General features: G+C 44.6%; 3 protein-coding genes across 3 annotated transcripts in view; all 3 read right to left on the reverse strand.

Moving 5' to 3' along the window:
• Positions 1–6,227, reverse strand: part of zbtb22b (zinc finger and BTB domain containing 22b) — a gene marked incomplete at its 3' end in the record, with an annotated part of 13,508 nt that extends 7,281 nt beyond the window's left edge. The window contains exons 1-2 of the mRNA XM_083982738.1: positions 6,045–6,227; positions 928–1,161 (exon numbers count right to left, since the gene is read on the reverse strand). Of these exons, the coding sequence (XP_083838864.1) occupies positions 928–1,161 (234 nt within the window). The 5' untranslated portion in view covers positions 6,045–6,227. The remainder of the gene's footprint in view (positions 1–927; positions 1,162–6,044) is intronic.
• Positions 6,228–7,313: 1,086 nt separating this feature from the next.
• Positions 7,314–21,481, reverse strand: kifc1 (kinesin family member C1). Its single transcript, XM_083981817.1, has 17 exons — positions 21,441–21,481; positions 20,499–20,588; positions 20,188–20,290; positions 19,884–19,937; positions 19,610–19,693; positions 18,847–19,045; positions 18,597–18,762; positions 17,550–17,717; positions 16,181–16,294; positions 15,987–16,073; positions 15,689–15,886; positions 14,942–15,106; positions 14,029–14,167; positions 12,288–12,427; positions 10,954–11,027; positions 8,867–8,942; positions 7,314–7,675 (listed from the first exon to the last, which is right to left on the reverse strand). The coding sequence occupies exons 2-17, from the start codon at positions 20,580–20,582 to the stop codon at positions 7,631–7,633; spliced, it is 1,896 nt and encodes a 631-aa protein (XP_083837943.1). The 5' UTR covers positions 20,583–20,588; positions 21,441–21,481; the 3' UTR covers positions 7,314–7,630.
• Positions 21,482–36,223: 14,742 nt separating this feature from the next.
• LOC310993821 (scavenger receptor cysteine-rich type 1 protein M130-like) lies at positions 36,224–60,599 on the reverse strand (the record flags this gene model as incomplete). Its single annotated transcript, XM_083982300.1, has 7 exons — positions 60,456–60,599; positions 51,216–51,248; positions 43,171–43,458; positions 41,262–41,582; positions 40,897–41,178; positions 36,612–36,926; positions 36,224–36,522 (listed from the first exon to the last, which is right to left on the reverse strand). The coding sequence occupies exons 1-7, from the start codon at positions 60,508–60,510 to the stop codon at positions 36,224–36,226; spliced, it is 1,593 nt and encodes a 530-aa protein (XP_083838426.1). The 5' UTR covers positions 60,511–60,599.
• Between the last annotated feature and the right edge of the window lie 349 nt (positions 60,600–60,948).

Here is a 60,948-nt window from a genome sequence, read left to right on the forward strand (position 1 = left end):
AACTGCTGTAAAGTGTCCTTGAGTGGCATGAAAGGCGCTTCTAAATAAAATTTATTATTATTATTATTATTATAAAACAGTTTGTGGATGCACAACATCCTGAAATATATGCAGATATATCAGTTCGCAGCCTGAATATAAAAAAGTGGCTCATCTTACCCCACCCTCCCCTACACAGGATTTTACTGCCTGTGCTTTTGTTGCTCTGTATCATTATTAATATTATGATTAATATTATCATCTAGCAGTTTGAGCTGATCTGTCTGACGTATATACACACACACATACACACACATAATTAAAGTGTAAGTGTGGAGCTGCTGTCACGCTGCAGGCTTTTATTCTCATTTCTAAATTTATGCTCATATCTGATTAATGTGTGACGGTTCATATCTGCTCAGTCATGCTCATCGCTGTGGGTGATAATGAGAAATAATAAGGTACAGATGAGTTTAAACACATTTTATAGTGGAAAGAAAACTTGTGTTTGTTTAATCATCACATGTGATCTGATCTTCATCTCAATCATAGACGTAGATCAATAGATAGATCGATGATTATGTGACGTAAACAAACGCACAGGGTGGTGATATATGTTTAAAGGGATAGTTCACCCAAAATTCAAATTTCTCACTCATGATCTCCTCCCCCTCATGTGGACTAAGGGCTGGGAGAAGTTTCAGAGTCCTCCGTGGCTTCTCTGAGTTACAGCGGGGCTCCGTGCAGCACTGCATGTCCATATGACGGTTGAGAACGGAGCTCACTTTTCTTCGTCCAAAAAGACACACCAAAAAACATCCAAATACCTCCATAGTGCTTGTCTGTAATGTCCCTCTTGTATTGAAGCCCCAACATGAGAAGGTGAACTATCCCTCTAATTCGTCTTTGTATCGATGATAAAGACTCGCCGGCTCTCTCTTGTCTCACCTGGTCGTGGAAGTACGGGGAGGACGCGGCCAGGACACAGCGATGGGCCTTGAAGACGTGTCCCTGCACATGGATGGAGAGGTCGCAGAGCCGGCCGTCCTCGCGCTGCCGGTTCAGGTCGTCCAGCACCGCGGCCGCGGCGCTGGGGAAGCACACCTGCACCATGGAGCCAGATGTGTCGCCGGGAGCTGAGCCGCCGCTGCTGCTGCCCACCTCTACGGAAAGAGACGGCATCTGGGAGGAAGGAAAACCGTCAGATTTTGTTTTAGTTTAGTTTAGTTTATTTATTCGCACCAATACAGAATAACAAGAATAGGACACATTCAAATACATTGACAAGAAAAATAATAGGTGCAAGCTGAGACAAGAGACCCAAGGGGCCTATACAAGGCCTCAGCTCAAGAAAAAAAACAACAATTACCAAAACAAACAAACAATATGTATACCCATGTATACACATACAGACACACACATGCATACATACTAGACAGTGAGAGTAGAAACACTACTCATCTTAAAAATAATATACTAAAAAATCACAATTTATCCCCTCCTTGAACCGCCACCTTACCGTGGTGGAGGGGTTTGAGCACCCGAATGATCCTAGGAGCGATGTCGTCCGGGGCTTAATGCCCCTGGTAGGGTCTCCCAAGGCAAACAGGTCCTAGGTGACGGGTCAGACTAAGAGCGGTTCCAAAACCCCTTATGAGTGGAACAATATCAAGGACGTTCACGTCGCCCGGATCGGCGTCACCGGGCCCCACCCTGGAGCCAGGCCTGGGGTTGGGGCTCGCGGGCGAGCGTCTGGTGGCCGGGTCTCTGCCCACGGGACCCGGCCGGGCCCAGCACGAAGGAGCGACGTGGGCCCGCCCTCCCGTAGGCCCACCACCCGCAGGAAGGACCATAAGGGGCCGGTGCCGTGTGTTTTGGGTGGCAGCCGTGGGCGGGGGCCCCGGCGACCCAATCCCCGGACAACGACTCTGGCTTTAGGGACATGGAATGTCACCTCGCTGGGGGGGAAAGAGCCTGAGCTCGTGCGGGAGGTTGAGCAGTATCGGCTAGAGATAGTCGGGCTCACCTCCACGCAGCCTGGGCTCTGGAACCAACTCCTTGAGAGAGGCTGGACTCTCTTCCACTCTGGAGTTGCCCATGGTGAGAGGCGACGAGCTGGTGTGGGCTTGCTCATAGCTCCCCATGTGTTGTGGAGTTCTCCCCACTTAACGAGAGGGTCGCTTCCCTGCGCCTTCGGGTCGGGGATAGGTATCTCACTGTTGTCTCGGCCTACGGGCCGAACAGCAGTGCAGAGTACCGGCCTTCCTGGAGGCCCTGGGAGGGGTGGAAGGTGCCCCAACTGGGGACTCCATCGTTTTACTGGGGGACTTCAACGCTCACTAGGCAGCAACAGTGTTACCTGCAGAGGTGTGATTGGGAGGAACAGCCTCCCCGATCTGAACCCGAGTGGTGTTTTGTTATTGGACTTCTGTGCTAGCCACAGTTTGTCCATAACGAACACCATGTTCGAGCATAAGGGTGTCCATCAGTGCACGTGGCACCAGGACACCCTAGGCCGGAGGTCAATGATCGACTTTGTAGTCGTGTCATCTGATCTCCGGACGTATGTCTTGGACACTCGGGTGAAGAGAGGGGCTGAGCTGTCAACTGATCACCACCTGGTGGTGAGTTGGATCCGCTGGCAGGGGAGGAAGCTGGTCAGACCTGGAAGACCCAAGCGTATCGTGAGGGTCTGCTGGGAACGTCTGGCAGAATCCCCTGTCAGGGAGGTCTTCAACTCCCACCTCCGGGAGAGCTTTGACCGGATTCTGAGGGAGGCCGGAGACATCAAGTCTGAATGGACCATGTTCTCCACTTCCATTGTTGACGTGGCCGCCCTGAGCTGTGGCCGTAAGGTCTCCAGTGCCTGTCGCGGCGGTAATCCCCGAACCCGGTGGTGGACCCCGGAAGTAAGGGATGCCGTCAAGCTGAAGAAGGAGTCCTACCGAGCCTGGCTAGCTCGGGGGACCCCCGAGGCAGCTGACGGGTACCGGCAGGCCAAGCGGACGGCAGCCCGGGCGGTCGCGGAAGCAAAAACTCGGGTCTGGGAGAAGTTCGGGGAGGCCATGGAGGAGGACTACCGGTCGGCCTCGAGGAAATTCTGGCAAACCATCCGATGCCTCAGGAGGGGGAAGCAGTGCTCCGCCAACACTGTTTACAGTGGAGGAGGGGAGCTGTTGACCTCGACTGGGGATATCGTCGGGCGGTGGAAGGAATACTTCGAGGATCTCCTCAATCCCACCGACACGCCTTCCGTAGAGGAAGCAGAGGCTGAGGACTCAGAGGTCGATTCATTCATCACCCAAGCTGAAGTCACTGAGGTAGTTCAGAAGCTCCTCAGTGGCAAGGCACCGGGGGTGGATGAGATCCGCCCTGAGTACCTCAAGTCTCTGGATGTTGCGGGGCTGTCGTGGCTGACACGCCTCTGCAGCATCGCGTGGCGGTCGGGGACAGTGCCTCTGGACTGGCAGACCGGGGTGGTGGTCCCTCTCTTCAAAAAGGGGGACCGGAGGGTGTGTTCCAACTACCGGGGGATCACACTCCTCAGCCTCCCGGGGAAAGTCTATTCCAGGGTACTGGAGAGGAGAATTCGGCCGATAGTCGAACCTCGGATTCAGGAGGAACAATGCGGTTTTCGTCCTGGCCGTGGAACACTGGACCAGCTCTACACCCTCCGCAGGGTGCTCGAGGGCGCATGGGAGTTTGCCCAACCAGTCCACATGTGTTTTGTGGACTTGGAGAAGGCTTCCGACCGTGTCCCACGTAGCATCCTGTGGGAGGTGCTCCGAGAGTATGGGGTCGGAGGCCCTCTGCTGAGGGCTGTACGGTCCCTGCATGACCGGAGCAGGAGCTTGGTTCGCATGGCGGCAGTAAGTCAGACCTGTTCCCGGTGCGTGTTGGACTCCGGCAGGGCTGCCCTTTGTCACCGGTTCTGTTCATTATTTTTATGGACAGAATTTCTAGGTGCAGCCAAGGGCCGGAGGGGGTACGGTTCGGGAGCCACTTGATTTCATCTCTGCTTTTTGCGGATGATGTTGTCTTGTTGGCTCTCTCGAACCAGGACCTTCAGCATGCACTGGGGCGGTTTGCAGCCGAGTGTGAAGCAGCTGGGATGAGAATCAGCACCTCTAAGTCCGAGGCCATGGTTCTCGACCGGAAAAAGGTGGCTTGCACCCTCCAGGCCGGGGGAGAGTTCCTGCCTCAGGTGGAGGAGTTTAAGTATCTTGGGGTCTTGTTCACGAGTGAGGGGAGAATGGAGCGCGAGATCGACAGGCGGATCGGTGCGGCGGCGGAAATGAGTTTCCTCCGCAGGGTGGCGGGGCGCTCCCTTAGAGCCAGCTGAGGTGGCTCGGGCACCTGTATCTGATGCCCCCTGGACGCCTCCCTCGGGAGGTGTTCATGTCCCACCGAGAGCTGCCCCCGCCACCCGGACTCGGATACAGCGGATGAAAATGGATGGAATGGAATGGATGGATGGATGGATGGATGGATGGATGGATGGATGGATGGATGGATGGATGGATGGATGGATGGATCACAATTTATTATGTTAAACTGGTTCTGTCACAAATCTTGATGCTAAATTGACTCAAATTCACAAAACATGAACATCCAAATACATATAATATAAAACAAAGAACATTTGCGAATATTAAATTACTAATATTTACATTTTAATATTTAAATAATCATAATTAAATACGCTGCAAACAAAGACACGATACAAATAACTCATCAGAATAGATGCTAATTGATCCTCCTGTCAATCAAGTAAGTGACTGTTGCAGCTGCAGGTGCTGCCTCCAGCTGTTTCCAGCTGTGTGGATATAAATAGACTCAAATATTAGAAACCGCTCACAAAATATGTGACGCAACTCTGTTCAAGAGCAGAAAAGTACAGCGTCAACAAATAAAGTTCATATAAAACTGTGAAGTTTATTTCTGAGCTGTTTTACTGTGCTGCGTTCACTTTATTGTAACGAATAGATAGACAGATAGATAGATGATAGATAGATAGATAGATAGATAGATAGATGATAGATAGATAGATAGATAGATAGATAGATAGATAGATTTTGCTGCTCTGACTTGTTTCCTGTGCTGCAGTAACAAGTGGATTTCCTCAGTGTTGTTGGAGCAATAAAGATCTTATTTCATCACGTCTTCATCGTTGATCAGTCGTGTGTGTGTGTGTGTGTGTGTGTGTGTGTGTGTGTGTGTGTGTGTGTGTGTGTGTGTGTGTGTGTGTGTGTGTGTGTGTGTGTGTGTGTGTGTGTGTGACGGATCAGTGAACTCGATCGGCTTCTTAATTAAAACACATCTCTGTTAATTATTCTCCCTGACACAGACCTGAGCAGCTGAGAGCCTCAAGTGTCTGTGACGGAGCTTTACTGACTGTCCCTGAACACAACACAACACAACACAACACAACACAACACAACACAACACAACACAACACAGTGACAACAGCAGCAGTGTCAGACACACACACGCACAGCAACACATCTGTGCAAGAGCACTTCCGCTTGGAAAGTGATTGATTAGCTACAATTGAGAAATCATCATCATCATCATCATCATCATCATCATCATCATCATCATCACTCTTTTCATTGTGGAAAAAATCAGCTGGAGCACAGACACACACACACACACACACACACACACACACACACACACACACACACACACACAGTTGAGTTGATGGCTGAAGCTGCAGCCTGGTGTGTTGTGTTGTTGTCTGACTGATGGTGTCCTGTCCAACACACACACACACACACACGCACGCACGCACGCACGCACGCACGCACGCTCATCATGCCGTTACAGATGTGCCGTTAGCATGCTAGCTGCTAGCTCTCAGCTACCGGGAGAAGGAGGAAACAAACCCAAACAGCCTCTTGTCTGTCTGTTGCTCTGTCTGTTGCTCTGTCTGTGTGTGTGTGTGTGTGTGTGTGTGTGTGTGTGTGTGTGTGTGTGTGTGTGTGTGTGTGTGTGTGTGTGTGTGTGTGTGTGTGTGTGTGTGTGTGTGTCTATCTGCCTGTCTGTCCCTCGGTCCAACTCACCTCTTCAGTCACCGAGCGGCCGTTCAGCGGTCTCGGGCTCTGGCTGAGCCGCAGGCGGCGAGTTGTCGTGGCCGTGTGTCCGCCTCCTGAAGCTGCAGTCTGAGCTCCATCTTTTATCTTTTCTCCTACTGTTCCTCTCCGTCTCTTGTTCCCTCCGAGCAGCTGCAGCTCCGCAGCGGCGGCGGCGGCAGACAGGCAGACAGCAGCTAGACCGCCTGTAGAGTATAGAGCCTGTCTAACAGCAGCTATAGTGCCTGTCTCTCTACCAGCAGACAGCACAGTAACAGACAGCGGCGGCGCCTTTAACAGCTCAGACAGACGAGCCAGACCTGAGCCGACACAAAACACTGGAAATAAATAATCAATCACATCCAGCTCAGTGGTTCTCAACTGGTGGGTCGGGACCCAAAAGTGGGTCGTGGACCCGTTCTGGATGGGTCGCAGACAGCTGGTCAAAAAAGTAAATAACATAGAGATGTATTTCCATTGTATTAGACTGCACAGGGCTCCAGACTGCCTCTACATTGTAAAACTTTCATCTATTCAAATCTGGAATCTGTCATTACCGGTGTCAGGCCAATGTGTGTTAGGATCATGAATGAAAAGGAAATGTTTAATATTTGCTTTGCAAGTTGATTTTCAGTGTGCGCCTCTAAATTTTCAGCTTGCAATCCTAAAATTTGAAGTTAGGGGGCAACTGTGTTAGTCTGGAGCTCTGACTGTATGAGTTGTAGCTGGTGTCTTTTAATTTCCATCAATCTCCATTAGTGTAATTCTTTTCAATCCTTCAAATGTATGAAATACTGCTCAGATATTAAACATGGAAGAAATAAAATATGATTATACCAAATGTAAACAATCTGAGACTGAAGCAGAGAGTGACGTGACTGTGATTCTTTTTTGCTGCTTGTGGTGTAAATATAACGTGTGGTTAAGTGTAACTATAGTGATGATGTTTGTTAAATAAAGCACAAGATATTCACACACGTTTATATACAGTATGTATATTTTAAAAATTCATCACATGAACAGTAAATGTGTTTGTCATACGCATTTTATTGTCAGAAAGTACAACAAACAACACTTCTTGCGAAAAACAAATTTAAAATACAAATGTATATAAAAGACACTGTAGTAAATTTAGTAAAATGTAAAAGATTAACCGCTGGTATGTCATCACAAAGCACAGAACAGCTGAAGGAAGTGACCTGTCCACCGAGTGTCTTTATTATCTCAGTGTCTCAGGCCTGAGAGCAGAAGACAGGATGATTTAACTACACTGCATTTCTCTGCAGGTATTGTGAGGTTACATGCACCAAAACAAAGATAAAATATGATACGACTAATAGGGATTAAAGTCAAGTCATTACTGATTACTTAATCAATCTTGAACTCAGTCGTATATGTTTAAAATAAAAAGTCTATGTACACATCCACCTGATTTACACAAAGGTGTAGGAAACTTTACAAGTCTTTGATAGTGACGACTGATCAATGACCTGAGAATATACACAGAGTTTTGGTTCGTGCTGACTGACACAGACTCAAACAGCAAAACGACACAGGAAGATTTCACACACACACCATCACTTCCTGTTAGCGACGGCGGTCCCGATCACACAGTCGTTCACCTGCAAACACAGAAAATAAAGAACATTATGAGTCAAAAATGTGACAAAGAAAACACTGAGGCTGCACGGTTAAAGGGACAACGAGGAGTTTTGGAAAAGCGAAGTGTTCATCCACATTAACGTGAGATTTTTTTTTTATAACCAAATAGAAACTCCTCGTTGTCCCTTTAACTGTAAAGTAACTCAGTGAAATATCAAAGTCTCAGAAGATGCAATTGTTTTGATAAAGATTAGAGTTTTATTCTGAAGAGACAAACTGATGACATGACAAATTGTTAAATCTTGTACCAAACATAAGTGAAAATGAAGTAAAAATGACCGTTCACACTGAAAGCACAACTTCTGCCTCTATAATATAATGTTTTTTATCAGCTCGAGAGAAACCGCTCTGTTCAGTGAGACTGTAGACCCTGAACTGTGACGTCTTCACCTTCATCTTTATCAGGGTTTACACAGGAATCTTGACGTTAATTTTAATACCTTTTTAAGACTTTTTCAAGACCTTCAATATTTTTCCAATACCTCACCGCCTCTTCAAGCTGTAAGCATTTACATCAGTTTTAGTTTGTGATAAAGACTATAGACCACTATGATGCAACATAATTCAAAATAGGCTGGGATAATAATAAATCAAAGCAATGTTTTTAGTTTTTTTAATAAACTTTGCGTTTAAAAAAAAAGCTGTGCCTCAGCTTGTTTGATTTAGTTTCCAGGAGAGTTGTAGCCGATATCCGAGTACTCGCTCGACTTGGGCGGCATCCGATCCAATTTACGAACGCACCCACAATAGCTTAGTTTTTTTATGTACCGGTTCATCTTTGTTTTTTAATAAAACAAATAAATTCACACACTTTCACAATGTTTTTTAGGACTCAAAGTCTTGGACAGCTAATTCAGAAAAAAAACCTTCAAAATGTAAGACTTTATAAAGTAGTGAAAAGTCTTTTTAAGGGTCTTCATTTTCCCCAAAATTGATTTATCATCACCTTTTAATACTTTTCAAGACCCCGCGGATACCCTGTTTATCCATCTTCATTTGTTCTGTTCTTAAAAACAGATCTTCTTTTTTTTTTATTCTTTTGCAGAATAAACTAAACCTTGTGAATTTCCCTGCGGTGATAAAGTTCAGTTTATCTACAGATTCACATCATGTGATCAATGCATCAGGATTAAACAACGGATGTCACCGACCTTGGTGGCGAATCTCAACGAGTTGAGCGTCTCTCCGAAGCTGTCGGTCTCAGGAGCGACGTTCACGAACATCAGGCTGCGACGACAAACACACAAACACACAAAACACAATAAATAAACTCACATAATAAACACATATAGAGTGCCGAAGCGGAAGCAGGAAGTAACGTCACCATGGGTCCTCAATTCGAAAAAAGTCTCCATACGAATGAACGGGAGCTAAAGTTTTATTTCGTGATCCGTTTGAATTGTGCCATGAGAAAAAAAATATGACCTCTACCTGTTTAAAATCACGTTTCATGAAGAGAAATCAGCAGTTTATCGTAAAACGGCAACAGAAGAATGTATTTTGTCTGTGTTTTCAATGTTGCCCCCCTGTTGTCCATGTGGCTACTTGTGCGGCGGTGTGTGTGTTGGCTCTGTGCCGTCCAAGAGTTCACCTGTGTCGTTCTATGTCTTGGGTTTCTCCTGTATTTTACTGTGATCTGTATTTTATTGTGATTTGTATTGTGAGTTTTATGTTGGGACTACAGATGGAAACTAGCCCTAGTGGCTAAATCTGGTACAACCATCTCTTCTCTGTTCTAAAATTGATTAATGGTATTGTACACTGTCCTGTAATAATAAACTAAACTAAAAAAAAAAAAATTTAGTGTGAAGACGCTCTGCGGACTACAAATCTGGTGTCCCACAAAAAATACATCACCAACTGACACGGGAAAGGGCGGGCGGCATTTGGTGTGTGACGTCACCTACGCGACCTGTAGTCTTTCTGGTTACGGACTCCTCGGAATTTCATTTTACAATATGTGGCATCACAAGGGGGCAGGTGGGTAGAGGGCTGCTACATCCCTGACAAGATGGCTGCCACACACACTACACTTCCCAGAAGACCTCACTTCTCTGACAGGTGTAGGTGTTTAGGCCACCTGATTAAGGCAGAGGGGAGGAGAACGAAGGGAGACAGAGGACAGAGAGCAGGAGGTGCTGGAGGTGGAAGAAGCTGGACGGCGACAGACGGAACAAAGACATCAACAAGGGAAGTGATTTAAAGCAGAAGAAAGTGATATTTTTGTGTTAATATAAGTCTTAAATAGTTGTATCTTCCGACAGAAATCACTTCTATAGAGTGTTAGGTCTGAAACACGGGTCTGTCAGTCACTCTGCTCTGAGCCCAGGAGAAAACTTTTCTCGTATCCTACAGTTTTTATCCAATGAGGAGAGAGAACGGCATGCAGGGCTGTGTGTGCAGCCAAGGGATGCGCCTGAATGTGGTGACGTAGGGACGAGGACTGTTATGGTGCGTTCAAGGCCACTCGTAACTCGTGTTTTTCCGACCTGTGAAGTCGTACCAGTTCGATCTGGTACGAGTTCACGGGTCAGAAGTTACGAGTGGCCGTTATAGTGACTTTCACAGGTAAAACAGGTCGGAGAAACACGAGTGGGTTGCCTGGAACGCTACAAAGTCGTAAGTTGTGACTTGAAGCTGTAATTTACGGTTTCAAAAGCCTGCCTGGAACGCAGCATTAGCCAAAACCACCGGATCGCTTACTTCTGCTTTAAGGGAAAAGAAAGAAAGACGGACACTTTTTGTTGGACATTTTGTTGGGGTATTGAAAGAGTAAAAGGGCCCTCCTCCTCCTCCTCCTCCTCCTCCTCCTACGGGAGTGTTTTCAGTTGGACTTGTACGGGGCTTCGGGGTGGAAGAATAAACCGTCTGCATCTGATTTTTCTGATTCTGGCTTGTTTTTCTAGTTTTTTGCAGTTTTCTGCTCCAGCCTTACCTGCCTGGGTTACCTCTCATGACATCACAAATAGTTTTACAACAAACTGCTGATTTCTCTTCATGAAACGTGGTGTTTTAAACAGGTAGAGGACATGTTTTTTTTCTCATGGCACAATTCAATCGGATCACGAAATAAAACTTTAACTCCCGTTCATTCCTATGGAGACTTTTTCCGAGTTGAGGTCCCATGGCGACGTAACTTCCTGCTTCCGCTTCGGCTCTCTATGGAGCCTGATGTCACCGGCAGTGAAACTAGCTGATGAGTTTTGGACCAATCTCCTAGTAAAAAGCTGGTTCTCACGTTTTGCTGTTGCCCCCCAGACATCCCTGGAGCAGGTAAGTGAGCTTCGAGTTTCTATACGGGATGTAGCTCTCCTGAAACGACACAACCACAACCACAAGTTCAACTTAAAAAAAACAAACAGACAGTAGCCATGTTTCCATCCAAAGTGATTCGAATTACTGGGAAATGCGCATTAAAAGAAATTCGAATCGTGTGTGTTTCCATCTACGGACTTTTCAGTTTGTGCGAATCAGGGGATTTTAATTCGAATCACAGCGTTTCCATCATCATTTTCTGATGCGATACATCTAAATCAGTGGTTCCCAAACTTTTTTGTCTTGCTGAGCCGTTCTGAGCCCTGAGCCGTTTTGCCATACCACAAGTACCCCCTCCCTCATACGTGTTGATGATTCTCCAAAAGTGGTCATAACGTAACACAAGTGATGAAGAAACGAAAATCATTTAAATTTCTCTCTTCAATTTGTACAAAGACATTTTACACATATTCTCCTGCATTTTAGTTGTTTCTGGCTGTTTGTTGTGGTCAAATGTGTCTTCACAGAGTTGTAGGATTGTCACAATACTAAAACCTAACCCAGGAAAATATTGAATATGACATATTCAATACAGCAGCAGTGCCTCTCAGCTTATTATTGCTCCATTATTTAATTTTTTATTATAATCAAAAGGACTTATTTATTTTTAATTAAATGAAAAGCTAACTAGAGTTGTGCAATTCGAGCGGGCGGGGCTCCCCCCTCCCTCCTCTCACAACACACACACACACGTGCACGCAGACAGCGGAGAAAAAGAGAGGAGACGAGAGAGGAGTGTTGCCGTTAATATTGCCGTTTTAAACTCTTACAGCTAAATTCACCCTACGTGCGTCTAGTTCTGTGAAACTACTCACTCGGGTCCAAACACTCTGGACGCTGCTCTGCTGCTCTGCTCTGCCTGTCGAGTGCGCGCGTCGGGCGCTGTGGGGGCGCGCTGTTAATATCGATACTTTTAGAAATCAGTCATGTATCCAGATGCGCCGTTTTGCATCGATACTATTGACAACTATACAAAGCTGTGCTACAGGTTGTTGTCTTCTGGGGGGAACTAGTTGTGGCGCACATACCATTTCAGTAATGGGCTTCTGAAGTGACTCAGAATATCAACTTATCATCTTGGTAATAAATTAATTAATGGTTCTACGTACCCCTGCAATGCGCTCACGTACCCCTAGGGGTACGCGTACCACACTTTGGGAACCACTGATCTAAATGCATCTAAACACGCTGATGGAAACGCAACTAGTGAAGGTTTTAACACGCTGCAGCCTCTCAGTGTTGTTGTTGAGTCCAGACCTTGTTGGCCAGCGCTGTGATGACGAGCCCCAGGGTGGAGAGCGAGCCGTTGATCGCCGTCATCTCCTTGAACCTCTCTCCCTGGGACTGGCTCTTGACCATACGCTCGCTCCCGGCCAAGTCCACCAGGCACAGAGTGGCTGCACACACACACACACACACAGACATGAAGCTTTAACAAATACAGTGTATACTATATGTCGCACCAGAGTATTAGTCGCATCTGTCAAAAAATACGTCATGAAGTGGAAAAAACATATATACAGGCTATATAAAGGAATCTTGAAGTTAATTATAATACCCTTTTAAGACTTTTTCAAGACCTTATCAATATTTTTCAACACCTCACCGCCACTTCAAGCTGTAAGCATTTATATCAGTGACACTTTTAACTTAACAGTTTTAGTTTGTGATAAAGACTATAGAGCACTATGATACAACAGAATTCAAAATAGGCTGGGATAATAAATAAAAGGCAAAGTTTATCCAAAAACAACAAAAAAAAAAACATTGCTCCACTCTCAAAAAACAAAAACAACAATCTTCTTTTTTTATGTACCAGTTCATCTTTGGGTTTTTTTTTTAATGAATAAATTCACACACTTTTACTATATTTTTTAGGACTCAAACTCTTGGACAGCCAATTCTGAAAAAAAAAACCTTCAAAATTTAAGACTTTATAAAGTCGTGAAAAGACTTTTTAATACTTTTTAAGGGTCTTAATTTTCCCAAAATTGATTTATCACCTTTTAATACTTTCCAAGACCCCGCGGATACCCTGATATAAGTCGCAGTTATTTTTGAAACATTTAATTACCGTAATAGCCGGGTCTCATATAATGGCCGGGGCTTTGTACGTGAGGAAGATGAAGATAGGCTAATGAATGAGGAAGGATTTAGAAATAAAAGCCTCCTTGCCCTCTTGTGGCCATAGATGACATAGCATATATTTTTGATATACAAGTCGTTTCTGATTATAGGTCGCATGGCCAGACAAACGACTAAAAAAAAACACGACTTATAGTCCGGAAAATACGGTAAATGTTTAAGACTCTTGTACACATTAATGTTGAATCATGGGAACTGATATTTTCACAGAGCTCGTTCACAGAGCTCATGTGGTTTAAGTAATTTTCTATATCAGGGTGTATACCTTGACTTGAAGTTAATTCTAACACCTTTTTAAGACTTTTTCAAGACCTTCTCAATATTTTTTAATACCTCACCACCACTTCAAGCTGTAACCATTTACATCAGTGACACTTTTAACTTAACAGTTTTAGTTTTTGTAATAAAGACTATAGACCACTATGATGCTACAGAATTTAAAAAAGGCTGGGATAATAAATCAAAGGCAAAGTTTATCAAAAAAAACATTGCTCAACTCTCAAAAAAACAAAAACAGCAATCTTCTTTTCTTTTTCATGAACCGGTCCATCTTTGTTTTTTAATAAAACAAATAAATTCACACACTTCCGCAATGTTTTTACGACTCAAAACTCTTGGACAGCTAATTCAGAAAAAATACCTTCAAAATTTAAGACTTTATAAAGTCGTGAAAAGACTTTTTAATACTTTTTAAGGGTCTTAATTAATACTTTTCAAGACCCCGCGGATACCCTGTATATTTATGACATTATGACATCTCCATGTATGTGTAACATCCTGTAGAAACTGAATTGCCTTTCAGGGACAAATAAAGTTTTCTCCATCTATCTCTGATCCGTGGGTTCACACTCACACTTGCACTTCATGTCCCTGCCAGCGTTGATGCCCTCGATATCCAGCTGGAATACGGAATGGGACCGAGATGAGCGCTCGTTTTGTGCCGTCTGGGCCGTGGCGCGGTTGTGGTTCGCCAGGGCGATCAGACCGAGGACCTGGGGGCGGAGGCAGAGAGGTATTTTATTTTGAAATGGTAAAGAATGTGCATGGTTCAGATTAGTGATGTCACGATTAGACATTTTCTTGGTACGATTATCGTCAGAGAAATAATCACGGTATTACGATTATCACAATTATTTAATTTCACAACAAATCAAGTAGTCAAAATATATAATTACACTACTTATTTACACAAAATAATTTAGGGAATATTGAAGTCATTAATTGTTATCGATACCAAATCAAACCACATTCCCACCAATTCAATGTCACATTAGGTAAATTATCTTAATTTGAACCAGTATCTGTGCATTTCCCTATTTTGGCGCTTATTTGCCCTATCCACCTTTTTCCGAACGTCAAAAACGTAGCCTGTTTTGCCGGTTTTGCTCTTCCAGTGGAATTTTATGTTTACGTTTCCATGGTTTCGGTAGTCGCGGTAAATGCATGGATTTCTTTTCTTTTTTTTTTCAATGAAAATCTGTAAAACGCATGGATCATCACAGCAGCTTTTAACAGTGGATATCACACAGACTGACATCCATGTTAAAAGCCAGCGTTAATAGATCCATGCGTTTACCGCACGTTCAGAAACTTGTGGATATGGTTCCAACATAATCTTTTTTGTAAAGTGGCGGTATTTAGGAATCATGACGATTAATTAATTGTGGCGTTTAATACCGTGGTTATTTGTGAAAACAAGTAATCGTGACATCCCTAGTTCAGATGTGTACATTTAAAAAAGAAAGAAGAATATCTGCCCGTCGTACCTGATCCTCGGTGACGACCTTCTCGTAGGTCAGGTTGGTGACGGTCGTGTCGTTGTTGCTGAGCTTGCGGATGTCGTAGTCTGGCCTCTTACCGGCCTTCCCAGTGTAAAGCAGGTCCCGTAGAGTATCGTTGTAGATCTCTACAAAGCTGGCCGTGAAGGTGAACTGAGGTGAAAACAGAAACAGGATTACATCTCCATCTCTGAGAACCAACAGGACAGGGTTCCTACAGCTTAAGCCAAATTAAATTTAAGACTTTTTTAAAGCCACTTGAAATGTAATTTAAGACCGACTTCACAATAAATACAAATGCAGAAAAAAAACCCAACAAAAAACACCACATCAATTACATAGGGTTAGGGACAATTTTACCCACTTCCAAGGTAAAGTGACTGCTACATGAACATTGGATTGTGTCTCTTTCCAGCTGTCCTTTCAAAATAAATGCATAAAAAGTCCGGGAAAAAAAAAACTGACTTGGGAGCTGGCGGCGGTGAGAAATTTAGTGTTGACGGCCGCCACTAACTTCTCTATGTCAAAATGTTACCAATTATTTTGAGATTTTAGACCAATTACAACCATAAAACCCCACTTACCAAGTGTTAACATTTTTAAGACCTTTGAAAAATTGACATTTTAATGCCAATTAAGGCCTTGTTTTTAGATTAATGAATTCAATGCCTTTTAAGACTTTTTAAGGATCCCTAAGAACCCTGCAGAAACGGGTCATCAGAAGCAGCCAATCACCTCCCAGCCTTGTGATCCCAGCTTCTCCGCTGCTTTGAAGATCTGCTGCACGGCTCGGGGAATGACGCCTCTGCTCTCGTCGTGCTCGCTTCCCTCCATCGTGTAGGTCTTCCCGCTTCCCGTCTGGCCGTACGCGAAGCAGCAGACGTTGTAGCCGTCGAGCGCCGACTGCACCAGCAGAGAGATCTCGTCAAACACCTGAAAACGAAGCCAGAGAAAACTCAGTGAAACTTCCTGCTTCAGTCACAGCTGGATTTTTTTTATATTGTGGAACGTGATGTTTGTTTCTGTTGTTTACCTCCTGCTGTGAGGCCTTGGGGCCAAACACTCGGTCAAAATTGAAGTTGTAGTTCTTCTGGGTGTCGGCCGTTTTCCCTGTGTGAGACTGAGCAGCAGAGAAAGAGTTCAGTTCTGGATTCATTCACTCACACAGAAAAACAACCGTCACTTGTTCTTTTATCTGTGAATGTGATGACACCGCAGGCTCCTCACCTCCTCGGTTTTTGCCAGTGTGATGCTCTTGTCGTCACTGGCTGGGAGCTGGATGTGTCTGCTGAGGCCTCCATCCACCAGAGGGCGCACTCGGCAGAAGACTCTGATGTTACCCTGCAAGAGAAGAGCCATGGACACACTCAGGTTGTGTCTGAAATCATTCCCTCCTCCCTACTCACTATATAGTGAATTCAATATAGTGACTCACTGGTCAAATAAAAAAACACTTTCGGACACTACTCCGCCGCACAGTTAATGACGTATTACGTCGCGTAATTAAAACGCTCCGACCGCGATCGTAGCGGCCGGCGTAGATACCATGGATATAGTAAAATATATTGAAAAAATTGAAGCAGTTCAGAGACGAGTAACCAAATTAATCCCAGGTCTGAATGTGATGTCATATGAAGAAAGATTAAGGCACTTAAGACTGCCAACTCTTGGGTGTAGCGTAGACCTACGGATGTACCAACATAAAAAGAGGAGTAAAGCAATATATTAAGCGGTAATATATATATTTAAGCATCAAAAATGTTCAATCAAACCCACATAGTTTGTGTCACAACTAAGCATAAAGTCCGCTAGCTTAATGCTAACGTATAATGTAAAACCTCATAGACAGGCTAACATAAATTAGCCTCGCTATCCAGAGTCTGTGGTCAGTTTATAACGCTTGTTAGGAAATTTGCTCCGACGTTTGTTTTGGGAGTCTGTGGAAGCCGCGACCGGACAACTCTGGCAGCTGGACACATTTATTGAGGCTGCTGCACTACTGCATTTATTTGGTAGCTACACCGGTCACTACTGCATTTATTTGGTAGCTACACCGGTCACTACTTGCATTTATTTGGTAGCTACACCGGTCACTACTGCATTTATTTGGTAGCTACACCGGTCACTACTTGCATTTATTTGGTAGCTACACCGGTCACTACTTCATTTATTTGGTAGCTACACCGGTCACTACTGCATTTATTTGGTAGCTACACCGGTCACTACTTCATGTATTTGGTAGCTACACCGGTCACTACTGCATTTATTTGGTAGCTACACCGGTCGCTACTTCATTTATTTGGTAGCTACACTGGTCGCTCTGGGCCGCTGTGGTAACGGCCATCCGTGACCACCCATCCGTGCATGATGGGATATCTTGCTCCGGTTAGTGACCATCGGATGTTCACTACATTTTGCGGTGAATTGTGGGATAGATTCAGTCACTAGATAGTGAACATTAATAATCACTAAACATTCGGACACCACTAGATGGCGTGGTCACTATATAGAGAGTAGAAGGGGATTTCGGACATAGCTTCAGTGTTCAGTCGGAGAAGGAAAACCGTGAACCCAGGGACCGGACTCGAGGACTCACCTTGAGCTCCTGGATGGTGTTGTGGAGCCGCCGTCGCTCCATCTCTCCAGCGTGGATTTCGTCCCGCTGCTGGGCAACCGTCTCCGTGAGGGAACGGACCTCCTGCTCGGCGTCTCCGAGCGTCGCCTGCACCCGGGACAGAGTCGACTCCTGGACGGACATCTTCATCTGGAGCCAAAAAACAAACAACAACTTCTGTCACATTTTGAATTCAATAAACACAGATGACACCCGGTGATTCATCTGAATGTGGCCAGTTAAAGCAGAAGTAAGCGATCCGGTGGTTTTTGTCTAACTTCCTGTCAGCAGTTAGCAGTCCCCGCCCTCGTCCCTACGTCACCACATTCACGCGCATCCCTTGGCTGCACACACAGAGAGGACTGTCCCTTTATGCCGTTCTCTCTCTCCTCATTGGATAAAGGTTGTAGGATACAAGGAAAGTTTTCTCCTCGGCTTACAGCAGAGCAGAGTGACTGACAGACCCGTGTTTCAGACCAAACACTCTATAGAAGTGATTGCTGTCGGAAGATATAACTATTTAAGACTTATATTAAAGGGACAACGAGGAGTTTTGGAAAAGCGAAGTGTTTCCACACTACATTTATGAGCCTCCACGCACCGTGAAATTCTTTGACCGGCGCAAGACAGACTCATGTTTTGATTCACCAAGAATTAAAGTCAGAGGTTGGAAGACGATCACATACCGTCGTAGTTCCCACCATAAACGGAGATTCGGCGGCGTTATTCTCATGACTCGCCACGAAACCGAAAGTAAGGAAACGCTGGTCGGCTCGCCCAGCATTTCCACCACCACTAATAATAACAAAATAAAACGATATATTTATCGAAAATGGGCCCATTAACAAGTGTGGGTAGCGTAGATTCATCCACATTAACGTGAGACTTTTTTTTATAACCAAATAGAAACTCTTTGTTGTCCCTTTAACACAAATATTCCGCTTACTTCTGCTTTAAGACGGACAAATCATTTTACGTAACAATGCTGCACATCCAGAATAAAACGACTCTTGTGATTTGACGTGGTACCTTCAGAGTCTGCAGCTCGGCCTCTTGACTGTCTCGCAGCGTCTCCATGACTTTGTATTTACCCTCCAGGGTGGAGAGTTCCTGCTGGAGACCGTTTCTGTCACTGCTGACTTTGGTCAGTTCCTCCTGTACTCCCGCCAGTTTACGCAGCTCCTCCTCATACTCCCTTTAATCAGATTATAAACACATGGATTAGTAACATGAAATGTAACGGGAGCATGTTTAGTTGAACATGAGAAGCTTCTCGCACCTGATCTGCTCCTGCCGTTTCTGCAGCTGTTTCTCCACCTCGTGCAGTTTGTTTTTGTTCTGGGTGAACGAACCTTTCAGATCCTCGTTCTCCTGGTTGACAGATTTGATCTTTGTCTCGTAGTTGCGGACCTTGTCCTGCATGTCACTCACTTTGCCTTTTAGGTCCCATGGCGGCCGGCGGGAACCCGCGCCCCCACCTGGAAACAAAAGCATCATCACCGGGTGTGACAAACTACTTCCCCTCTGTTGTATACTCAGTCATTAAAGGGACAACGAGGAGTTTTGGAAAGCAGTGTGTGTTTTCATACTACATTTACCATGAGCCTCCACGCGCACTGTGAAATTCTTGGATCGGTGCAATATGGACGTCTTGCCAAGAATGTTTTCATTCATCAATAATGAAAGTCAGAGGTTGGAAGACGATCAGATACCGTCGTAGTTCCGACCATAAATGGCGATTCGGCGGCGTTATTATCATGACCCGCCGGGCAGCGTCCGCGAAACCGAAAGTAAGGAAACGCTGGTTGGCTTGCCCAGCACTTCCACCATTAATTAAAATAACAATAGAGACAAAACAATATATTTATCGAAAATGGAGCCATTAACAAGTGTGGGTAGCGTAGATTCATCCACATTCATGTGAGACTTTTTTATAACCAAATACAAACTCCTCGTTGTCCCTTTAACTAAGCACCAAACATTCATGTAATTGCTACGACATGATTTCATGAGGACACAAACATGTGATGTGGATTTCTCACCTGCTTTCGTACCAGCAGATGCAACAGGTTGTTTCACGTTTCCATTTTTTGCCGCAACCGAAGCTACAGACGGTTTCAGGACACCTGAGACAAAAAGCAGAAAATCTTTGACCACTGTCAGGAGGTAAACCTGTGCAACGCTGCCTTACACATCTAATCAATCACTGCTCCACATATAATATAAAGGTTCATGAGCACAATCCTGACTTGAAAACAAACTGTTAAACATCCAGCAGTGACTTTACTCCCGCACCGAGCCAACAGATCATCTCACCTCTGGAGGGAGCAGCAGCCACGGTGGCAGCTCCCACGCCTCTCGCTGGCCTCGCTGTGACGGACAAACAGAGATGAAGAGAACCATGTTTAATAACAGCAAAAAGAAATCTTGATATAAAAGGAAAATATACAAGCTTGGAGAAATAAAAGAGATCAAACTGTGCTGACTCTGAAATGTTACCAGAGATGAATAACACCAGATATAAATCCTGAGAAATCCCTGCATGAAATGTTTTGTGCATTTTTTGGTCTTTATGAAAAACTGAAATATTCTGAGACTAAATTTGGAGCAGGTAACTCACAGATCGGCGCCCGGGACGTCGACGCCAGAGGAGGCCGTCTGCCACCGACGACCGTAGCTGCTGCCTGGGGTTTGACAGTCTCCGGGTCCTTGCGGAGCTTCTTCTGCAAAAAAACACAACCAGCGGCGTGAACAAAGAGCTGTGGAAATGACTTTGCATGCACAATCATCTCAGGGATAACATTATTTGCTGGATGTGCATGTGGACAAAAGCTCATTTACAGATAGATAGAGAACCCAGAGAGCAGCGTAAATCTGACTGAATCCATTACCAAGCAGATGAAGATGTTGGTGGTTTTTTTTGGTACAAACCTGAGCAGGCGCAAAGTCTTGGCCGCTCTCTGAGGCGCTGCCAGCAAGGGCTCTCTTGCCAGACATCACTGGTAATCGGGACATGCTCTGCTGAGAGGTCAGAGGTAAACGATGGTCAGATCAGGACAACATGTCAATCTTCTGCCAACAAGGAGCACAGACTGTGACCATCATGTCTCTCAGATCAACAACAAGTAAAGCAAAGACAATGCTGGAAACCATCTTTGTTTGGAGCAGGAATAACAGGTTTAAACTAATTTCAATATTTGTCCTGCTGTTAGTCTGATGAAGACCCGCTGCGTTAGATCAGATGTAACATTATAATAAGTGTCTTGGTGTGTGTAATTAGAAGAGAGGAGGAAAATCTAATTTCAACGTTAATCTCGTTAGATTCAGATTCACAAAGACATTTTACGTTAAAATGCTAAATCTAATATGAGTTAGCGTTAGGACAGATACAGTAACATAAATGTTTCTCCAACATTAATCAGTGAAGAGGATCGTTCGGATTCATCTGTTGATTCACATTTAGCTTCTACTTTTACAGCAACAACAAACCAGAGCTACGTTAACGTTAAATTACAGCAGAGATAAGATAAGACAGACCGACACGACACTATCTTCTGAAACGGAACCAAACATACAGTAGTGCTTCTCTAACTTACCCAAACATAAGATGTGTCGTTTAGATAACTTGTAAAATAACAATGACATTTCATTAGTTTGATTTTTGCCACAAAAACGGCGAATCAAAGTTCATGTTATTAAGTTACCGAACTAACGTTAGCTCCAGCAAACACAAACAGTGAATGGAAAACAGCAACGATAAACCGCTGAATCAACCGTTTACGTGTTGAATATACGCAGATGTTTGTAACAACCATTTATCAACCCGGGAGATGTGAAATTATTTGTTTTAATTTATGAAAACATTTAACTTACCTGAAAACACGGTTCTGTCGTCTCTTCTTGCTCCTGCGTCTTCCACCGTCTCCGACCGTTTGAATTTGAAATCCAACTGTTTTGGTGGGCGCTTCGGATGCGCTGCCGTGATTGGTCGAGACAGCACAAACCGCTTCGAATCCGCTGCCGTGATTGGTCGAGACAGCAAAAGCCCCGCCTCTGTGTTTTTGTACGCTCGTTTTGTTGTATGGAGTGTCCCGCTCGGGCGGCTTATACACTATTAGCACTGTTCACAACCCTGGTGGTGGTGGTGTTTAGTATTGAACGCCACAGTAGGAGTCACCAACCGTTAAGAAACGTCGGGCGGCTTTTTACAATACACGACGTTTTGTGAACGGTTATTATTATTAAAAGTTATAAATACATGTAGTATAGCCGTTAACCCTAATTCCGGGGTTTGATTAGCTGTAAATCGACCTCAGTTTGTTGTTTTCGTGTTATCGGAACAGCGCAATGTGACGGAGGTAAGCTTTATCTTTTATTTTTGAAATACACCGGAAGTACAACAAGCTAGTAACGTATCTAGTATCTAGCTTGACTTGAATATGTTTCTGTGGACTTGAAGATGAGACCATTTCTCACTTATTTTTTATCATTGTGCTTACAGTAAAACTGATGTTCAACACTTTGTGCAAGTGAAAACAGGAAGAATGATCAGTTTCCAGGAAAAACACATCTTTATTTATTTTGAATGAAGACCAAGACAAAGACTTTTGCTTTTTCTGTCAGTTAATCTTGAATTTGGGGAAATATCACATCCACAAAAACAAATGGGCCAAATCCAAACCGAACATTGTAACTACCCTTTAAACATGAACTGCACTGTTATGCTGCCACAATCAAGGACATAACAAATAAGAAAGCCGCCAAAACGTACTCTATTATGGAGACATTTTCTGTAAGTGACTTGTAAAGGCCTCTGACTGTCTTTTGTTTTTTGTTGTGTTTTTTTGTTTGCTTTGTTTCTGCTTCTGTTCCCATGGATGTAGTATACTAATGTATGCAATTTCTGTGTCGCACAATAAAAGAAAAGAAAAAAAAAACACCCACAACACCCCAGATATTAACACAACTAGGGATATTTTTGAAATGGTATGAATTAAATCTGTTGCGTTATGCATTTAAAAATAAAATAAAAATCTAGTTTGACAGTGCTGATGTAGTTCCCCGATGTGGCCACAAGATGGCAGACAAACACACCACTACGTTGCACATACACGGTGTAGTGAGCTCATCCACAGACAAAGTACACCTGTACACATTCAGGCCGAAGTAAAAACAGAATAAGACGATGTAGTAATGGTAAAACAACTTGTTATTTATTATTTTTCAGAACTTAAAGAAGGATATAAGGACCAGACCAGAGTTCTGTTGTGATGAAGAGAAGAGGACAGTCACACCAGGTGTGTTCATTAGCACTGCAGGTGAACTCCAGGTGAAGCAGTGAGGTCCCAGAGTGGATTCAACATCACAGGTGACCCCTTCTTCTGTTTCACATCCAGTGTTTGGGAGGAGAAGGATGAGGAGGGGGAGCTAAATGGTTTTTTTTGTCTTTATAAATAAGTGGTGTAAAACCTCAGTCCCCTCTCCCTGCTAATTTGGGATGAATCATACATTTATTAACATCCCATAGGCAATTGATATATTGTAATTACATCTGTAGTTCACAATTGAGGCTCTTATTATGGGGGAATTCTTATCATACTATGAAGATATGAAATAAACAGTATAAGAGTTTATATGTTTTATTAGTTTATAGCCTCATGACTTTGACTTGACAAATAGGCAGTCATATTTACACTCATCTTTTATCACTTTATTATCATATTGTGGCCAGATGCAAAGCTTTGCTTCTTTCAATTCCTTGTTTATTTAAGTAAAATAAAGTTCTTCGAGCCCTTCACTACCAGTTTCAAACTATGGAGAGCAGAAGATACCAAAGAGCCACACAAACAAGCTGTAGAGGAGAGACAATGAACAAGAGTGGAGGGAGGGCATCATAGGAAATGTACTGGTTGTGTTGTATGTTTATTAGGTCTGTCAATCAATTTTAAAAAAACAAAAACGTAATAATCGCACAATTTTCTGTAATCGTGATTAATTTACCAATTAATTAATTGAATTTTTTTACTTAAGACTGAAGCTTATAACAAATATGTATTTATGTAAAATCATCAAATTAATGTAGATTAAACACAAAGGAAGTATATTTAAATTCAATGACTATTTTAATGACTTTCTTTAAACTTCTTTAAACGTAACACTTTTGAATGGTCCAAAACACAGACTATGAAACATCCAGATACCTCCATACTGCTCGTCCGTACTGACCCAAGTGTCCTGAAGCCAAGACATGAAAAAGATGTTCTGAAAAAATTAATTTGATCCCAGTGGCTCTGTTGATATTTGTGCACATGCGCGACATTTGCTGTGAGATGTTCTTCTGTGTTTACATCCACGGTTTATAACGATAGGCACTCTAACAACGATGAATGAACATCTCGCAGCAAATTGTGCTCATGTGCACAAACATCAATAGAGCCACTGGGAGCTGCTGCTACAACAAAGCTGAAAACAGAGATCAAATACATTTTTTCCGAACAGCTTTTCATGTCTTGGCTTCAGGACACTTGGGTCAGTAGAGAGGAGCAGTATGGAGGTATCTGGATGTTTCATAGTGTGTGTTTTGGACCATTCAAAAGTGAACTCTATCCGCCGCCATTATATGAAAATCCGTCACCAGCCGGACCCCCCCTGCAACTCCTAAAGCATTTTGATGACGATGAAAGTTCTCCAAACCCTTCGTTGGCATGACGGTGAGTAGAAAATTGGTGAATTATTTATTTCGGGCCAAGTATCCCTTTAATTTTTAAAAATGTGTTAAATGTTTGAAATATTTGCAAAAAATTAACATGTTAACTTTGACACACTAATGTTTATATTTTCTTATATATATATTTATAGACAGTGAAGCATGAAGCAACGGGGTAGCTGTTATTAATGGCTAAATAAACTATTTACATATAGTCAGGAATCATCAGGGGTCTCATTTATAAAACTGTGCGTGGGATTGTTACTAAAAGTGTACGTACGCCCAAAAGCCAAGTTTTGCGTGCGCCAGTAAATATTCAGACTTATAAAACCCTGCGTACGCACACTTGCAAGCAAACTTCCCTTTATAAATCACAGAGTTCCTACAAGTGTGCGCAGCTGAATCCGCTTCACGTTCCGCCCTGTACACGCCCTGTTTTAACCGTAGATGGTCAATGCAAACCACCACATGAATGTGATCTGCATGTCAATGAGCCTGACGTGCTCTTGTTCTGTCGCTGTTGTGAATTAGTTGCAGGTGTGAAAGTGGCGACGTGACGTGTTGCTGCAGCTGTTAACGGCGTCAGCGGCTCAGAGCGCACACGGTGTTGTTTTGGTGCGCTGCCCTCTCACATGCTGGACCCGGTTCGACACATAGTTACAACAATGACAACAGTTTTAATCTGAAACGAGTTATTAACCATTCATCATGGTCTCCCTCTCCCTCCTTTCTCCTCCAGCGGTGCCGTGGTGCAGAATTACGCACGGGGCGCACCGCTGTATTCATACATTCATAGTAATTAGACTGATCGATAAAACTTTGAATAATTAGCAGAATCAGTTACATTCTGAGGAATGATCAAACATGACACTTCTCTTGATAACAAGAAAACAGAATGTAACAATTGTGGGAACGATTACTGGATTTTTTTTCCCCCCCAGGGTTTGAGATTTAATTGACTCTCGATCATATGTTCACAGTATCATAGGAACATATAGTTATTTACATCATGTATTTATCCCATGCAGCCGCGGCGTCCTCTCCTCCTGCGCTCTGGGAGTGGACAATGTGACGGAGAGACGGTGGTGATTAAATATAGAGAAGGAATTTTGATTTTGAATTTTAAGTTAGATTCTAAGAAGATGTTTCTGAAACACCAGTCCGATACAACATAACGCTGTTGAATTAAATCACCGTGGCAACATGGATCTAACGCATACGGGTTGAAATTAAATGTGTGACGGCCGATAATAAAAACATAATCGTTCTTCTCAATCATCATTTCCTGAGTCTGACTTCAGTTCACCACCACACCGTCTGTGTCGCCAATTCCCCTTTTCCTCCAAACCATGCGTACGCATGGGTCAGAGTTTGCTTAGAGCTGCGCACATTCTCCCGTCAAGTTAGTTTTTTATAGATCACAACCTTGGCGTGAAAAGTCACGTACGCCACTTTCAGGCCCGTTTTGTGCGTACGCAACGGTTATAAATGAGACCCCTGGTGACTTGTATGTGACAGACGGTTCATACAGATTTCCTCTCTGCTCTGCCTCAGATTCAGAAAGTCCCAACAGTCCTGAAGATGATGATCCAAAATCCAGGTGTTTGCTCTTTGCCTTTGAAAGCATCGTCACTGTACTTTCAGTCTCTAAACCAAAAAAATATGTGTTGCAAAAACCTGTTGATCACATGAGACTGAGAGGAGAGATGAAACCACAGATGATTTCCTCCCGCAGGATCTCAGTGAAACTCTAAAGGGAACATCTGAGGGACGATGCTGCATCGTTGACTGAGCTGATGGACAGGTGTGTGGCAGCTGACGAGTCCGGATGTCAGACAAGTTGCTACTCTGCAGCCTGGACTCCTTCTTCTTCAGCTGGCCCTCCCTCAGCTGTGGAAACACCCAGGTTGAAAAACTGTAGCTCTTTGGCCTCCTGTTGGCCCAGCTTCTGCCCCCTGGTGGCCTGGAGAGATGTGGCAGCACACACAGACAAGAGACTTCAGTTCAACACACAGGAGCTGAGAGCTTCATGTCAGACAGAGCTCAGGTCAACAAAGGAGAGTCTGGTACCTTAAGGATGAGACAGATGACGGGGATGAGCAGCAGCAGCAGCAGACCAAGAGTCAGGACGACCAGTCCGATGTTGCGACCCATTGGATCTGATGGATCTGATGAGACACATTCAGTCATCACGTTACATCACATGACATGAGTACAACAGCTTCATTAACCTGGCAAATCCAACCTGGTGCTACAATTTACTAATATTTTAGGTCTACTAGAATATATCGGAAGATTTTCTTTTGAATTGCTCCTGTTTTGCAGCAGCGATGAATGGGAGCGGACCGATCTTACGCTGTTTGGGCTGTTTACATCCCAGAAAACCACTATTTTTTTCCACAGACGGTGTCAGATGGCTGTTCAAACATGCACAGGGATTTGTTTACTCCAAGAAAGCCAACATTTCAGTAAACAGAGCTGCAATACAAAGTCTTGTTGGATGTAAACAGTACTTTACAGAACTACTGCATAACAGTCTGAGACATTAAAAAGAAAATCTTCAGATTCATTCTTTTAGACCTAAAATATTAGGAAACTGTAGAACAAGATAGAATTTACCTGGAATTGTCCTTTAATCAGACCTCTGTGATGTGTCTGAAGTGACCTCAACATGTCTGAGTCAGTTCTTAGAGAATAAGCACAGACAGGTGAAATGTGCTTCAACTCACCTGAGACAGTGAGGGACAGTCGACGGCTCTCAGAGGAGAAGTGATGAGAAACAACGTAGAGGTGATAAACACAGCTGTAGTTTCCTTGGTGGGCGGGCTCTGCAGCAGGAAACAGGAAGGAGGCGGAGTGATTGACAGCTGGCTGGGTGTAGTTGTCCGTTGTGTTGGAGGAGGTGAAGGTGAGCTGGAAGGAGCCTCCTGGGTACTGTGGCTGGATGGAGCAGCTGATGGTGAAGTTGGAGCCCATCAACACTCCTGAATAACCCTGCTGCTGGGCCTGGGAGACCCCGTACATGGAGGACACAGAGATGATTGGCTGGACCAGCAGGTCTGCAAACAGAGAGATGAAATCAGTTTCTAAAAGTACTCTAATCTTCACTGAAGAGATAACAAGACAATATGTATATTTTTGGGGGGCTTTTGCCTTTAATCAATAGTGTAGAGAGACAGGAAATGGGGAGGCAGAGAGAGGGGGAATGACATGCAGCAAAGGGCCGCCCGAGTCGGGATTCAATACGGGGCCGGCTGCAGTGAGGACTGTAGCCACTGCACATGCAGCACCGAGCTAAATGACACACCTAACAAGACAATATTGATCTTAATTTAGGGCTGCAACTAACAATTATTTTCATCATCAGTTAATCTGTCGATTATTTAAACGATTAACGATTAGTTGTTTTGTCAATAAAATGTTAAACATTTTTGAAAAATAAAAATCAGTATTTCCCAAACCTCAAGATGACGTGTCCACAAACCAAAGAGATGCTCAGTTTGTTGTCGTAGAAACAAAGAAACCAGAAATATTCACATTTAAGAAGCTGAAATCTGAAAAATTTGACTTTTTTTTCTTAAAAAAACAACAAACCGATTATGCGATCATAAAAATAGTTGACGATTAATTTTATAATTAAAGGGACAGTATGTGAGATTTACCCCCATCTAGCGGTGCGGTTGCATGTCGGCACGTATTCTTGCTGTTGCGTTTACGTAAACTCGGGCAGAAGTCAGAAAAACAACACACGCTGCATGTATCAGGATAAACAAGCCTCTATGTAAACAAACGGTCCGCCAGCACGAGGCAAAACAATACAGGCGTGACAATATGTTGTCATGGTGATGTTGTATTGTTTACCTGACCCACGTTTTACCGGCTTTCTCTCGTCGAGTAAAATAACATCCAGTCGGTTTGCCGACGGCGTCATTCAGGTGTCTGACTGCACCTGAAGGCAACACCAGTGCCTCCGTCCTTCCTCACACTAGCTACACGGTGGTGACAGTTTTAACAGGCGCTGTCTGGAAAACTTTCTCCCCGAGCCGAGAAGCTCCGGCGGCCCGAGTTTGAGGTTACTTACAGCCACGGTGACACTGAACGTAAAACATGGCGATTCAACATGGCAGAGAAGGTTCGGTGAACCCCCCCCTGTATGTTTGTAACGACTTGTAACATCTCATTCTAAGGTACGAGAAAGCGCTCGTTTGTATGCGGGCGCGATTCCACTTCAGTGAAATACGTATTTATGAAAGCGATATTTGATTTTTGTCAATAAAAAGCCAATAAAGTCCCATACTGTCCCTTTAAGTATTGTTTGTTTGATTAATTGTTGCTGCTCTATCTTAAAGCAGAAGTAAGTGGTCCGGTCGTTTTCGCTAATGCTGCGTTCCAGGCAGGCTTTTGAAATCGTAAGTTACAACTTCAAGTCACAACTTACGACTTTGTAGCGTTCCAGGCAACCCACTCGTGTTTTTCCGACCTGTTTTACCTGTGAAAGTCACTATAACGGCCACTCGTAACTTCTGACCTGTGAACTCGTACCAGATCGAACTGGTACCACTTCACGGTCGGAAAAATACGAGTTTCCTTGAACGCACCATAACAGTCCTCGTCCCTACGTCGCCACATTCACGGCGTTCCTTGGCTGCACACACAGCCCTGCATGCCGTTCTCTCTCCTCATTGGATAAAAACTGTAGGATACGATAAATGTTTTCTCCTGGGCTCAGAGCAGAGCAGAGGGACTGACAGACCCGTGTTTCAGACCAAACACTCTATAGAAGTGATTGCTGTCAGAAGATATAACTATTTAAGACTTATATTAACACAAATATATCACTTACTTCTGCTTTAATTATTCTATTATAAATCAACAGTAAACTGAACTCCTGGTGCAGTTATAATTAATTATTAATTTTTATTACTGTAATTTCCCATCAATGGGATCAATAAAGTATCAATCAATCAATCAATCAATCAATACATTTATATGAAAACAAATACGAATGAGGTGCACGAAAAAACAAGCTAGTCGCACCAAATTTCCCTCTGTTGTATTTTTATTTAGATTTAATTAAATGTAGACCGTGTTGATTGAAGCTGCAGCCAACGTGTCTGGCTGTGGTAAATAATCCTCAGAATGGATTTCTCATGGCTCCAATCCCGTTCTTCCTTTGGAGTGAGCAGCGTGTCAGACACACAGACAAAAAACATCCAGAGAGCATCGTGGTTCACCGATGAGTATGATTTATGGTCAGACAGGAAAATCAAAATAAGATGTAATATGATGCTTCTGGTGGAGAGACTATGTGTCTGTTCAGTCCAGTGATGCTGCATTAATTGGATGGACCAATTTATGATAAAGTTGTTCTACATCTTAGGTTCAGTGGAGACGACCGACTGTCACTGTAGTATACAGAAATATTACTAACTGAAGGACTCACCTGAACAGGTGATCTCCACGGTGGAGGAAGAGTAATCTGAATGTGAACACTCCCTCAGGGTAGATCCAGACCGAACACAGTGAGTGTCGATCCCCCACACAGACCTCTCTGTGGACTCCTCTCTTCTTCTTATTGAAACAGCAGAGCCACAGTCCAGCTCTCTACAGACTACAGATGCTGCCTTCAGGTTCCAGTAATCACTGTCCACTAGGGGTGTAACGGTATATGTATTCGTCCCGTGCCGTCACGGTACGGGGGTCACGGTTCGGTGCACACAGTCACACGACGAATACGTCTGAATGAATATTAAAAAAAAAAAAAAAAAAAAAAAAAAGTCGAGTCCTCACTCGAATCCAGGTGGCGGTAATGAGCCTCGAAGCTGCCTGCAGCCGTCATAGCAGACGAAGAAGAGAAGTGATGAGAGAGTGAAGTTAGAGGAGGAGAGCTGTCTGCTTCATTCATGTCACTGTGGCTTCTCAATGAAACAAACGGCGGCGGCGGCGGCTCGCGACCATAATACATCCATGCTCGCGACTGGTCCACCGGACAAAGTCCGTCGGCGATGTTTCACGGATGCGCGGTGCGTCGCTAGAAACGCATCAAACACGTAGCGCATGTTCAACCCGATAGGTCAATCACTGGTGCAAGTAAAAAGACAAGTTGTGTGCAACAACTTATCCCGCAGCTTTTAAGCCTCTTGACATGAACACAGACAGGTGAGGAGAAAAGGAGACCGCACACTATATATAATCAGACAGATTGTCTGATGAAGGGCTGACGCCTGAAACGTGAGTGACATTAAACTGTCACGGGAGCTTTTAACTAGTGTGCGGTCTCCTTTTTTCCTTACCTGTGTCTTTCTTGGTGGTCCAGCACCTAGTCTTCAGTTTTTGGGGGATGTGCGTGTAGCTGCCTAATATGTTTTATGAACACAGGCAGGACCAGAAACATCACCAAAGTAACTGCTAGTCTAATTTAACTGTGTAAACCAACATTGATGTCAGTTTATTGTTTTGTTTTTTTAATAATATTATTTTAATAATAATAATAATTTAATAATTCGAATAATAGTTGCCAGTTGTCAAGTGCACGTTTTTTTTCCTCTAGAATTAATGAATGGCATTATAACACTCCTAATGCACTTGTTTTATTTTGTATTCTTTTTTCTTTTAACTTTTATAACACAAGACAGATTTTAGTTTTACATTCAATTAGTGTCTGTTGTACCGAAACCGTACCGAACCGTGACCCCTGAACCGAGGTACGTACCGAACCGTGACTTTTGTGTACCGTTACACCCCTACTGTCCACTGGTCTCCACTCTCCTTGTTTCAGCTGCAGTTCACCTGCACAGCGACTGGATCCTCCCACCAACCTGACAGGCTCTGAACACAGAGAAGAGAGTGAAGAGTAAAAGAAGTGAGTTTAATTAAAACAGAAATGAAGCAAATCCAACCTGTAGCTCCACTTGTACCTGAGCAGGTGAGTCCAACAGCTTTGCCAGGTGAGCAGCTGGTTCTAGTTGAGCCTGAGCTTCTACAGTCCAGGAGAGCTGACTCGTTGCCTCCACACTGGAACTCTTTGGTCCACATTGGAGCCTCCACTGCTCCATAGAGCGCCCCCTGGAGGACTGAAGGAGCCCCACAGTCAAGCTCCCTACAGACCACCTCTGCATCCTGCTGGTCAAAGTCATCTTCACACACTGAGGACCACCACTGGTCAGACTGGTTGGACTTGACCTCCAGTCTGCCTGAACACACACTGGTCCCATTCACCAGCCTGACAGAGTCTGCAGAGAGAGACACAACATAGACAGGACAGATTATGAACTGCTGATGTTTGTATCAAAAGAGTTCATATATCATGAAATATTAGAAAACAAAGACATTCTATATAGAATCAGATGTTCAGCAGCAGTGACCACCCCCATATACAGTGGGTACTAGTTTCATTTGGACGATTTCACGCGAGAGTCACGGGAGAGTCACGCAGATTTTTTGTAGAGGAGTAATTGTGTTTTCACAAGAAGCTGCAATGTGCCCCAACAACCGCCAGGTGGCATCTGTGAGCAGGAGCGCCTCCATAAGACAGCAGCACGGAGCAGGGAACACATACGGGGAATGCAATATAATAATAATACAGTATAGTTTTTCAATGAGAAAAATGTGACGAGTCAGACACACCTGGATTCATCAGAGCCTGTTAAGTTCAAGAAGTAGTGGGGCTTGGCATAAAGCCTGTTGTCAGAGTAGCTAAATAGCTAAATATTTGTCTACATCAAATAACTAGAAAGACTAAAGCCTTGTGATTGACACATTTTAGAAAATGGCAAAAAATACATATCGAGACGATATTGAGAATCGATCAATATGGAAAAACATATTGTGATAAAGTTTTTTGCCATATCGCCCAGCCCTACCAGAAATATTCACATTTAAGAAGCTGAAATCTGAAAAATTTGCCTTTTTTTTTCTTAAAAAAACAACAAACTGATTATTCGATTATCAAAATAGTTGACGATTCATTTTATAATTGAGTATTGTTTGTTTGATTAATTGATTAATTGTTGCTGCTCTATCTTAATTATTCTATTATAAATCAACAGTAAACTGTTTGAACTCCCGGTGCAGTTATAATTAATTATTAATTTTTATTACTGTAATTTCCCATCAATGGGATCAATAAAGTATCTATCAATCAATAAATTTATATGAAAACAAATACGAATGAGGTGCACGAAAAAACAAGCTAGTTGCACCAAATTTCCCACTGTTGTATTTTTATTTAGATTTAAAGCTATGGTCTACGACAGGGGTCGGCAACAGGCGGCCCGCGGGCCGAATGTGGCCCGCCGGACCTTCCAATATGGCCCGCGACTGAGTTCTAATAGTTTAAGTACTGTATTTCTCGGTCTCTGTGCCTACGGCGCCTGTAAGTCAATGCGCTGGGACACGGAAACACGCGTCCCAGCCTATGGTCCCAGTGCATTGTTTGTGTGTGCCTGTGAGCCCCAGCACTGGGCTAAGGAAACGCCTTGCAGCCGGCCGCAGTCGTTGGGGAGCCGGCTGGACTGCAGGGTTTTCCCTGCCTGTTGCAGACACGAAGGTGTGAGCTTCGTGTGTGCATCATGCATGGGGGGCCGTTCAGATGGAGACGCGCGTCAGATGCGCTCCCAACTCAAAAGCTGTAGCGGCGCGCATTTGATGCAACGCGGTTGTTTTTCCGTGCACGTCCGCGGTGCACAGCTGCACGCGGTTGCACGGACCTGCTTCTCCCCCGGTGTTGTGTCCCGCTGCCTTCGGCCTGTGTCTCTCCTAAAGTTTCCCACTGAGCTCTGCCTCGTTTGAAAGGTGAAGGAAGCCCGTGAAAGACGTCGCCTCTGAGATGTAGAATGTGTTATAGAAGAGAAACACACATGTCTGGACCAATGACTTGTGTCATGAGAACAGACCTGATGGTCAGCCTCCTTTCATATTTAAACTGAAAATCACAGGGCATGTCTCAGGATACAAGCCAGCAGTGTAAAGTTCCAGCAGCATGATGATGATATGATGGGCTATGTCAAGATTTTTAATTTTATATCATACAAAACAAAACAGCAAGGATGTGTATAAATAAAAAATGATGTGCACAAGATAAATAAAAATATAAAATATAAACAACCAAATTATTAAAGCAGATATCAGTGGAATGTTTTTGTTAATATAAGTCCTATATAGTCCTATTTTCCGTCAGCAATCACTTACATGAAGTATTTCAGCCTAAACACGAGTCTCTCCGTCACTCTGCTCTGCTGTAACCCGAGGAGAAACTTTTCCTTGTGGGATACAAGTGTTATCCAATGAGGAGAGAGAACGGCATGAAGGGCTGTGTGTGCAGCCAAGGGATGCGCGTGAATGTGGTGACGTAGCACGAGGACCAATTGATGCCTGACAAGGGCGGGGGCTGCTAACTCATGGTGCGTTCAAAGAAACTCGTACTTTGTGTTTTTCCTTCCTGTGAAGTCATACCAGTTCGATCTGGTACGAGTTCACGGGTCGGAAGTTACGAGTGGCCGTTATAGGGAACTTTCACAGACAACAGGATGGTAAAAACACGAGCTACGGGTTACCTGGAACGCTACCAAGTCGTAGTTGTGACTTGAAGCTGTAACTTACGGTTTCAAAAGCCTGCCTTGAACGCAGCATTAGCCGAAACGGCCGTGAAGCTGATATCTGCTTTAAGCAAAAAGGTGAATTTAATTTCAATCTAGGCCTATTTGAATGTCCGGCCCTCGGGGTGTCTGTTGAGAAAAATTCTGGCCCTTCGACAAATATAGTTGCCTACCCCTGGTCTACGATTTGGAGCATTGGTAATTATTATTAACATCGTTTATACAGCGATTATGGTCCTGTGGTCCGATATACACAATATAAATAGCAAAAAGAACCAAAAAAATCCATTCAGTCTATCAGCCGTGGGCCTGCATAGAAATTGACCAATGGGCGCCGCGCGCCCCGTCCGACTCCCACTGGCTCGTACCCTCCATCCAATCCCCTCGTCTCCCCTGCTCCTCCTCGACCCGCCTCGTCCCCAGCCCCTCCGCTTAGAAACTACAAGTAGTTGTAACCGCTCTAAACTGCTCAGCCACAGACACATGAACCCACCAATTCAGCACCTGCTGCCCCCCACCCCCGGTCGGTCTGCCGAAAAAAAGCCCCACTAGGATTCAGAGAAGAACAGTACAGAAGCACAGAATGTGTTGCTGCCCGTATTACTAGTACCGGTGCCGTGTCGAGTCTCCCTGATCCTCTCCCAGACACACAGCTGCTTCCAGCTGCAGCTGACCGGGGTGCTCTGCACCCTGCACACCGCGGCCCTGCTGAGCTACTGTCTTCCTCCTCTCCCCGACACACAGCTGCTTCCAGCTGCAGCCTGACTGGGTCTCTCTGCACTGCGGCGCCGCGGAGCTCCAGGCCCCGGTCTTCCTGCTCCTCTTCCCCAGACACAGCACCCTGTGGCCGGTCACCCAGCGCGAGGAGTCTCCCTGTAGCATGAGGCTGTGCTAATAGCTGCTAATGGCGGCGCTGCTCGTACCAGCGGTCGCCGCGGTCCCGTTGCCGGGGACGGCGACGACGGTACTGGCACCGCCTCGTTACCGGCAGCTGGTGCACAGCGGCGGCGCCAGCCCCGATGCCGCCGCTGTGCACCAGCTGCCGGTGATGAGGCGGTATTAGTGGGCTAGCGCCGAGCACAGCCTCATGCTACAGGGAGACTCCTCGCGCTGGGTGACCCAGGACAGGGTCCTGTGTCTGGGGAAGAGGAGCAGGAAGAGTCGGGGCTGGCGCTCCGCGGCGCCGCGGTGCAGAGAGACCCCGGTCAGGCTGCTGCAGCGGCGGTGCTGAGTTTATGTTCAACAGGTAATCTTTGGTTTTATTGTGGAAGTTGTGACTGTGAATATGACATTTTACTCCGCATTCAAAGCCGCGTTTGGTTTCTGCAGGCAGCAGGCTTGTTGCTTGCTCCGCTCTGCTCTGTGAGGGGAGGGGGGGAGGCGTGTCGCGAGGAGGTCCCGAGGGGCGGGCCATACGAGCTCAGAGGGGAGGGGCGGGGGTGTGTGAGAGGTGCTTTTTTTCAAATTTTTCTCATCCTCTTTCAAAACGTAGACCATAGCTTTAATTAAATGTAGACTGTGTTGATTGAAGCTGCAGCCAACGTGTCTGGCTGTGGTAAATAATCCTCAGAATGGATTTCTCATGGCTCCGATCCCGTTCTTCCTTTGGAGTGAGCAGCGTGTCAGACACACAGCCAAAAAACATCCAGAGAGCATCGTGGTTCACCGATGAGTATGATTTATGGTCAGACAGGAAAATCAAAATAAGATGTAATATGATGCTTCTGGTGGAGAGACGATGTGTCTGTTCAGTCCAGTGATGCTGCATTAATAGAGAATGTGAAGTTACGTCACGCCGTGGGACGTTGGGCGCCATCTTTGGAGAATCGCGGATGTAAACACTTGCTAGTCCCCCTAAAAAAGTTCCCCAAAGTCGCTTCAAAGTAATCATTGTGGGACAGTACTGCTGCGTAAAAAAATGCCACAGTAGTATATGCACTAATACCAAAAACGAGATAGTTCACGATGTCTGGATAAGTCAGTGGAGGGAGGAAATCTGGGTCTTAATAAGTTGTAGTTTTTCTGTGTACCTTGTTTCTCGTTAAATTTGAGTTTATCACGATACGTTCCTCCTTCGTTTCCCTTCCCCTTCTCCATTTCTTTTTTTTTTTTTTTTGTCCGTCTTCCTCATCTCTTTTTCTTTCTCTTTTACTTCTTGCTCGTTTTCCTCCGTTTTCCCCACTCTCTGTTTACGTTTGCGTTCCTCCAAAGATGGCGCCGACGTCCCACAACGCCAAAGCGGCGTGACGTCAGCTTCACATTCTCTATTGGATGGACCAATTTATGATAAAGTTGTTCTACATCTTAGGTTCAGTGGAGACGACCGACTGTCACTGTAGTATACGGAAATATTACTAACTGAAGGACTCACCTGAACAGGTGATCTCCATGGTGAAGTAAGAATTAGTTGAATGTGAACACTCCTTCAGGGTAGATCCAGACTGAACACAGTCAGGGTCGATCCTCCACAGAAACCTCCATGAGGACTCCTCTCTTCTTCTTGTTGAAACAGCAGAGCCACAGTCCAGATCTCTACAGGCTACAGATGATGCCTTCAGGTTCCAGTTCCAGCTGTTCACTGGTCTCCACTCTCCTAGTTTCAGCTGCAGTTCACCTGCACAGCGACTGGCTCCTCCCACCAACCTGACAGGCTCTGAACACAGAGAAGAGAGTGAAGAGTAAAAGAAGTGAGTTTAATTCAAACAGAAATGAAGCAAATCCAACCTGTAGCTCCACTTGTACCTGAGCAGGTGAGTCCAACAGCTTTGCCAGGTGAGCAGCTGGTTCTAGTTGAGCCTGAGCTTCTACAGTCCAGGAGAGCTGACTCGTTGCCTCCACACTGGAACTCTTTGGTCCACATTGGAGCCTCCACTGCTCCATAGAGCGCCCCCTGGAGGACTGAAGGAGCCCCACAGCCAAGCTCCCTACAGACCACCTCTGCATCCTGCTGGTCAAAGTCATCTTCACACACTGAGGACCACCACTGGTCAGACTGGTTGGACTTGACCTCCAGTCTGCCTGAACACACACTGGTCCCATTCACCAGCCTGACAGAGTCTGCAGAGAGAGACACAACATAGACAGGACAGATTATGAACTGCTGATGTTTGTATCAAAAGAGTTCATATATCATGAAATATTAGAAAACAAAGACATTCTATATAGAATCAGATGTTCAGCAGCAGTGACCACCCCCATATACAGTGGGTACTAGTTTCATTTGGACGATTTCACGCGAGAGTCACGGGAGAGTCACGCAGATTTTTTGTAGAGGAGTAATTGTGTTTTCACAAGAAGCTGCAATGTGCCCCAACAACCGCCAGGTGGCATCTGTGAGCAGGAGCGCCTCCATAAGACAGCAGCACGGAGCAGTGAACACATACGGGGAATGCAATATAATAATAATACAGTATTCATAGGTTGCAGTGACGTCACGTCGAAGGGACCGCCGCCATATTGTGTCCGATTTGACAGTTCTCCTCATATGACAGCATGCAAACCGCAGGATGGAAATGACAGTTTCTTGACAAAATGACAGGGTTTCATACATCCTGTCTGGGTTTATATCTCTATAACAACAGACTAACTCTATATTATCACACTTATTACACAGTTTATGAATTAATTAATTAATTTGAGACGTAATGTTGATCAAAGTCCTTAGTCCGGTCACTTCTCCGCTGTTTGCTCCTCACCCTCCTCCAGGTCGACTCGTGTGTAGTTGTTTTCAACGAGCTTTTGATAATCAATCCGTAGATTGATGAATTATCATGTAAATGTTACGATGTGCGCATTTATGTCGTCCTGTCTGTCATAAGAGATGACGGTTACGGGACACGTTTGTGTCACGGACTCGCGGTGGCACAGACACAGCTGGTCACAGCTGTGACACTGCACTGGCCCGTCCGCTCTGTCCGCTCTGATCGCAGTTATTCTAACATCACAATTAGTCTGAAGCTGGTAAAAATGAAACACAAGGTAAAAATCCTTGATAGTTCTTCTGCCCTGCTCCGCTGATCAGAGCGGCGTCCCTAGCAACGGCCCGTTTTACTTAGCAACGGTCTGTTATACAGAAATAAAAGACCCTAAATGCAGAATCAGTGAGTAATTAATAAGAAAGTAATCAAAATGCAGAATTCAATATATCCATGTTATTAAAAAAAAGTGAATCCCCTCTTTTTGTGAGACGTGTCACAGCCCATGCTGCCACTGATAGACTGCCTGCAGTCAACTATTTATTCCGCCTATAATACGTCTTTTGGGATGGAATAAAACTGCAGTCCGGGGTTTCTTTGGCGACTGCTATCACAGTCAACAGCACAATATAATCCTGGCATCTTTCAAATAACGTCAATTTTCGGTCTCTTGCTGATTTCCTCCTACTACTCCACTTGTTCTGGTAACGTGACGCTGTGATCTGTGCCCAGGTTGCCCTGATTCGGACACAAATATGGCGGCGCAGAAACACAGTGACATCATGTGAATCTAATGAATAGTTTTTCAATGAGAAAAATGTGACGAGTCAGACACACCTGGATTCATCAGAGCCTGTTAAGTTCAAGAAGTAGTGGGGCTTGGCATAAAGCCTGTTGTCAGAGTAGCTAAATAGCTAAATATTTGTCTACATCAAATAACTAGAAAGACTAAAGCCTTGTGATTGACACATTTTAGAGCTGATGTATGGTCGAAAAAAGACAACAGAAAACAACAACAACAATGTAAATCAAATCAAACTGGATTATTGAACTGTTCCACCCTTAATGAACATTAAAGTGAACTCATGTCATCCTCCCAAACTGAACACATTCTCTGGTTTCTTCAGGATTCAGTCAGGATGCTGCTGGAACTGGCAGCATCAGCAAAAAATACATATCGAGACGATATTGAGAATCGATCAATATGGAAAAACATATTGTGATAAAGTTTTTTGCCATATCGCCCAGCCCTACCAGAAATATTCACATTTAAGAAGCTGAAATCTGAAAAATTTGCCTTTTTTTTTCTTAAAAAAACAACAAACTGATTATTCGATTATCAAAATAGTTGACGATTCATTTTATAATTGAGTATTGTTTGTTTGATTAATTGATTAATTGTTGCTGCTCTATCTTAATTATTCTATTATAAATCAACAGTAAACTGTTTGAACTCCCGGTGCAGTTATAATTAATTATTAATTTTTATTACTGTAATTTCCCATCAATGGGATCAATAAAGTATATATCGATCAATAAATTTATATGAAAACAAATACGAATGAGGTGCACGAAAAAACAAGCTAGTTGCACCAAATTTCCCACTGTTGTATTTTTATTTAGATTTAAAGCTATGGTCTACGATTTGGAGCATTGGTAATTATTATTAACATCGTTTATACAGCGATTATGGTCCTGTGGTCCGATATACACAATATAAATAGCAAAAAGAACCAAAAAAATCCATTCAGTCTATCAGCCGTGGGCCTGCATAGAAATTGACCAATGGGCGCCGCGCGCCCCGTCCGACTCCCACTGGCTCGTACCCTCCATCCAATCCCCTCGTCTCCCCTGCTCCTCCTCGACCCGCCTCGTCCCCAGCCCCTCCGCTTAGAAACTACAAGTAGTTGTAACCGCTCTAAACTGCTCAGCCACAGACACATGAACCCACCAATTCAGCACCTGCTGCCCCCCATCCCCGGTCAGTCTGCCGAAAAAGCCCCACTAGGATTCAGAGAAGAACAGTACAGAAGCACAGAATGTGTTGCTGCCCGTATTACTAGTACCGGTGCCGTGTCGAGTCTCCCTGATCCTCTCCCAGACACACAGCTGCTTCCAGCTGCAGCTGACCGGGGTGCTCTGCACCCTGCACACCGCGGCCCTGCTGAGCTCCTGGTCTTCCTCCTCTCCCCAACACACAGCTGCTTCCAGCTGCAGCCTGACTGGGTCTCTCTGCACTGCGGCGCCGCGGAGCTCCAGGCCCCGGTCTTCCTGCTCCTCTTCCCCAGACACAGCACCCTGTGGCCGGTCACCCAGCGCGAGGAGTCTCCCTGTAGCATGAGGCTGTGCTAATAGCTGCTAATGGCGGCGCTGCTCGTACCAGCGGTCGCCGCGGTCCCGTTGCCGGGGACGGCGACGACGGTACTGGCACCGCCTCGTTACCGGCAGCTGGTGCACAGCGGCGGCGCCAGCCCCGATGCCGCCGCTGTGCACCAGCTGCCGGTGATGAGGCGGTATTAGTGGGCTAGCGCCGAGCACAGCCTCATGCTACAGGGAGACTCCTCGCGCTGGGTGACCCAGGACAGGGTCCTGTGTCTGGGGAAGAGGAGCAGGAAGAGTCGGGGCTGGAGCTCCGCGGCGCCGCGGTGCAGAGAGACCCCGGTCAGGCTGCTGCAGCGGCGGTGCTGAGTTTATGTTGAACAGGTAATCTTTGGTTTTATTGTGGAAGTTGTGACTGTGAATATGACATTTTACTCCGCATTCAAAGCCGCGTTTGGTTTCTGCAGGCAGCAGGCTTGTTGCTTGCTCCGCTCTGCTCTGTGAGGGGAGGGGGGGAGGCGTGTCGCGAGGAGGTCCCGAGGGGCGGGCCATACGAGCTCAGAGGGGAGGGGCGGGGGTGTGTGAGAGGTGCTTTTTTTCAAATTTTTCTCATCCTCTTTCAAAACGTAGACCATAGCTTTAATTAAATGTAGACTGTGTTGATTGAAGCTGCAGCCAACGTGTCTGGCTGTGGTAAATAATCCTCAGAATGGGTTTCTCATGGCTCCGATCCCGTTCTTCCTTTGGAGTGAGCAGCGTGTCAGACACACAGCCAAAAAACATCCAGAGAGCATCGTGGTTCACCGATGAGTATGATTTATGGTCAGACAGGAAAATCAAAATAAGATGTAATATGATGCTTCTGGTGGAGAGACGATGTGTCTGTTCAGTCCAGTGATGCTGCATTAATTGGATGGACCAATTTATGATAAAGTTGTTCTACATCTTAGGTTCAGTGGAGACGACCGACTGTCACTGTAGTATACGGAAATATTACTAACTGAAGGACTTACCTGAACAGGTGATCTCCACGGTGGAGGAAGAGGAAGCTGAATCTGAACACTCCCTCAGGGTAGATCCAGACTGAACACAGTCAGTGTAGATCCCCCACACAGACCTCTCTGTGGACTCCTCTCTTCTTCTTGTTGAAACAGCAGAGCCACAGTCCAGATCTCTACAGGCTACAGATGCTGCCTTCAGGTTCCAGGTGAAGCTGTCCACTGGTCTCCACTCTCCTCGTTTCATCTGCAGTTCACCTGCACAGCGACTGGCTCCTCCCACCAATCTGACAGGCTCTGAACACAGAGAAGAGAGTGAAGAGTAAAAGAAGTGAGTTTAATTAAAACAGAAATGAAGCAAATCCAACCTGTAGCTCCACTTGGTCCTGAGCAGGTGAGTCCAACAGCTTTGCCAGGTGAGCAGCTGGTTCTAGTTGAGCCTGAGCTTCTACAGTCCAGGAGAGCTGACTCGTTGCCTCCACACTGGAACTCTTTGGTCCACATTGGAGCCTCCACTGCTCCATAGAGCGCCCCCTGGAGGACTGAAGGAGCCCCACAGTCAAGCTCCCTACAGACCACCTCTGCATCCTGCTGGTCAAAGTCATCTTCACACACTGAGGACCACCACTGGTCAGACTGGTTGGACTTGACCTCCAGTCTGCCTGAACACACACTGGTCCCATTCACCAGCCTGACAGGGTCTGCAGAGAGAGACACAACATAGACAGGACAGATTATGAACTGCTGATGTTTGTATCAAAAGAGTTCATATATCATGAAATATTAGAAAACAAAGACATTCTATATAGAATCAGATGTTCAGCAGCAGTGACCACCCCCATATACAGTGGGTACTAGTTTCATTTGGACGATTTCACGCGAGATTCACGGGAGAGTCACGCAGATTTTTTGTAGAGGAGTAATTGTGTTTTCACAAGAAGCTGCAATGTGCCCCAACAACCGCCAGGTGGCATCTGTGAGCAGGAGCGCCTCCATAAGACAGCAGCACGGAGCAGGGAACACATACGGGGAATGCAATATAATAATAATACAGTATAGTTTTTCAATGAGAAAAATGTGACGAGTCAGACACACCTGGATTCATCAGAGCCTGTTAAGTTCAAGAAGTAGTGGGGCTTGGCATAAAGCCTGTTGTCAGAGTAGCTAAATAGCCAAATATTTGTCTACATCAAATAACTAGAAAGACTAAAGCCTTGTGATTGACACATTTTAGAGCTGATGTATGGTAGAAAAAAGACAACAGAAAACAACAACAACAACAACAACAATGTAAATCAAATCAAACTGGATTATTGAACTGTTCCACCCTTAATGAACATTAAAGTGAACTCATGTCATCCTCCCAAACTGAACACATTCTCTGGTTTCTTCAGGATTCAGTCAGGATGCTGCTGGAACTGGCAGCATCAGCAAAAAATACATATCGAGACGATATTGAGAATCGATCAATATGGAAAAACATATTGTGATAAAGTTTTTTGCCATATCGCCCAGCCCTACCAGAAATATTCACATTTAAGAAGCTGAGATCTGAAAAATTTGCCTTTTTTTTCTTAAAAAAACAACAAACTGATTATTCGATTATCAAAATAGTTGACGATTCATTTTATAATTGAGTATTGTTTGTTTGATTAATTGATTAATTGTTGCTGCTCTATCTTAATTATTCTATTATAAATCAACAGTAAACTGTTTGAACTCCCGGTGCAGTTATAATTAATTATTAATTTTTATTACTGTAATTTCCCATCAATGGGATCAATAAAGTATCAATCAATCAATCAATCAATCAATCAATCAATCAATCAATTAATGCGAAAACAAATACGAATGAGGTGCACGAAAATACAAGCTAGTCGCACCAAATTTCCCTCTGTTGTATTTTTATTTAGATTTAATTAAATGTAGACCGTGTTGATTGAAGCTGGAGCCAACGTGTCTGGCTGTGGTAAATAATCCTCAGAATGGATTTCTCATGGCTCCGATCCCGTTCTTCCTTTGGAGTGAGCAGCGTGTCAGACACACAGCCAAAAAACATCCAGAGAGCATCGTGGTTCACCGATGAGTAAGATTTATGGTCAGACAGGAAAATCAAAATAAGATGTAATATGATGCTTCTGGTGGAGAGACGATGTGTCTGTTCAGTCCAGTGATGCTGCATTAATTGGATGGACCAATTTATGATAAAGTTGTTCTACATCTTAGGTTCAGTGGAGACGACCGACTGTCACTGTAGTATACAGAAATATTACTAACTGAAGGACTCACCTGAACAGGTGATCTCCACGGTGTAGTTAGAGTAATCTGAATGTGAACACTCCCTCAGGGTAGATCCAGACCGAACACAGTCAGTGTAGATCCACCACACAGACCTCTCTGTGGACTCATATCTTCTTCTTCTTGTTGAAACAGCAGAGCCACAGTCCAGATCTCTACAGGCTACAGATGATGCCTTCAGGTTCCAGTTCCAGCTGCTGGCCACTGGTCTCCACTCTCCTAGTTTCAGCTGCAGTTCACCTGCACAGCGACTGGCTCCTCCCACCAACCTGACAGGCTCTGAACACAGAGAAGAGAGTGAAGAGTAAAAGAAGTGAGTTTAATTCAAACAGAAATGAAGCAAATCCAACCTGTAGCTCCACTTGTACCTGAGCAGGTGAGTCCAACAGCTTTGCCAGGTGAGCAGCTGGTTCTAGTTGAGCCTGAGCTTCTACAGTCCAGGAGAGCTGACTCGTTGCCTCCACACTGGAACTCTTTGGTCCACATTGGAGCCTCCACTGCTCCATAGAGCGCCCCCTGGAGGACTGAAGGAGCCCCACAGCCAAGCTCCCTACAGACCACCTCTGCATCCTGCTGGTCAAAGTCATCTTCACACACTGAGGACCACCACTGGTCAGACTGGTTGGACTTGACCTCCAGTCTGCCTGAACACAGACTGGTCCCATTCACCAGCCTGACAGGGTCTGCAGAGAGAGACACAACATAGACAGGACAGATTATGCACTGCTGATGTTTGTATCAAAAGAGTCTATATATCATGAAATATTAGAAAACAGAGACATTCTATATAGAATCAGATGTTCAGCAGCAGTGACCACCCCCATATAGTCAGAATGGTATCTTTTTTCATACGCAAATTGTGCGACGATTTGACAACAAGGTTGGCAGAATCAGACTCAACAAATCGACAATTCAGGGTCTATCCTATAAACACTGTATACAGTATATATACTGTATGTATACACAGTGTATATATATATATATATATATATATATATATATATATATATATATATAATCATATACACATAACAAATATTAAACAAAACAGTAAATGATCGGCTCTGACCTCCCTCAAGTGAGACCCTAAAATATGGACATAACACGGTTACACAATAATATACGTGTTAACCCATTAAACGAGGCTCAATAAAACACAAAGGAGAATGGAACAAGGAACATTGCTGATCTCTCCCACAGAGCACATTGATTAAAGGTCCCATATTATGCTGTTTTTCAACCATTTCACATGGTTCTAAGTTGTCCTACCATATTGTATTCGTAGTGTATTGTCCCCAAATCAATCTGCAGCTCTACATCTCAGTAATCTAAAAGTGGCTCTCCAGAGCTCTCCTGAGAATGAGCCATTTCTGTGTCTGCACCTTGAAATGCAAATAAGATGTGTAAACCACGTCCACTCCACACCTGTCACGGGGAGAGGGTGTGGTTTTCACTAAGGTACATGTGCTAATGTTGACATTGGGACAGGGGTCGGGCATTGATTTCCGAAAAAAAAAAAAAAAAGTTTCTGAGACTCTTATCTTGTCTGAAAAAATGTAAACGTCCCTTTTTTACTGTGGCAGAAGGAGAAACATGGATCAGAAAGTTCTGTGTGAAACTGTCAAATAAAAAAACAAGTGAAACTGAGGAGCAGCACAAACTGCACGGTGCGACTGATGAGAAACTACCGGAGAATATTGAGGTGGTTTTGCGCCTGGAGAGAGGAGACTTCCTCGTTCAGACGTCTCTCATTCTGTGATGAGGACCGCTGCGCTGATGAGAAGCGCTATCATTCCAATATTCTCTGATCCGCGATTTCATTTTTAATGACCGGCAGCTGTTTTTCAATCAGTGATTCAATGATCATCTGGCGGCCGCGGTACCGACTGCTCCTCCCGTATCTAACGCTTCATGTCAAATGACGGACGGGAGGGAGAGAGAGAGAGCGTGTGTGTATGTGTATGTGGATGGGGGGGTGGGGGGGTCGCGACTGTCGCTGTTACGGAAATGCCTCACCGGGCGGAGCTCACGTTTTTCCAGACTGGCCCAGGGGGAGTATAAGGAAGTACCGGGAGGTGGAGTCACTTGAGTTCAGCGCATCCTGACGTCAAGTCTGCCATCACTTCCAATTCGCCCGTTTGGAGACACGATCTCAAAAAAGTGTAGAAATCAATTAAGGGAGTGAACAGACTTTTTTCACCTCCAGGCGTCATAGAAAGGCCACGGGAACACATGTGAGACATGAGTGAGAATGTAGTTTCTTTGCCTTCCACCTGGCGTCTCATGGCTGAAAACCAACCTTGCAACATCAGTGTACCTGGCCACCGCCCCGGTGTCCCGCTCTCATCTCTGCTGCACCGCGATGCAAACGCTCTGTAACCCGCAATCTTTGGTTTATGACAGTAAGACTACACAAGCATACACGTCGTAACATTGTAGGCCTATATATTAGGGATGGGACTTTTTATCGACAAATCGACAAAAAATCGAAACATGCTCCCCTCGACAAAAAAAATGGAGTGTCGAAATGTCGAGGGGGCGGGGCTTGTGGGATTTCCATGTGTAAATTTCTAAATGGGATAGGTACGTGACCCTCATTCTGCTTCACATGTGACGGGAGCGTGCGCGCATGCTGACAGGCGACAGAGTGAAGAGATCAGCTGTCTGGGCTCCCTGCAGTCTAGGTGATGGTGTGCTGTTGATGACGAGTCCGGCTCCGCAAAAAGGGCAAAACCATCGGCAAAACAGGTGGATGCAATGGTTGCATTCTTCGTAGAGGACCGCGGACATGCACGGAAGAAAAAAAAAAAAAAAGAAACCGAATGCATGCTGCCTCGTCCGCTCGTGCCGACAGCAGCGTTAACAAACCACAACAAAAGCACGTGTAGCCCCCCCCCCCCCCCGCCCGCATATCTGCTGCTGCTGTTAAAAAAAAAAGGGCCGACAATTCGACAAAAAGTCGACACATGGGCCTCGACAATCGATTTTCCAAATCCTGTGTTGTTCCCATCCCTACTATATATGTTATATAACGTTATCCACCACTCCATGGCGGAGTTAGGATTAGCTCACAATCACCAGGTGTGTAAACATGAAAATACAATTTTGTGTAATTATATAATAGTTTGCATAACCCATATCTATCTATTAGGGGTGTCACGATTCTCCAAATCCTCGATTCGATTTGATTTTCGATTTTAGGGTCACGATTCGATTCGATTCTCGATTTTTTTTCTTTTTCTTACAGCACAGACGCCTATGCTATTTTCAGACTAGTCTAGTCTACGATCATTGGTTTTATTCATCAAATTTTGTACAGTAAATCTTATTTCAAAAGATGGGAATGGGATACATATAAGTGATGCAAATTCCATAATGTATCACATTAGGCACTAATGGTCACATTTAAATAATTTCTTTACAATATAAAGGTAACATGCCCCCAAAAATCATGATCCAGGGGCCAAAATTGCCCCCAAGATTTTGAAACAAATATATTTATATCTGTACAGTGTACATTATCATAATTTTATTTTCATTAATTTACCGCTGTGTCTCATTATTCTCCTGATGTCGACTTAATGTAATGTAAACGAGATTGCACTGATACGGAGAGTCATGTGACAGCCAGCGGGGCAGTGCTGCAGCTGCAGCGCTGCCATGGACCTGATGATCAGGTCCTGATCAGACTGGTGGTGGCCACTGGCCCACAGTCAATCAGTCCCGGATCCTCCACCGTCAACAGATCCCCCGCAAATAATACATCGACAAAAAGTGGCAAGTTGCACCTTTTCGTCGGCTTATTATTTGCGGGTTTTTTTTTTTTAATCTTATAACGTCACTGCAACATGCGGCTCTCAGTGCTTGTCGGTGCTGTGTAGTTAGAGCAGTGTCTCCCTCCTGTTTCCCAGGTAGGAGGGGGGCAGTAGCCCACCAGGGCTGGGTGATACAACGCTATAAATTGTGAAATAACTTTTCTTCGATAGAAATATGAGACGTGGTCGACAGGTTTCATTCATCCATGTTTTGGCAAATAGCCAATGATATTGAGAGTTCCGCTGCGCCGAACCAATCATGTGGCTGGAATAGAGCCAGTCAACATGTGCATTTGTTTGGGTTGCTGCAGACGGGCACATCAGCTGACACCGCCGGTAAAAAAAAAAAAAGAGAGAGAGAGCGAGGGAGAGAGAGAGAGAATGAGTGAGTGTTGTCTCGAAATAAAATGTAAAGGAAAACTCGGACCAGTGACTGACAAGACACTTGGGGCCCTAGTTTCTTGGCGCAGCGCAGGTAGCGTAAGGTAACGCAGCTGGTCTAATGCAAGTTTCGACCAGCGCAGCCTAGTGCAAAGTCAGATTGGAAGATTGGCAGATCGCGCTGCGCTGAGATAGGCGTGGCCGCGCAGCAGGGGGAGGCGTCACAGATTCAGCTTGGTGCAGTGGAAGTTTCGTGCGAAAATGTCCCGCCGAGGTTGCGCTGAAAGCTCGCCACCTCCAACCAGGTCTACTCTCAGCGCAGGGCGGAGCGCAGCAGGTGCAGTGGAAGTTTGACTGACTGACCTGCAGTGCACACACGCCACCAAGACCTCACAGGCAGATCTCCACAGTTCCAGACACATTTCAATGCAATAAATATCCACAATAACCACTATTTAATGCAACTAATGGAATCAACACATGAATTTATATCTATATAGATTGTCCCGTCACATCTGACGTCAGATCAAAGCAGAGATCAAAGGCTGTCAGCGCGTAAAGGAAACTCCACCTGAATTAACACAGCAGGGACGAACTGGCACTGAAAAGCAGCTGTGGATGTCCCAAGCAGGACTGAGGGTGGATGACTGCATGTCGCTGCCGTGTTGAGATACCACTCTGCCCTTGTGATGATCGCTTTATTTATTTATTTACTTATTAATTCATTAGCGCGAGCGACCGCATCACGCAGCCGTAATGAAAAACAAAACACAAATCATCATCTCTCTTAGTCCACCACAACAGCCTCGGTATCAGATAGTCAGTATATAGCCTACTACAGTATACTCAGCATCTCTATCACAGAAAAAAAAGAGACGGACAGAGAGAGAGAGAGAGAGAGAGAAAGGAGGACAGAGAGAGAGAGAGAGAGAGAGAGCGTCCTTTACGCTGATTTCATCCAGCGTGGTGTTTGTTTATGTTGTGATTAGTGTAGCCTACACCTCTCAACTTGCTTGCACAAGGTTTGAATAAATGTGAGTTTCTTTATTAGTTTATTAGTTGTTGTTTCTTACATTGGGCAGGGGTTCTCAGTGTATCAGATCAATCCTGGTTAAGGATATTAGTAAACTCATTATTGGTCACTCTGAGCTCGGACCTCCGGACCAAAACAGCTGTTTCCTCCTGAGAGAGGTTCGGCCTCTGGCGTCGCTGTTTCCTCCGTCCATGTCCAAGTATAAAATGACAAACTTGCAGCGCGCATCGCCCGCCGCGCAGTTAAAGGTGAGGAGAGGAGCTCATTTGATTGGTGAAGATCTGACTCGGCTGTGTCAAACCCACTCCACGCCTTTCTCTCCTCCTCCTGTCTCCCTCCCGCCCTGTCTCCTCCCTCTTCGCCGTTTGTGCCGGTGGGAGGGACGAGGGGAGGGGTTGCGCTGGTCTAAGTCTGACTGCGCGTCCCACCAAACTTGCGAAATGGACCTGGACCACGCCCCGTTGACGTGGCGAAGCTGCGCTGAGGTTAGACTTCGCTCGGTCTACGAGACTAGGGCCCTTGGTGTGCAATGGGGACAACGGGCAGTCATGGACGTCGGAACTATTTTCTGAGAGGGGGTGCGGGATTTTTGTTGGGAGAGTCGGACGTTGTCTGAAACCTCCCCCCCCCCCCCGCTCCCTCGTTCACTCACACACACACAGTGTGCTATCTCTCTTTTACGCACGCACGCAGCCATTGCGCATCACTGAAACAACTGAAGCTACTAGACCACACAGCCAGATGCAGCACACATTCAGACAGGACAAAACCACACTCAGCTTTAAGATATAGCCTAAACAATATAAACAATGCCACGGCGGGCAAAATGCATTAAATGAGGCTTAGCGTTAATTACCTTTAGAAGAGTTGCATGCGGCGAGTGTGGCCATTAAAGAACAGCGTCTTTCCACTGGGTTGGACATTTCCGGGTCCAGTCTCTCTCAAAGGCCAGCTGAAGCACCTGGACTTTTCTTTTATGAAGCATTGCACATTTGTGGTCCGAAAACACCCAAAACGGATCTTTTCTGAAACGATGATGTCATATCCCCACCGCTCTACCTGTACCGAGACACACCGCTGTGTAGCTACAGCTACGTAACTTAACAACAGCTGACTACTGTCGGTCCCTCGGACACTGCAGCTAAATCTCGCCCGTTAAATCATTATCGACCGTCATATTTGCTCTGACACGACTCCCAGTCAACATTTAATCCACTTGAAGGAGTTTGAATACTGCGGGGAAGCTTTCTGTCTTCTTCTCTGTTGTTGATGTTTCTGTGTGGCAGCGCTACAGCGCCACACACGCTCCACACAGGCCGAGAGGATGTATTACAGCGTTTTCTACTGAAATGGTGGGAGTGAAGCGCTACAGCAGCCTGACTCCATCCGCCAGATGCCAGGCTGCTGTATGGAGCCAGGCAGGCTGCATATCACATCAAAAGCATAGATCTGCGTTATATGAGATAAGTATAAATCAGACAAATTCAGTTTTTTCAGATTTTATTATTTATTTATTTTTTTAAAACCTAATTCTGTGGATATAGGGAGGCTGGTAGAGTGCGGGAGGGGCGGGTTCCTAGTTCCGCACCCCTAGTTCCGACGTCTATGCGGGCAGTTGTAGCTTTGCGGGGGGGGGGGGGGGGGGGGGGGGGTTCTTGGATCCTCTCTTTGACTTCGATGCTCGAGATCGTGACGTAATTTCGATCGATTTCGATAAAAAATCGAAATCGTGACACCCCTTATATATATATATATATATATATATATATATATATATATATATATATATATATATATATATATATATAAAACATCTAATGAAACATCTTGTTGATCAGCTGAATGGCATCAAAGTATGGAAGTTGATTTGTTGACTAAAGACGTTGCGATATTAAATGTCTTGTTTTCAGACCTTCATTCACTCACATACAAAAAGAACATGTCACTAAACGTTTCTGCACCACAACAAAGGAAGGAGACACTAAACCTGACTGTCACTGGTGATGTCACTGAAGGACTTACCTGAACAGGTGATCTCCACGGTGGAGGAAGAGGAAGTTGAATGTGAACACTCCCTCAGGGTAGATCCAGACTGAACACAGTCAGTGTTGATCCTCCACACAGACCTCGATGAGGAGTCATATCTTTCTCTTGTTGAAACAGCAGAGCCACAGTCCAGCTCTCTACAGGCTACAGATGCTGCCTTCAGGTTCCAGTACCTGCTCTCCACTGGTCTCCACTCTCCTTGTCTCACCTGCAGTTCACCTGCACAGCGACTGGCTCCTCCCACCAACCTGACAGACTCTGAACACAGAAAAGAGAGTGAAGAGTAAAAGAAGTGAGTTTAATTACAGTAAAACAGAAATGAAGCAAATCCAACCTTGTCTTGTGGTAGCATGAAGAATTACACTGGTATAAAACATTAGGGAGAAAACAAAACCTTGATGTGCTGATGGAGCAAACCCTTCGATCTGTTGGAGATGTTCACAAAGTAAATGGAGATTTCCTCTTCCATAAACAGCAAACAGACCAGACTCAGATGATCCGGAGGCTCAGCAAGTCAGTAATGTGTCTCTCAAAATCACTCTATTGCAAGACCTTCAGTAACCCTTGTAAACTATCCTTACTACTTTTTCACTCCTTGAACTAAATGTACAGTAAATGAGATGATCTGTGACCATGGAGGAGAAGGACCATCAGCCGATGATCAGTGGACAGTGAAATCATGCAGTCATGCTCATGTCAGTGTTGACACCACACTCATCCATCCACCAGCACCTTCATGTGTCCTCATCCTCTCTGTTTACCTGTGGAGCTGTGGCTTCCTTCAGCCCAGAGTCCTGAGGAGAAAACCAGAAAGGAAACATCGGTGAGATCTGTGAAGACAGCGACGTCACTAAGAAGCAGAAACAGTCGCACCATCAAACAGAAACAGGTCAGGAACAATGAAATGAATCCCCATCATATCCATCACAGCAGCTTCAGCTCCCACAATCCTCCCAAAACAGGCCCCTGTTTTGTGAATGGAATAGCTCCGGGTGGGCCGATAAGGTAACGCTGAGCTGCTAGTATGGGAGGAGCAAATGATAATTCGTCCAATCACCTTGATACCTGTCAGTCATGATGAGTGGCGGCTTGAGCCCCGGTCAGGGCAGGCTATGAGATAAGTGTTGATATGGAGCCGCTGTCCGTGGTGCTTAAAGCTGTACAGAAATGGCCGTTTGTCCTGTTTGTCGCGCTGAGTTGTTACGAGCTGCAACACGAGTTTACCCGAGTAAGGAACACAAATTGATTGGTCGTTATCGAGCGGGCGGGATATTCAAAGCTTGGGGCGAGACCGAGCTCCGTGTGTGTGTGTCTCAGACGTTTGAATGACGGATGACGGATCCAATATCAGTGGCTGATGAATCGTGAGCAGACTGACGTATAATCCGTGCGCCTGCATTATCCAATGCGAAAAAAAATACCACACTTTCACAACGGATTTACTCAAAAATAGAATTTTGCACAAAGTTTGGCCTACATCGTCTGATAGATGAGTTATTACACTAATTTTATGACCCAGAGTGGAATCAAATTCATTTTTCTTTTCTGTACACCTTTAAACGATGGTTTGCAGTGAGAGAACTGATACCTAGTCAGTACCAAGTCGATCTTGACACGTAAAAAATACCCCGGTACCTGCATTTTTTCTCGGCGGACAGTGTCGATCGCTGTCGGGACTGACACGGAAAGAAAACGCACGTGAGTCTGAGCAGCGCGTGGTCTCCGTGCGGCTGCAGTCGAGCTCGCGGCCGGACCTCGAGCCTCCAACTGCTCAGTGTGCGCCACAAGTTTGAGCTCATGTAAACATGACGACGTGTCGTGTGTCTTTCTCCCCTCAGTTGTCATGATGGAAACATGACGCTCTGACAGTGGTGCAGCATGTGAACCATAATAAATCCATGGTATGGACCAGAGAAAATACAAACGTATGTGAACGTATAGGCAAGGCAATTTTATTTGTATAGCTCGTTTTTACAAACAGTTTGTCTCAAAGGGCTTTACATCCTCTGTCCTTAGACCCTCACATCCACTGAGGAAAAACTCCATGGAAAACCCTTTTAACAGGGAAAACCAGGAGAAACCTCAGGGTGAGCAACAGAGGAGGGATCCCTCACCCACGGACAGACGGGACAGCGATGTTGTTACAGACAAGACAGTTTATGTCACAGAATGTGCGAAATATGGAAATGTTAGTAAACCTAGGCTAATACTATGAGCTGAAAAATGAAACAATGTGTCATTTTTGCACCAGTTCGTGTGAAAACAGCCGGAAAGTGAATGAATGAGAACAATAGTTCTCTTGTTGAACTACTTGAGAGATACAAGTAAAGACTCCATGACTTTCTGTAGCATGGTATTAAATAAGTATTGAGAATTGTGGAAAATTACTGGTATTGGTGTAGACTACTGAAATTCTGGTATCTCGACAACGCTACCTCTATCGTTAGCTACAAGGTGACAATAGCAGTTCTCTCAAGTGGCTGTGTGCGTGTCCAAGTGTGTGTGTGTGTGTGTGTGTGCGTGTGCTTCTGTTTAGGACGGCGGGTAGGGGCACAAAAAAAATATTTGCACCGGGGCCTATCACCATGATGTTACGCCTGTGGGAACAGGCCAAGGCCATTGTCCCTCTTTGGTGTCTTCAATCTCACTCTCTGGCTGGTTGCAGACACAGCTGTAGAGTTAGATGATAACGCTCACCGTCATTGGATAACACTTAGCTGGTGTGAATCCTTATCTTCATGTTTATGCACTATAGCCAATTGGATGTTCACACATCTTCCCTGCTGTCTCGGTCCACCTTTCTAGTATAAGAATCTGGGGTCTCATTTATAACCGTTGCGTACGCACAAAACGGGGCTGAAAGTGGCGTACGTGACTTTTCACGCCAAGGTTGTGATCTATAAAAAAACAGACTTGACGGGAGAATGTGCGCAGCTCTAAGCAAACTCTGACCCATGCGTACGCATGGTTTGGAGGAAAAGGGGAATTGGCGACACAGACGGTGTGGTGGTGAACTGAAGTCAGACTCAGGAAATGATGATTGAGAAGAACGATTATGTTTTTATTATCGACCGTCACACATTTAATTTCAACCCGTATGCGTTAGATCCATGTTGCCATGGTGATTTAATTCAACAGCGTCCTTATTTTGCATCGGACTGGTGTTTCAGAAACATCTTCTTAGAATCTAACTTAAAATTCAAAATCAAAATTCCTTCTCTATATTTAATCACCACCATCTCTCCGTCATATTGTCCACTCCCAGAGCGCAGGAGGAGGAGAGGACGCCGCGGCTGCATGGGATAAATACATGGTGTAAATAACTATATGTTGTTACGGCCGGAAGGGGTTCGGCCTTGTGTGTGTGTGTGTCTTTCTCTCCCCCTCCTTGTTCTCCCACAGCTCCACCCAGGTCCCATCAGTGAAACGAGGCTCACCTGGTCCACTGAGCTAAATACCCTGCAGCTGACACCAGAGGGTGGGGGGCAGTGCTGGGGACTGCTGGGCTTGCCTGCCTCCCATCATGGCTTTTTGTTTTAGTTTGTCTACTTGTTTGTATCTGTATGTTTGTGTATTAAATCTCTTTTAGTTAAGTTAGTGCCTTTGTCTCTGTATTTTGGGTCATTGTTGGGTCCCTTGTTATGCCCCTCTGGGCCAACAAAGTACTGGGGCGTAAGAATTGGGGGCTCGTGTCCGGGATCTGAACAACCATGAGGTGAAGTGAAGGTCTGTAGCTGTTGTGTGAGGTAGTAGTCTAAGTCTTCTTTCAAGATGGTTTGTGATTTAATTGCCTGTCTGTGTTTGCTTGAGAGTTCCCTGTAAGGTAGTCGTCGGGCAGAGAGAGACTCTTGCCACTTTTTTGTTTTGCCTTTCTTATTTTTGGTGGTGAAACCTGGGTGTGGGTACGTTTTCTGTGTGGCAGTGGGCCTTGCCTTGGTCCATTGTTCACTTGCAGAGTTCAACGTTTAAAGAAGCCTCCCGGGAAGCCACTGAAGACTAGATAGTTAACCACATTACAGGGTGCCTCTCCACAACGTCACTCTTTAGCAGAGTTGCACAGCAGTGTAATCACAATCTCTTGTGGGTTGACTCTACCTCTAGTTTCGTCTGGATTCTGTGTGAAATAATAACAGTAACTTTTGGGGTGTGACTTTTTGTGTGGTACCTGCACAGTGCGTTCGTTGGGTCGTTTGGTTGCAGCTTAGGTGTAAGTTGGCAACATTTTGTGTAGCAGTGGCTACTGTGTGACCTCTTTTGTGTTGTGCTGTTGCAGTCCACTTTTCGGTTGAGTCACTTGTGTATGTTACTGTTTACTTAGTTGTGGCTTCGTTGGACCTCGTGTGCGTCTCTCCATAGATCAGTGGATCTTTGTGTGATGGAGTTGACTTGGTGAATTATAAGGTCTGTGTCCGTTGGTTAATGGCAGACTGCTTGGTGGCCATTTTGTGTCGTGGCAGTTCAATTTGTTCGGGTCTTTGTGTGTTGATAGACAGCAACTTGAGTGACCCTTTAGGTTGTGGCTGTGCTCGATTTTGTGTTTGGTCACCTGCAGTGTTTAGTAAGTTTACCTTCGTTTCGTAGTTTCCCTCATGGTGGTAGCCATTTAGTTATCTGGTGGGAGTGGCACCCACTTGCATGGCTACTGTTTGGCTGCTCACTCTTTAAATCGAGTGGCAGTGTGTTGGTTGGCCTTGTGTATTTTGATCTTGTTGGATCCTCTTTGACCTTTTTGTTTGTCCCGACAGCAGTCCCAGGGTTTATTTTTGATCAATGTGTTTATTGGTGTTGAGGCCAGGTTCAGTCATCCTTTGTTATAAATAAAAAATATTAGATTTAGATGCAATGAATAAATAGTAGTATGGTGTTTTGATGTAACATGATTATTTATTCATTGTCTTAAGGGGGGGGGGGTGTTACGGCCGGAAGGGGTTCGGCCTTGTGTGTGTGTGTGTCTTTCTCTCCCCCTCCTTGTTCTCCCACAGCTCCACCCAGGTCCCATCAGTGAAACGAGGCTCACCTGGTCCACTGAGCTAAATACCCTGCAGCTGACACCAGAGGGTGGGGGGCAGTGCTGGGGACTGCTGGGCTTGCCTGCCTCCCATCACGGCTTTTTGTTTTAGTTTGTCTACTTGTTTGTATCTGTATGTTTGTGTATTAAATCTCTTTTAGTTAAGTTAGTGCCTTTGTCTTTGTATTTTGGGTCATTGTTGGGTCCCTTGTTATGCCCCTCTGGGCCAACAAAGTACTGGGGCGTAACAATGTTCCTATGACACTGTGTGAACATATGATCGAGAGTCAATTAAATCTCAAAGCCTGGGGAAAAAAATCCAGTAATCGTTCCCACAATTATTACATTCTGTTTTCTTGTTATCAAGAGAAGTGTCATGTTTGATCATTCCTCAGAATGTAACTGATTCTGCTAATTATTCAAAGTTTTATCGATCAGTCTAATTACTGTAATTCTGCACCACAGCACCGCTGGAGGAGAAAGGAGGGAGAGGGAGACCATGATGAATGGTTAATAACTGGTTTCAGATTAGAACTGTTGTCATTGTTGTAACTATGTGCCGAACCGGGTCCAGCATGTGAGAGGCAGCGCACCAAAACAACACCGCGTGCGCTCTGAGCCGCTGACGCCGTTAACAGCTGCAGCAACACGTCACGTCGCCACTTTCACACCTGCAACTAATTCACAACACCGACAGAACAAGAGCACGTCAGGCTCATTGACATGCAGATCACATTCATGTGGTGGTTTGCATCGACCATCTACGGTTAAAACAGGGCGTGTACAGGGCGGAACGTGAAGCGGATTCAGCTGCGCACACTTGTAGGAACTCAGTGATTTATAAAGGGAAGTTTGCTTAGAAGTGTGCGTACGCAGGGTTTTATAAGTCTGAATATTTACTGGCGCATGCAAAACTTGGCTTTTGGGCGTACGTACACTTTTAGTAACGATCCCACGCACAGTTTTATAAATGAGACCCCTGAGCTTTACTGTTTGACCCTTAGAATTGAGGTGGCCTCACGCACTTATGTTGTGTTGACGACTCTTCTGTTCTCCTTGATCAAGTAAATAAACTCCTTCAGCATAAGACATACAAGACTCTGGTACTTCTTCACCGGCATCACCACAAATTCCTCCCTAACAGTCCATCTCTGACTTCTCTGGTTTGGATGAAAACCATCTTGTCTCAACCCAAATATGAAGAAACTTGATCAAATCAAACGTTAATGAGCCACGTTCCTCAGTTTAATTTTGTGTCCGGTTTATTCTCCACACTCTGTTTCCTTATTCAAACAGGAGCTTGAAGATTTCACATGTGATATTTTAAAACACTATAAATATTCTGTTTGTAGAATATGATCAGTTTATACGTCTTAACAACATGAAGAAATAATGTTGTTATAGTAAAGTGAAATGAAGAGGTGAAGACTCACCACTGTGTCGTACCTCATTGTTTTTCCTTGTGTATCCGTGTGTACACAATCATATTTGTAAATGTGTAAAAAAAACCAACAACAACGTAGCTTCTTTTAAGCACCCTTAGTTCCCTTTTAAATCCCAGAGACCAAACAGGTGCTGTGCCTTCTGCAGAGCTGTGTGAAGAATTCCTTAGGCTTTTTAATAATAAGATCTCTGATGTTAGGTCATCTTTCCCACCAGCAGCTCCGGACCTTGTCGCCTCCCCTGTCTGCTCCACCTCTTTTTAGAATTTTGAACAAATCTCCCTGAAAGCCCTGTCTGATACAGTCCAACATCTGAAACCCTCTTCCTGTCCTCATGACAGCATCCCACCTTGTCTTTTAAAGGATGTTTTTGAGATAATTGGGCACTGTATATTAAAATTAATTACCTCATCCCTGTTAACTGGATGTGTCCCCCCTGACCTGAAGGATGCTGTGGTCCAACCTCTTTTAAAAGAACATAACCTGGACCCCACTGTTTTAGCTAACTATAGGCCCATCTCTAAACTTCCCTTCATTTCAAAGATTCTGGAGAAAGTGGTACTGAATCAGCTTCAAGCACACATTGATCTTAATGGTTTGTCCAAAAAGTTCACAGCACAGAAACAGCCCTTTTACGAGTTTTTAATGATATGAAAAATATTATTTTAACTGCTGATACTGGCATGTCTGCTGTCTTGATCCTACTGGACCTGACAGCAGCATTTAACACGGTGGATCATAGTATCCTATTGACACGTCTAGAGTCCTGTGTAGGGATCAAGGGAGTCGCTTTGAAATGGTTCCACTCATATCTTTCCAACCGTAGCTTCTCAGTCCAGCTGGGACAATACTCCTCCTCGGCTTCTCCTTTACACTTCGGAGTTCCTCAAGGCTCTGTTCTGGGTCCAATCCTGTTCTCTTCGTACATGCTGCCCCTGGGTTCTATTTTTAGAAAGTACGATATTGAGTTTCATTGCTTCGCTGATGATGTACAAATCTGCCCCTGAAAGCAGTCAACAACGACTCTGTACAAGTCCTACTGGATTGTCTGCAGGAAGTCCAAGCATGGATGCACCAGAACTTTCTTAGACTAAACAAAACTGAAATTATTTTATTTAACAGTCACAGGGATATAGTTGATTTTAACAGTGCCATCGGTCCCCTGTCCTCCTATTGCCACTCCTCTGCCAAGAACCTTGGGGTTCTCGTTTAGACTATTGCAATTCCCTGTATGCTGGCATCGACATGTTTTTAATACACAGATTGCAGGTTGTGCAAAATGCTGCTGCACACCTACTGACAGGGAAAAAGCGACAGCATCACTTTACCCCAATTCACAATTCACATTTACACTGGCTTCCTGTCACTTTTAGAATTAATTTTAAAGATTTTACGGTAACACTTTACAATGAGGCTCCCTTAATTAACGTTAGTACATTATTAAGCATTAATATATAAACTAATGTGTTAATTAATGCTGAGTAATGCATACATAATGATAACTAATAACATTATTCAACTTTTATTATTACTTAATAATTTATTAAAGCAGTACTAAAGAACTTTCAGTTTTGGTTGAGTTTGGCGGCGCCTGTGGACCAAAGCGGTAGTGTTTTGCCTGAAGGAAGACTCCATTTCCCATGAACACTAGCATGAAGCCCTGTAAATATCCTGCATTAAAATTAACAGAAGACATCAAAACTAAGTTTCTGTTTCCAGTGGATCATTTCAAAGTGAAAACACAAACATAATCCATTGCTAAAGTGCTGTTTTGCCTGTTCCCTCCTTGTTGTGACTCGCAAAAGTGAAAGTGAAGGAAGACTCCATTTCCCATGAACACTAGCATGAAGCCCTGTAAATATCCTGCATTAAAATTAACAGAAGACATCAAAACTAAGTTTCTGTTTCCAGTGGATCATTTCAAAGTGAAAACACAAACATAATCCATTGCTAAAGTGCCGTTTTGCCTGTTCCCTCCTTGTTGTGACTCGCAAAAGTGAAAGTGAAAGTAAAGTGAGAGCAGGGTTCCTACCATGCTCCTCAAAGCTGCGTAGTGCCAGAGAAAGAGATACAGACCATAATGATACAGACCCCCTCAGGCCATGACAGAGGTGTCATTCAACTTGTTGTAAGCCGATGTATCATCACAAAAGTTATGAAAATATTTTATGAAGGTTGAAAAGTTACTTAGTGCTGGTTTAACTAACTTTGAGTAGTAAACATTAATTAACTGCTTACTAATAGGCTACATTAATTAATGTGTTTCCTAATCCTAAGTAATACAAAATACTGATTGTTATTACACGGCTCTATTGAATGCTGCTCTCTGATTGGTCCAGCGCTGCGTTCTGCGGTCTGTTATTTCTGAATAATGACCGTCGTCATGTATAACAGACCGTTGCTAGGGACGCCGCTCTGATCAGCGCAGCACAGAAAAGAGAAACTATGCAGGATATTTACCTTGTGTTTCATTTTTACCGTCATTAAACAGCGTCGGACTAATAGTGATGTTAGAGATAAATTATTTGTAACATGTTACAAGTAGAGTGGAGGCTCCTTCCACATCGTGGCTGGAAACCAGACCTGCATCAGAGCCTCTGACCCGGTGTCACAGCTCTCCTCTCGTCTCGGTGCAGCTGGCACCGCGGCTCCGCGACACAAACGCACCCCGTAAACAGTAAAGTTAATCTCTTGTTTATGACAGATACGACTACACACAATACACATATCTTAACACGTGTATGGTAATGCATTGATTGTTACAGCCCTAACAGCCCCACTGATTGATTATCAAAGGCTTCAAATGCACCAACGGGAGGAGGCTTGGCAAAACAGCGGAAGTGACCGGTCTTGCAGATTCGCTAAGTTAAATGCAATTTTAAATTGCTTAAAGTCGTATTTTGATCAACATTATGTTTCAAATTAATTATTTCACTCGTAAACCGTGTAATAAGCGGGATAATGTACAGTTGGTCGGTTGTTATGGAGAAATAAACCCCTTCATGTTGAATGTTCCATACAACCTGTCGGGGTTTATTTCTCCATAACAACCTCCGAACTATACATTATCCCTTACTTAATTTATCTGTAAACAGTTAATTAATGCTTAATAATGTACTAAGCAACGTTAATTGAGGGACCCTTATTGTAAAGTGTTACCGGCCTGGCAACACCCTACCTGTCAGACCTTCTTGTTCTTCACCATGCCCCCCGAGCACTGAGGTCTGCTAATCAGCTGCTCTTAACTATACCAAGAGCAAAACTAAAAACGAGAGGAGATGGAGCATTCTCTGTGGTGGCCCCGACATTGTGGAACAGCCTACTTTGCATATTAGGACTGCACAAACACTCGAGCACTTTAAAATCTCTTTTAAAAACTCATCTTTTTTCCGTGGCATTTTAGGTTTTATATGTGTTCACTTTTCATATTTTTGGTTTTTGGTTTGAAACGGAAAACCAAATTACCAACTTACTTTTGTTTTCTGACAGTTCGGTTTAAAGGAAATATCAAACTGACTAAACGTACACAGACCCACGTCCCTCAGTCCTACCTGAGCTCCACAGCAGCAGCAGCAGCAGCAGCTGGTGATCGACGTCTGTCTTCATCTCCGTCTCCTCAATAACTGATAAACTCGTCCTCTCCTTGTCTGTTATCCTCAGGTTTCATCTCCTCACTAGCTCCCTGTGGTCAGTAGCCTACATCTTATTAAACATCACATGACTTGTTATTTCCTGTGGAAATTTCCTGTGTGTGTGTGTTACTGAATGTGTTACTGAATGGTGGTATCATAACACATCTGCTGCTTTCTCAAGCTTCTTACAGTAAGTCACATATACTTTCATCTGCTGCATACAGTGTTTTCACAGTCAAATTCATGTACAACTAAGATTAAACATAGTAAATTAACCAAAACCAAACATAAACAAACAAACCAAGTGGTCGGAATGAGTGCGACTGTAAATAAACACTTTGTTTGTCTTTGCCTCCAACACAAAGAACAACATGTGTGTGTTGTGACGATGCCCAGACGCCTCATCTGGATG

The sequence above is a fragment of the Trachurus trachurus genome (genome assembly GCF_905171665.1).
Source record: "Trachurus trachurus genome assembly, chromosome: 11".
Lineage (NCBI taxonomy): Eukaryota > Metazoa > Chordata > Actinopteri > Carangiformes > Carangidae > Trachurus > Trachurus trachurus.

What these genes read in the sequence shown, in the direction of transcription:
- kifc1 (XM_083981817.1), bottom strand. Translation starts at nt 20,582, where the DNA reads ATGTCCCGATTACCAGTGATGTCTGGCAAGAGAGCCCTTGCTGGCAGC. An exon ending in TGGGATCACAAGGCTGGGAG is followed by an intron (nt 15,107 to 15,688) that starts GTGATTGGCTGC and finishes TTTTCACCTCAG; the next exon opens with TTCACCTTCACGGCCAGCTT. An exon ending in CAGGGACATGAAGTGCAAGT is followed by an intron (nt 12,428 to 14,028) that starts GTGAGTGTGAAC and finishes GTGTGTGTGCAG; the next exon opens with CCACTCTGTGCCTGGTGGAC.